Here is a 72,089-nt window from a genome sequence, read left to right as displayed (position 1 = left end):
TTTGTAAAACATCCAACATTTGTAGTTTTATTTTAGCATTCAACATAATAAAATAATATAAACAAAAAATCAGAGCTACCGTGGAGGATGAGAAGAGAGAGGAGACATGCAACAGGAAAATAAGAAAGGAAGAGAAAAAAAATCATTTAATAATCCGAGCTACATTGGAGGACCTAATATAATATATATATATATATATATATATATATATATATATATTTTTGTTAACATTTGAGCTATGTACAATGCACATGCAAAGATGGCTGTGCACTATAGCTTAACAACAAAAAATTTTGGGTCGTGTTAGGGTTGAGGAATCTTGACCCGTTTAATAAACATGTCGGGTTAGTGTTGACCCATATCGTCAAATACTCATGAGTTGACACGACACGAACTTGACACCCGAACACGAATTGCCACGCCTAGTGTGTGTGTGTGTGTTAAAAATATTTAGTATTCTCAAAAGAAAAAATAGTGAGTTAATCTCACATTGTAAAATAAGTGTGAGTTAAAGAGGTTTAAGTTTCTTTAAAAACCTTCTCCCCTCTCCCCATGTGTGTGTGTAGGGGTGTCAATTCGGGTTAGTGTGTCGAGTTCGTGTCGTGTCGAGGTAGGAGTATTCGACTAAATGACTCAACCCTAACCCAACCCATTTAATAATCGTGTCATAATCCTTCAACCTTAACCCCACCTATTAATAAGGCGGGTTGACCTGACCCAACCCATTTGACACACTTAATAAACGAGCCGTGTTGGGTTGACACGAATGTAACACAACCCATTTCAACCTGCATAATATTAAATATAACCTCCATCTAGAAATAATTTTTTTTACATCCCAAAAAGCAATGCATACACTTCAAGTCTTCAACCCATATTCAAAATAATATAGTTCAACAAAAATATAACATTCATCTAGAAATAAGTTCTTTACACTCCAAAAGAAGTGCTTATACTTCAACCCAAATTCAAAATAACAAAGTTTAACAAAAATAAAATAACATAGTTTAACAAAAATATAATATCCTTAGAACTCGTCAAATGCTAAGTATCAATATTGAAAGAATTTGAGCAAACAGTAGACTAATCCTGACTATGACCACGATTATCATCTATAGATTCTTTGTTGATGTCCAAATTCATAACATCTTCCACAAGCTCATTCAATTTTATTTGTGCAAGTTCTGTGCCAAAAAAAAAAAAAAAAAAGAAGGTATTAGTAGTTCTAGGGTTTGAAAGTTTCAATTTCCAATTATATCCCTTGTAAATTTTTGTAATTACTTACTTTTCTTTTTTAAATTTAAAATATATGTTGGATATAAAAGGTATTTGACAAATCTAAAATAAAATAAATATTTATTTGTTATACGAGTTAAACGTGTTGTGTTAAGTGGGTCATTTCGGGTTGACACAAATAAATTAGCGTGTCAAACGTGTCTATTGCGGGTTACGCGGGTTAACCCACTTATAACATGTTTCTTATCGTGTCGCTTACAGGTCAACCCATTAAAGCCCAACCCTAACCCAAAAAAACCCGTGTCGGGTTTGTGAGTTGGGTCGAATATTGACACCCCTATGTGTGTGTTAAAAATATTTAGTATTCTAAAAAAAAAAAAAAAAAGAGGTTATAGTCTATGCTTGAATAAATACTCTACTTTATACATTTTGCAATAATTGGAAAATATCTTAATAGCGAATAACAAGCACTTTACTACCATACAACTAGGCACTAATGGTTACCCAAAATATAACAAGAAATAATGAAATATACTAATGGTTACCACTGGTACTGGTATTAATATTCATCTCAATGAAACTAAGATAAAATTCAATAATGAAACCAAAAGCAAAAAGGAAAAATATATCCTTTTTTTTTAATGAAAAAAAAGGTCTCACATGTGTGATTATTGACCAGCCTATTTGAATCACTATAACTCATGCCGTGGGCTACTACTGGGTACGTTAGGACTATTCACGTCATGGCACAGTATTTTTGCAAAGCACGACTCGAACCAAATAACTCTTGGACACACAGGTGTGATCCAATCTGAAACTCTTACCAATGCACCACGTCGAGAGCAAGAAAAATATATCATTAACTTCCCATAAGCGAACCGTATAATATAATTGATAGAGAATTGAAGTATTAACACAAACATCATGCAACTCCTCTTTTATGTGTAGAAGCAGATTCTTGACCCTATCGCACAGCTAGTAAATAACTTAGCAGCAATTCTTATACAGAAACTAAAAATAAAATATGAAGGAAAATGAAGCCAAAAGTTCACCCATAACGTGCACATTGCATTATGTTAGGGGTGTGTTTGTATAAGTTGTTTCAAAATTGTGTTTTGAGTTTAAAATGAGCGCTTATAAAAAATTTATAAGGAGTTATTGTTGCAAAATGGAATTTTGGGTATTAAAAACACTCTTTTAGGCTCTCAAAATCTAACCAAACAAACCTTAAACCTGAATAGTTTTAGTTTTCGTAGTATTTGTCCACTTTTCTTTTTGATTGATCAATAATCACATTTACAAAGAAAAGTTTGGGCCTCAGTTGCCTTATCTTCTTTGTGCCTAGATGCCTTATACTTTAATTAGTTTTCAACAAATAAGTAAATAACTTTCATCAAACAACTACATCCAAACACAGTCTTAGAACAAAAACTGCATTTGTTTCTAAGTAAAAATTGGGGTGATTCGACTCCTAGACTTGACTTAAAAAAAAAAAAATTAGAGTTTCAACTTTCAAATCTATAGCATCCACTTTTGATGATTTTGCTCTTTATCATTAGACCAAAATGCCAATCAATTTTTAGTGTAGACAGTGATTAAATCTCAAATATTTTATTTAACCATAGAGAAGTGGTTTTGTTATTAAGATTATTGTTGTTTTGATTACTTGCAACACGAATAAGTAGGACAAAATTGGCCTTTGCCCCTTTCTATCAAATAATCCAGCATTTTACCTCATTTCCCAAACTAATAAGAGAAATGCCTCTTTTTTTAAACTCGATTTTCTCAAAATCAAGCTTAAAAAAAAAAAAAAAAAATTCTGGAGCTCTATAATGGCATTTTAAGGAGCCTATAGTAATGTTTTAAGGATTTATAGTGATATTTTGGAACTCGAGCTCCATGAACTCGAGTTCCATGCAAGTTTTTTTTTTTTTTCCTATAACTAGAGTTCATGGAGTTCAAGTTCCAAAACGTCACTATAGGATTTAACTCGATTTTGAGAAAATTGAGTTTCAAAAGAGGGACATTTTCCTAATTAGTTTGAAAAAAAGAGCAAAATACTGGATTATTTGATAAAAAGGGGTAAAAGCCAATTTTGTCCCGAATAAGCATTGTGTTAAAAATGTAGTATCTAGAATATAAATATAATTTTGTAATTAAGGCCCTTTGGTAGTTCTTACACATAGACCAAAGATTACACTGCAAAACGACGTGGTGTGGGCTCCCAATTAGTCCAATTCAACGGACGAGCCTAAAAGACAGTTAATATATTATTCCATAAAAATAATAAAAAAGAAAAAAAAAAAAAAAAACATAGAGCACGAAGGCCCAATTCATGGTAGAACACAGCGCCTCAGTATGTGTTTTTTGTTTTTTGGGTTGATAAAGAGCCCATTATGTTAGGGCCCAAACTGGACTTTTTATCCAACTCCGACCCTACAGTCTACATGGGTTTTACCAATATGTATATATATATTCAAACGGAAGCCTAACCTACAGTCTACATAGTTAGCTCTTCTTTTCTGAATCAAAGCAATGGAGGTGACATGGAAGCCAGATGTTGTTGATGAATTTGTGATCGGTTTTTGTGGGCATCGGTGGGCACCGTATGAACTGGAAGAGTCAAATACTACTAGTCAACTAGAAGAGTGGTTCGCCTGTAAGATTCCATACTCATCTTCTTGTTCTTCTCCGGTAATCAAGGTACATTCCGTTTTCGTCAGTGAAGTTGTTCGGGGTTCGCAACACTCATGCGTACGGAGGGTCCCGTCTGTATACTATAGGCGGCATAGATCCCACCTTCGATTCCAAAATAGTCGATCCCTTAGATTACAATATTTATAAACTCTGGACCCTAAAGCTTGATAGCGGTAGCGATGGTGGTTGGAAGCCTCTTCCTCCCATGAATTTTCCTCATAGACGCTCCTCTTGCTCCATCGTCCTCGACGGTAAGTTATATGTGTTTGATGGTTTATCGTCTGAGTTTTCTGAAAATTGTGGCATCTCAGATACATGGGAGTCCTTGCCCAGTCCTCCTCTTCCTCTTCCTGTTCCTCCTTTTTCTGTTCGCATGTATGCCGCTCTTGAATCTAAGCAACAGATTGTTGTAGCTTTACTTTGTGATCCCAAATTGAAGACATTATTTACTTACAACATCAGCAATCGATGTTGGACAAAACTTGCGCATCACTTCGATGTACAACCTGGGTATCCTTTATCATTTTATAGAAAGTCCTGTAGCTGTTGGTAATACTCTCTATTGGGGTTCTGTTCACTTCGATAGAGGCTATGATGATATCCGTATACATGCACATGCTTACGATTTAGATAGGGATAAGTGGCTCGTCGGCTCTTTGAACATTTTTCGCCGTGGCGTCAAGAGCCCAATTCTTCTGGAGGATGAACTTCTGGTAGATAAAGCCCATACACCACCTTTGCTCCATTTAGCTGATCAGAAATTCTGCATTTTCCTCCACTCTACCAACCGCAAACACACTTTCCACCACAATAAGGAAGGCATTAAGCATGATTATCTCAATTGTCTCATACTTGAAATTTCTCTACCAATATTCGATCATGACAAGGACAAGGACAATAGTACGGACCTCGACCATTCCTCGATATTGTGTATTTCCATTGTGTCCATCCATAAGTTTCCCTTCCATGACAATCTAAGCTTCCACGATAGCTTGTTGCTGTAAGTTTTCTACTCTCTATCTCTCTCTATTTCACTTTCCTTTTCCATGCTTGAATAAATTTATCTGCTGTCTAGGCTAGCATTAACAACAAAACACCTGGTATTTATTTTGATATCTTCACTAACAATTGATCTTTCAAAGCCTATATATCATGCGCCACCTCTAATCGGAAACATTATCAATTCCACCCCCTACCCCACTTTAATCTTGCTCTAAACATGCATTAATACTCCTTCTATCTGATTTTCACCTTTGAATAACATTACTGTTACTCATTTCTGCGTGAGCAGGGATCAAACAAAAGTTGTCAAATGAAGCAAGCGTAACCATCAAAGATAATTATTGTAGTAGGTTGCTTCCTTGAAGGATATGCAGCAACAAACAGGTCTACTCTGTTCCATGTTTTTATGCATGCACTTTGCAGATTTTGCACTCTCAAATATTCCTAGAGGAACGTTATTTATTTATTTGAAGATTGGTGGAGAGTGTTTGAACTTGTGAATAGTTTTTGTTATAGTACACTGGTGGCACTAGCTATGTCTCAATCCTTTATTTCCAAGAAGCATATCTTAAAGAGAAACTACTACTTAGCTAGCTAACTGGGCACGTGTAATTTGATCATTTGTCAGCACATTATGCAGATTAGTTTAGCACAGTAGTAAGAGGATTCTGCCCTGCTCATGATGTATAAATACAGCAAATTGCATTATTTCACTTAAGCTTAATGAAATCAGTTACAGTTACAGTTTTTCCCTAATATAATTCTTTATCTTTGCCTTCAATTTCAAAGCTGCTTTTGTCTATTTACCATTTGATGCTGTATGTTGCTCTAGGCTTGTAAGTTGAAATTAGAGGATCCGAAAGGAGCATTGCTAGTCACAGAATTTGCAATGCGTGATGGAGATGAACTTGTGAACAGTTTGGAGATGTATTTTCACCAAAATTAAATAGTTGTGAGATTATGCGTGCACATTTTTATTAGTTTTTTTTACTTCCCTTTCACCCAAGATATTAGTTTACTATTGCTTACAAGTTTTTTTGAAGGGGTTAGACACTATAACATGGTAGACACTATAACATGCTATATACACAATCATAGACAAAACATAACATAGACTAAAAATGTCTAGTCTTGAGCAAATTGATGCTTCCAATAATAAAAGGTGATCATAGCAAAAGGATGATAATAAGATTGAAGTTGAAAGGGATAGAAGATCAGTTTTTAAGCTCAAGCTACCTACAATGAACCTATAATCCTAGCCCTTCATCTTCCATATAACAATTGAATATTAACCTTCAAATTTTATTCAAAGTCACATGACTATTAATTGCTGAGGGCAACGATAAACATAACATAACTTAGACAAGCAAAAGTTGAGTCTTGTAATAGCTAATAGGCTGAACAAAATGGGCAATGGACTAATAGGCATTCTCTGCTTTAGTTTTGACTTTTCACGCACCTACGTCTTTTCCGTGTTTAATGTGGTTATTTACTTGATAAAATAAATTGATTGATGTTGTACTAACTAAATCATTAAAATAGTAATTTTTATACAGGAAAACTCTGATAACCAAATGCTTAACATTTTAACAATGATGATTTGCGGAGTTCATGCCATTTTACTTATTATTTTTACAGATACCAAGACAAAGTTTGCTGAGTAGAAGCTTCTTGAGGAACTATAATAGTAATGGCAATGGAGAATTATAGCTGGTTGGTCTTATTCCTCATTCATTTTGTTATTGCTTTGGCTCATGGAATTTTAGATTTTTTTAGCTTGTAATATTTTGTTGACTTGACGTAATGGATATTGGAATGTGAACTTCTAAGTATAATGCATTTGGGATTTATTTATTATCTTTTTCTTTTAAGAAAACTTTGTTGATATGCCAGGTTCATTTTGAAAAATCTATGAAATATAAATTTGGGTCCTTGGATGTTTGGTCCAAATGTACGAATCTGGTGGCCAACTACTATGTGATGATAACTCAGATTAAAAATCTTCTGCTTATTAGAAAACCTATGTATTGTTGGTTTTAGATAGATCCATATTCATGAATTTTTTTTTTTAATTTTTTAATTTTTTTTGAGAATCTATTATTGAAGAACTTAATTTTAGAAATGTTGATAGGAAATTTCAAGTTAAACACTTGTCAAGCTCTCAGGAAGCTCTTCTTCTTTTATTCTTTTTGGGTTTATATGCGGTTGAAAATTAATAGATTAATTAATGTGTTAAGAATTTGGTCAGAGAAGAGGAGCTGAACTTTGCCTAAATGATTTTTGCATATAAATAAAAGTTAAATATTGGACGTAGCAAAAGTATGGAGGGTGCAGTTTTGTTCTAAATTTAGTTTGATGGTAAGAAAAGGTACCCCAAAATAAAAACTATATCCTCCAACTTTATTTACTTTTCTTTTTGAGCGTAACAATCAAAGTCACGTGACTATAAAATGCAGTAAACAAAACATGACATAGTCAAAGAAAAGACGAGTTGTGTAATAATTAACTAATATGCTGAACACAATGGATAATGGACTAAGGCATTCTCTGCTTTAGCTTTGATGCCCCTACATCTTTTCCATGTTTAATTTGGTTATTTACTTTGATAAAATAAATTGTTTGATGTTGCTTTCTTGTTTGAAATTTTACATTCAGTTTTAATGTTTCTGTGCAAACTGTGGTTTATCCATTATATTTATTTTTTGTTAGATTAAATTTAATCTTGCAGTACTAGCCCTTTCAAGTTAAGAAGTTTTGAAAGTGCTTCTCTCTTTCTCTATATATGTTCCAAGGCATGAAGTGGGAAGAGGAGGAGTTTCATTGGCGAATTTGAATTGGCTCTATATCAATGAATATCATCATCCATACATGATGAATAAGTATTTATTCTGTTGGATTTAATAACCCATCATAAAGCCTCTTCACAAATTACCTTGAACAACCTTATCATTTATAATTTGCCTACTGCCTTGTTCAAGGAAATAAAATTTATTTTTTGTCAGATTAAAATTAATCAAAAAATGTAGTTTATGTTCTGTTATTTGTGGTGTTTTGGTGTAAGTTTGTTTCATTTATCAAATTTGGTAACTGGGATTTTTCGTTTTGAGTGAAACCCAGTTGCTTAAATTCGATACCAAGTTGGTATATTTGTTTTAATTTGAAGTTTGGTGATTAGTTCATTTTAGTTTCAAGCAAGAAGATGGGCCTAAAGGGCTTAGTGTTATGTTAATTGTACTGTTTTTCTGTGTTCTTTTGTGTTGTAGTTTATGTTCATAGTACTAATTTAACAGTGACTAAATTTAGTCACGGTTCACTGCTCTTGTTGTTTTGGTTGTGTGATGAAGTTTATGTTCTGTTATTTGTGGTGTTTTGGTGTAAATTTGTTTAATTTATCAAATCTGGTAATTAAGTCCTTTTGTTTGAATGAAACTCAGTTGCTTAAATTTGATCAGAAATTCTGCATTTTCCTCCACTCTGCCAACTGCAAACGCACTTTCCTCTACAATAAAGAATAAGGAAGGCAATAAGCATGATTATCATAATTGTCTCATACTTGAAATTTCTCCACCAATATTCGATCATGACAAGGACAAGGACAATAGTACTGACCTTGACCATTCCTCGATGTTGTGTATTTCCTTTTGTGTCCATCCATAAGTTTCCCTTTGGTGGCAAACTAAGCTTCTACGATAGCTTGTTGCTGTAAGTTTTCTACTCTCTCTGTCTCTCTCTCTCTCTGTCCTTTTCCATGCTGTCTAGGCTAGCATTAACAACAAAACACCAGGTATTTATTTTGACATCTTCACTAACAATTGATCTTACAAAGCCTATATATCATGCGCCACCTCTAATCGGAACCATTATCAATTCCACCCCCTACCCCACTTTAATCTTGCTCTAAACATGCATTAATACTAGGGGTGGCAATTTTTATTCATATCCATGAACCCACCCATTACCCACCTTATTTGGATAAGTCTTAACCCAACCCTTTTGAATATTTGGATTAAATGGATGAAGACCCATTTGGTTATTTAATTAGATGGGTCTAAATGAATAGATCTACTAATACCCATTAAACCTATCTAAAATTTAAATTTAAATAAACCCACAAATATCCACTAAACTCTTCTAAAATCTAAAACTTAAATAAACAATATAAACCATAGCTTTCTAAGCCAAAACTTTCAGTCCTCAGTCTCACTCTCCTTTAACACTTTCCTTCAAATTTTCTCAGTAACCAAACAAAAGTTAGGAAATTCTAGAGAAAGAATTTCCTTACTTTTGGTAAAATCTGCACACAATTCATATGAAGCTCTTGTGTTATCCTCTCTAAGCTTAATAGGAAGCAAACAAAAACTGGAAATGGCATCATTTACTGATGCTCTGATTTCTGAAATGCTATAGCAACAATCTACGCTAAAGAAAATTGCCATTGGCGGTTTAATTTCGAACCGGAATTTCAGTCCGTTTATCGGTTCAGGTACTGTTTTTTTTTTGGTTAGTGATTTGTGTATGTTTTTGCTTCTTTAGTGAAAATGATTATTAGATTATTAATATTATATATTTTTTTATTTGTTGCTTGCTTTTGAGTACATGTGCTCGTACCATTTTTCACTGGTGTGAGCGGGTTTTTCCAAAAGCTCAGGTTTTTCTAAAAGCTCAAATTTATCATTCTAGGGGTATTTAAGTAATTTTGGATGTTCAAGGGTATATTGGTAATTTTAAAAGTATAGGGGGGTATTTGAGTCATTTTGGGTATTTAAGGGTATTTTGGTAATTTTGAAAGTCAATAGGGTATTCAACTAGTTTTAGAGGTATTTGGATCATATTGGGTTAAATGGATAGGTTACTAATTAAATGGGTTGGTTACTAATTAAATGGGTTGGACGGATAATGAATAATTAATTTATATATAAACGGGTCATAAATGGATAAATGGGTAATTATACACTCAATCCATTTATGACCCAACCTGCCCATTTGCCACCCCTAATTAATACTCCTTCTATCTGATTTTCACCTTTGAATAACATTACTGTTACTCATTTATGCGTGAGCAGGGATCAAACAAAAGTTGTCAAATGAAGCAAGCGTAACCATCAAAGATAATTATTGTAGTAGGTTGCTTCCTTGAAGATTATGCATCAAGAAATAGGTCTACTCTGTTCCATGTTTTTACACATGCAATTTGCAGATTTTACACACTCAAATATTCCTAGAGGAACGTTATTTATTTATTTGAAGATTCGTGGAAAGTGTTTGAACTTGTGAATAGTTTTGTTTAGTACACTGGTGCCACTAGCTATTGATGGCTGTGTCTCAATCCTTTATTTCCAAGAAGCATATCTTAAAGAGAAACTACTACTTACTTAGCTAACTGGACACGCGTAATTAGATCATTAGTCTGCACATTATGCAGATTCGTTTAGCACAGTAGTTAGAGGATTCTGCCCTGCTCATGATGTATAAATACAGCAAATTGTGTTATTTCACTTAAGCTTAATGAAATCAGTTACAGTTTTTCCGTAATATAATTCTTTATCTTTGCCTTCAATTTCAAAGCTGCTTTTGACTGTTTACCATTTGATGCTGTATGTTGCTCTCGGCTTGTAAGTTGAAATTAGGGGATCCGAAAGGAGCATTGCTAGTCACCGAATTTGCAATGCGTGATGGAGATGAACTTGTGAATAGTTTGAAGATGTGTTTTCACCAAAATTAAATAGTTGTGAGATTATGCATGCACATTTTTATCAGTTTTTTACTTCACTTTCACCCAAGTTTGAAGGGGTTTAATCAGTTTACTCCCCCATCAACCAATCATCTACTATGTTCAATGAGATAAAATCCAATTTTCACAATGTAGTCTCATGAGTTCAAATGCTTAACATATTAGACATTGTAATATGCTAAATACACAATAATAGACCAAAGAGACCATAAACTAAAAAAATTGACTAGTCTGAGCAGATTGATAGCTGCAAAGGGTCTAAGAAGAAATTTCAACAATAAAAGGAGATCATAGCAAAAGAAAGATAATAAGATTGAAGTTGAAAAGGATAGAAGATCAGTTTCTAGCTCAAGCTACCTACAATGACCCTAAAATCATAGCCGCTCATCTTCGAATCTTAACCTTCCAATTTCATTCAAAGTCACATGACAATAAAATGTTGAGGACAACAATAAACAAAACATAACGTAGACAAACAAAAGACGAGTCTTATAATAGCTAATAGGCTAATTGGCATTCTCTGCTTTAGCTTTGATGAGCCTACATCATTTTTGCTCCATGTTTAATGTGGTTGTATGTTTGATATGGTAAATTGTTTGATGTAGCTTTCTTGTTTGAAATTTTAAATTCAGTTTACATATTCTGGTGCATACTGTGGTTACTCTGTTATATCTTTTTTTTTTTGTTAGATTAGAATGATTTATGCAGTGGCATTCACACAGTTTGCTATTGACACCTTTTAGTGATTGCAGTTTTGAGATTCTTATTGTAAGTATGAACTAATTTCCACCATTGACACGTTGAATTAACTAGAACACTATTTTCAATTGACTTAGTTATCATGGTATGATATGTTTGAATATTCATTTTTACTGATTTTTCTTGCACTTGATTTTGTGGTACTTTTTTCAATAATGTTTTATCATCAACAAGGATGAGACTAAAGTTCTTGTTTATGGCAAGGGTGGCAATCTCTAGCATGGTTATTATATGCATCAGATCCAAGTAGTCTCAAGCATAAGATGGTTGTGATTTGTGAAGGATATTATGATTTGATTTTGTGAACATTTACTAATTGTTCAATATTTAAGATAAATATATAGTCAAATTACATATGTTTTCTTCTGAAAGCCTATTTGTAATTATTCTTTATTTCAGCTAGAATAAAGAAAGAGTTTGCTGCTTCTAAGAAGAAAGTTGGTTCATTAATGCAAGCTATATGTGTGGACTGGGAAAAAGTTTTTAAGGTGTAGCGAGGGATATTTTTGGCTCAATAGGTGGGATGGGATTCTGAATGTTAATTACTGTTACAGTTACTGATAGACGTGATTAGGAGAGGAAGGCATACAACAAGATGTTCCTATAGCAGATTGGCGTTCAATTGGTATCCTGGAACCATTCTTTTATTGTTTGATATTATGACTGGCAACCAGGATTTTTGGTGACATAGGCTACCTGCAATTGAATGGATAAAATACTTCATTTATTTAATGTTATTCATCCATTTTACTTTGAGCTGGCCCTTCCTTCTAATGAACTTAATCCTTTTACTTTTCAGGTTCTTCCAGGGTGCCAATGAAAGTAACCAAACCCCTCACACCAATACAATTGTACAAAATTGAGGATTAAACCAATTCATAGATTTTACTTGTCAGAAGTTTACAGGGTTGATTTGAGAATGCTTTATGGGTGGTTCTGTTTGCCTTACAAACTTTCCATGGAAATCTATTTTTCATTGATTTTGGACTTTTGGTCCCTCCCCCTCGTTTAATCATTAATGGGTTTTTTCTTCTGCTGCTTCTCTCATTCTTCCCACCAAATCTATGGTCTTCTGCTCAAACTTATAAATGCTAAATTCTAAATTTGAAACAAGACATGTCAATTCCGCTAGCTTTTTAGGTTGGTCTGTGGGGTTTGGATGATTCAATTGTCTTGTTGACTATATTAATATGATGCACTGAAGGTCTAGAATTTGAGGAAGATAGTAAGCAAAAGGATGAAGCATAATAGTATATTGTTAACGAATGTTGTAATGATACAAGTCACGGAATTTAGCGAATATTCTTTATTTTGATCATTCAGTTGTTACAACAAGTGCATAAAGGCAGATTCAAACTTTGGTTCTCCTTATAAAGAAAATCAAGTTTTGCCACTAAATTACAAGGCTCTCGACAAATATAAATCTTTAATTATGAATTGCAATGCATACACAGCTTTTAGGAAGGCAAAACTAACATCCAATCAGACTTGATTAAAGAACTAAAAGTTTCTCTATTTTGAGGGCTATATATAAATTGATTGCAGATGCCATAACTATGCAGCTCCCTTACCTCTTGTAAGACAGAAGGGTATTCAGAAAATATCGCTGACAATTTGATCAGCCTACCCAGACAGCCCTTCTCAACAATGGCGGTCTTGTTTGTATCACTTCCTGCCATCTAATTAAATGAAACATATATGAGGTGCTTAAATGCATCTACAAGCAACAATATGCCAGCAATAATCAAAGCAATAAAGATGTTAACTCACTGATCTAGGTTAGAAAATTCTTTCCTTTTGGTGTCCATTAGAGGCCAATTGGGCCTCTGGGTTACATACAGAGAAATGTTCCTCCACCATAAGGCCACTATCCTTATCGAAGGTGAGAGTTATTCCATGGCTCTTCACCAAATAAGTTTGCAGAAACCATCATGATTGAACACTCAAAGTTGAAACCAGAGACTCCACCAGATTTGCCATGAGAATTTTGTCTAGACATTATGCTTGCAATAAAGAAAATGAAAAACTAGAACTCTCTTAAAATTTGGTTGACTTCATACCTTGGATACCAAAGAACAGCATGCTTTAGCAACAACTGTCATCAATGCATTGGAGAATTGCATCAATCCCACCACTTTCTGCAATGGATTTTCACATTTCATCCTACACTAACCACTAAGCCAATACTATATATATCATATAGATGTTTGGTTGTCTTATCAGTTTTAGTTTTTAGTTGGTTTCCAAACAGGACGTCATTAATATGTGGCATTATTAAATCATTCACGAATTATAATTTATCATAACAAAATTTCCCAGGAAGAACTCTCCTCTCAATATCATTTTCTTACTTGCAAGTAAAAATCTTGTACACTTTATAGTTATTTAAAGCCATAAAAATATTATAATAAAGTCATTGTTTTCTGATGACAAAAGCAACTCAGCATTATTGGTACAAAGATTAAACCCGTACTAACCTTCCACTAGTTGTTTATGAGGAGAGGATATACATGCTATTTGTTCCAAAGACCATGTGGCTAAAGCAGCTTCAATTTAACTTTGGCATCTTGTCAAATTTGGATATACTCAAATTGACAGTAACAACCTTTAAAGCAATGCTTGCTGAAACTAGACCAGGTTAGCTAAGCCCTGCATTTACAGAGTCCACTATAGCTCTTGCAACTCCAATTTTTGCAAATATTTGTGCATAACCAAAAACCTGACATTTACATACATCAGAGAGTTTCTTTAAGAAACACTTACACTACAGTTGGAGTAAGAGATCAATTAAATGCAAAAGCATGTATAACCAAAAGAGCAATTCTACTTAGTTTGGCAGCCAGGACTCCAAAGAATACAACTCAGCTTCAAAGCCCAATCTCACAAGTTTTACCAATCACAGAAAAAGGAAATATATATCCCTCTAAAACGGTGGGAATTTCATTACAAGTACAATGATCCCCTGCAATCCATTTCATCAGTAACTCCAATTGTCTTTCTTTTCGGTCCATTTCATGACAAGAAAGGACCCAGTTTTCTTTTCGGATAGAAATTTGATTTGAGGGAGCAGGTTCTGGAACACTCTCTCTCTCTCTCTCTCTCTCTCTCTCCTTCTTTCGCCTCTCAGTCTCTCTCTTCATCTCTCTCAATCAAACGCACCATTTTAGCTTAAGAAAGGGACAAAGTTTAGCTAAACCAAAATCACTGTAAAAAGAGCTCTCTCTCTCTCTCTCTCGGTTCTTCAACAAACCTCCCCCACACCGTCACCATTGAGAGTGTGTGGTCCAGAGGTTTGTTGAAGAACCAAGACGACTGAATTTAGATTTTTATATATATGCTTTTAGTCTTGAGTTTAAGGCTTCAATTGTGCTAAGAACAAGTTTTACAATATTTTTATAAAACATTTATTTTCAGTTATAGTTGGTTACAGTCTCTTATTTTATTATTTTATTTCGATTTATAAGAAATTAACACCTAAATAATTGTGAAAATATTGTAAAATTTATTGTGTCAATATAACAATATATATGCAAGCTCATATAAATATTTAAAAGAGAGAAGAAAAAAAAAAAAAAAAGCCTATAGCTATTGTAGCTACAATGTCAATTGAAGAAACCTAAAGACACTGTATATACTTCATTCGCTTTTTATATATAGACTAGGCCAGGTGGCACGTGCAAGGCATGTGCTACCTCTTAAATAAGAAAATTAAAATAGATTTTCTATTTGAAGAAGTATGAAATTATATATATAAAAAATGTATGTCATACCAAGTTAATTTTATTTGTATGAGAATTTTAATAGTTAATCACACACAAAATTATGGTAGCTATTTAACATATGAATATTTTTTTTTTACTATAATAGTTTCTTGATACTTATTCACTAAAGGCAATATCCACCCACCAAAAACTTTTAAGAATGATAATGAATACCACCATCTTTCAACAATAAACAACTGAGTTTTGTTAAGACATTGTCACAATATTTAAATTTTCATAATGAATGATCTCATATGCTACAATTGAAGTTTTTCATCAAATATCTTCAACCATACACAATGAAAAAATTTTCATTCATACTTTCTTCTTTATCATTCTATATGAGTCTAGGTGCAATATTTAGCTTACTTAGTTTTTAATGAACACTCATTTTAGGCAAGAAAAAAAGAAAAAAAAAGAAGATAACAAAAGGCATGTGTCATCGAATTTCTCATTAGATAAATTATAAGTTTCGAAGATTTAAATCTAGAAAATTAATGTTCTTTAGGTAATAAATAAAACACCTTATATCACAATTCCAACTTCTAAGCATTACTACCATTTAAAACTCAAAATAAGTGAAAAAAATTTGGAATGTTAAAATTTAGTAGGAGTATTTTAGACATTACACAATGTAATATCTTAAGAATCATAAATTTTCATTAAGGTTTAACTGAGAGAATAACAATATGACATATCTGCTCTTTTTCCAAAATATTAAGGGGAGAATTGCTTGATTTTAAAGTTTAAAGAAGAATTGTGAACTACCCCAAACATAAAGGATGAAAAGTGTTTTTATCCTAAATTTTTAATTTTTAATTTTTTGTATGTGTAAAACTATGTGTTTTTACTTAAATTGGTGCATAAAGATAAAAATACAATAAAAAATACAAAAAGTCAACCCAAGAAAATTGTATGTGAAATAGTGAATTTTGGTTCAACAAATTAGACTAAACCCCCAAAAAAAAAAAAAAAAAAAATCTAGAAACACAACATAATGGTATAACATTTCGTATTACCTTTATAATTTTGTTATATATTATTTTGACTCGTAAAAAATTGACACTTTAGTAGTTGTGAAAATATTATGATGACAATAAAATGTCTTAATATTTTCACAAGAGAAATGCTATGTCCACAACATTTACACAATAAATCATAAAATAGTAAGTTGTTACGAGTTGTTATTGGTAGACAAAAAAGCAATTTCAATGGTAAGTTTAAATTAGAACCAATAATAATTTATCACTTATGATTTGTTATGAAAGTGTTGTGAAAAATGTTGTGGCTGTCGCACTTTTTTTCACAATACATTTATTTTTAGTTGTAGTTGGTTCCGATATGATATTTTTTAATTTTATTTTAGCTTATAAGAAATTAACACTTCAAAAATTGTGAAAATATTGTGGCAATTTGTTGTGATAATATTTTAACAGCTAATATGGAGATAAAAAAAGTAAAAAAGCGATATTTCCCCCCCCCCCCCCCCCCAAAAAAAAAAAAAAAAGCAAGTGAAACAGTTTGGTTGAATAAACCAAACAGTTTGCTACTGTTGCTTTGCACATTGATGCTTTTTATATATAGACTAGTAGAAATGATTACATACGTGAACAAAGGAGCCAAAAATAAACTTAGTTATTAACACTTGGGACAATTACGGAGCAAACTATACATTTTATATTTGTGAGTTCCAGTTAACTCAACTAGTAAAGATTATTATCGTCGAATAAGAGGTGTAGGGCTCAATCTCCGTTTACACCAAAAATCAATTAAGATTCTTAGTATAATGATAAAAAGCATTTATTAAAAACGAATGTTATAGATTGAAACTCTCTAAAAGAAAAGATTATAAAATATTTAGTTATATTTTAAATTGTTAAAGTAGTTTATAGGATTGTAAATGAAGTTTATTAGATACTAAGCTAAACACTATTTTCCTTTCTATTTTGAACCCATCATTTATATTATATTATTTTTCATTATTTATAATATGCTACTTTAACAAGTTGTGAACATAATTGTAGAAAAAGTTACATCCCTATATCTATTCTTAGGCATAATAACAGTAGAGAAAATTATTTTTATTTTAGGGAGCAATGCTGAAGTGCCCCTAATAGAATTACGCAAGTGACTAAGCTGGTTCAGTAGTCAACTTTCAGTTTACACACAAGCAATTCATTTTTAGGTTAAAGGATGTGTTTTTTCCAAGTACTAACACAAAATGCAAATGGTTCATGAGCTTGAATTAAATATTTACAACTTCAAAGATAAGTTAATGTTGTCAGTTTCAAATAAGCCTTAAGAGGTAAATAGATATATCAATCAAAGGAAAGAAAACATGCAAAAGTAGCCCAAAAAATCCATAATTGGGCCTTTATTTTTCCTAATGTCCACATTCACCAGAGTGGGACCCTAAACAGAACTTGATGGATTGGAAACCTCTCTCTCTCTCTCTCTCTCTCTCTCTCTAGAAACTGTTTTTAGAAGTCCCTCTAGAAACTTACGAGAAAGGGTCACGCGTGGTGTGTCGGCTATTTTGCTTTCCAGATCGAATTCCCACACCATTCAAAAAGAATAGCCATGCTTCCACAATATTAATATATATCAGTAAGGGCTGTACGTGCAATGCACGCTCCTTTAAGTGAGAAAATTTTAAATATTTTTTTTTTTGAAGTAGTATCAAATCATGTATTTAAATTTAGAATAGTTATTTAACATATAGGTATCAATTTAATATGATAATTTTTTAGAACCTATTTACTAAAAATAGTATCTACTAACAAAAAAATTCTATTAAGAATGATAACAAATGTTGTCATCTTTTAACAATAAACAATTAAGTTTTAATAAAACATTATCACAATATTTAAAATTTTCACAATAGATGATGATATATGTTACAATTGAAACTCTTCATCAAATTAAATACCTACAACTATTTGCAATGAATATTTTGTTATTCACATTTTCAAAAAAAAATAAAAAAAAATTGTTATTCATACTTCATTCTTTATCATTTTATTTTATGAGCCTAACGAAGATGCTTAGCTTATTTAATTTTTAATGAACACATTTTTAATAAAGAAAACAAATAAAAAAAGAACAAAATAACAAAAGACATATGTCATTGAAGTTTTTATTAGATAAAATTATAAATCTAGAAGATTTAAACCTCTAATAAATTAGTGTTCTCTAGGTAATAAATAGAATACCATAGATCACTATTTTTACTTTCTAAGTATGACTAACACACAAAACTCAAAATATATGAAATTTTTTTTTGGGAAATTAAAATTTTGTGAGGCATTTTAGATATTGCACAATGAAATATTCTAGGAATCATAAGATTTTATTAGAATTTAACTAAGAGAATAACAATAAGGACTATATGCTTGTCAACAAAATATAAAAGAGGAAATTATTCAATTTTAAAATTGGGGGATGAAATTACCCAAAACATAAAGGGGGAAAATACTTTTTTTTTTTTATAATTTTTTTTGGTTGTTGGTAAAACTATGTGTTTTTTACTTTAAACAATGTGTTAAAAAAAAAACCCAAGAAAACTGTCCGTAAAACTATGAATTTTGGCTCAACAAATTGGCTAAACAAAAAAAAAAAGGTCAAGAATATAATAAATGTCACGATATTTTCTCAACACCTTTATTTTAGTTATGGTGGGCCTTGGTATGATATTTTATAATTTTATTTTAGAGTAATACTACATCTACAAAATTTTCACAACAAATTCTAGATGGTAAATTATTATTGATTTTTAACTGGGACAACCACTTTAAACTATGCATTAAAAAAACAACAAAGAAAAAACCAACAGAAGAAAATTGTGCGTGAAACAGTGAATTTTTGTTCACCAAATTTGATTAAACTAAAAAAGAAGTCTAGGAACATAACAAAATGTCATAATATTTTCACAATACCTTTATTTTCAACCGTGGTAAGTTTCGGTTTGATATGTTGTTATTTATTTTATAGAAATGTTATCTCCATAATATTTTCATAAAAAATTCTAGATGACAATTGTTGTTACTGATTTTAAAATGGACTCATGACTCATACCACTTTTTTATCCACCAATAGTAGCTTACCACTTATGATTTATTGTGAAATTAATGTGAAAATATTGTGGACTTAGCAATTTTTTATTTGATCTATAAGAAATTGAAATCTCAATAATTGTGAAAATATGCGATAACAACAAGTGTTATAACTGTAAGGACACGATTCCTTTGCGGCCCATTAACATTTTTGGGCTCACACACGAAAGATCCCTCACAATATGATTTGTAGAGAGTGGGTTTGAAAAGCTTGGGTTTGGTCGCGGGGCGATGTTCCGATCCTGATTTTGGAGGGATTCCTATAGGAAAAGGAGTTGGGCTTGAACATTTAAGTCCTAAGGCGTCGCACCCTATGGGATGGGACTCCTCGGAGTTGATCCGAGGACCATTGAGGCCTTATCCCGGTTACCCTACGACGGACTTTTTTCAGTGAGGTCCGGTGTTGTTGAGAGGTTCTCCCCCATGTAGTCTTTCTTTTTCGGAGGTGGGAGGGGGCTCCCCTTAGATTTACTTACTTTTTTCTTTTATACTCGTCTGCGTTAATTGTCCTTCGTCCACGTGTAGAGTCAATCTTTACAAGACTGATATTTGTCCCATCAGTCTAATCCCAGAATTGTTGGGGATGGTTGATAAGGCTGCAGAGTACGGCTCTGTCATGTGTTGGGTCTTATCTGGAAGGGTAGTAAGGATAACTTCCCCAAGATATTTTGGATCTCCTTACAAATTCGTCCCTATACCAGTTTTACCCCTTTATTCCAGTGGGATTCAGGATCTGCCGAGGACTGAACTGTCCTCGGCTGCCTCCCAAAATTGTTTTGTGCTCTGTATTGCAGAGCTTGGGCCACAGTTGTCCTCGGCTCGGGCCTTTGGACTCTCTAAGGGCAAATGGGCCTGATCCATGAATTATTGGGCCCCACAATAGCCCCTCAAAACCCTTCTATCCGACTTCCGGGTTGGGAAGGAGGGTTTTGGCAAACCCGGGCCCTTAATGTGACTTATTTAGTTCAACCCCGCATTTATGTGAGCGGTTTTCCACCTGTCCAGGAAGTTAGCCGGTTTTCAAGGGATTCCGTTTAATCTGCTCGTGATCTACTCCTGCCGCTTGGCTGTCCCAGACGCGCCCTTAATGAATCCCCTTTACGAGGCTCATTTATGTCCGGCGGCTCATCTGATAAGGTGGGGAAATGGAACGGACGCCTCTTTTTTCTTCAGATTCTTTAGGAAACTAGAATGCATTTAATACCCTCCATTTTGCCCTTCCTATAAGAAGGCAAGCAGGAGGCCATCACTTTCATGCAGACCCCTTTCCTTCCTTCTGAGATCTAAAACTCGTAGCCTTCTTTAGCGTCTGCTTAGCCCGTTTGTTATACACCATATCAGTATACGCCTACCATAACAAATGATGAAGGAACCATGCCCCTCCTCAAAACACCATGTTCTGATAAAGCTTGAAATGGCTTGATCAGGGCAAGGATGACGCAGACTTAAGATCTGTCCCGCCTCTCTTTCAGCCAAAATCCGAAGCAGGGGCTCGTCACGTCGAATTCTCGGCGTGACTGAGTCGAGAACACCCAATATCAGCACCACCCGGCTCCTCACGAGCGTACCTAACATGGCACCAGTGTGTTAGGAGTCAGGGCTGAGGCAGGGGCGAAGTGCTTCTGCTTCTCCCTCTCTTTGCTCACTGGTGCCCTCCTCCGCCTTTCTCTTATAGTCTTCCCAGCACCAGTTCTGCCCTGGTGCTGTCCTTCTCCCTCTTTTACTCCTCCCTTTGTCTCTTCATCTCTCCCCCCCTTCTTCTCCTCCTTCTCTTACTCATGTCCTCCATCTTCTTCATTCATCTCCTCCATCTTCTTCATTGATTTCTTCCTTACTATTTCCTTCTTCTTCATTTTTTTTTTTGAAGTGAGTTCCTCTCTTAGTATGAGCAACAATGAGCCAGAGATTGGAGAGACTTTGAAGACAAGTTTAAAAGGCGCTTGACCGTTTGCTTATTTGTACTGTGGATGTTAGTGCTGCTTCGGCAGCCCCTCTTTTGTATAGGCTTGTTGAAGCCCCTTTTTGTACATTGTAATGATTTTTCATATTAATAAAAGTTGTTTCTATTTCATTTTGCATGTTTTGTCTCTGTTTTATAAATTTGCAAGCGCCGCTCGGCACAATAATATAGCATCTAAATCAATGACGACTAAGACCAAAATACTTAATAATAAAAAGATGTTGCCATAACTTTAATGGAAGTGCTTGGCATAATAAGGCAGACCAATAAAAAGTAATACTTACCCCTTTGGCTTGGGTCCGAGGACCATGCAAGGCCTTGGTTATGTCCAGAACTCGTAATAATAATAATTTTTTGTACTTGGTTTCCCCATAGGCTTGAGTCCGAGGACCATACAAGGCCTTGGTTCTGTCCAAAACTTGTAATAATAATAATTTTTTGTACTTGGTTTCCCCATAGGCTTGAGTCCGAGGACCATACAAGGCCTTGGTTCTGTCCAAAACTTGTAATAATAATAATTTTTTGTACTTGGTTTCCCCGTAGGCTTGAGTCCGAGGACCATACGAGACCTTGGTTCTGTCCAAAACTTTATGCTCTCCCCTTTTTTATTATTTTTTATGCACTTGTCTTTCCTCAAGTGTCTCATAAGCTGCCGAGCAGGAAGTTGTCCTCGGCAACGGTTATTCCTTGGTGTGGGCCATAGTCCGTGGGCTTCCATGCAGAACGGGCCTGGGCCGCGAATTTACCAGGCCCAGAAATTAAGAGGCATTTCCGTAGTCTTTGGTCACGCGGTACTTTTTGGCGTCCCAGTGTTCGAGGTGCGTCTTCTCGAGGATATTCAAATCCTACGGCTGAGGATGAAGTTGGAAATTGAGCCAAGTCTGCTTCGTCCGTAGCGTTCCTTGGAAACTTGCACGAATCAAATGCCACCGGTTAACTTCTAGGTATAAATAGGATAGGGGATCACTTCACTTGCACATGAACTCTCCTGCTCTCCTCAGAACCATATTTCTTCCATATCCGCGATCTCTCTTTCTAGTGCCACTGCCTTAAAGCAAGATGTTTGAGGCATGGATGGGGGTGAAAGGTCTCCGCGTGCTTCAGAGGCACCGAATCCTCAAGGGGATACGGTATGGACAAGGATGGCATAGATTCGAGCCAGTCCTCCGTTTTGACAGGAGGAAAATGGGGTTCCTCCCTCTTTTAGTCAAAATCCGAAGCATGCTCTGGTCATGCCAGATTTTTGGTATGTCCGAAGAAGGAATTTCCGCCATCAGCGCCGTTTGCCTTTTAGCAGGCAAATTTTTGCGGGGGCTTCCCAACTTCCGGCTCCCTGCACCTTTTCTGTAGATGGTGTTAGCCTGAGGTCAGGTTCTTTGGCTGCCTGAGTTATGGGCATGTAGAAGCGTCGAGGAATAGTTTCCTTAGACAACATCTTGGAACAGTAGCCAATCTCTCCTCTGAGCTATCTCCTCGGCATCATCTTCACTCTTTTGTACTTTTCTTTTGCTTACGCAGTTAACTCTAATGTAAGCTTGTTTCAGCTTTTATTGTATACTGTACTATTCTTTTGTCTTAATAAAAGATGTGTTTATTTCTTTATACATACTTTTTTTTTTTGCAACGACCACTTTGGGTCTGAATATTAAGTCTAAGCCTGCCTTTAACAGTATTCTGGGCAGAAGAACACTTTAACACAAACCCTTATTAGTTTAAACTCGCAAATATTATCAAGTATAACATTGGTAATCCTCAATAGATTAAATTCATGGAACTAACCGAGATAGCTGTTGAGCGCTGCGCGATGCACGCTAGATCAATTCCCGAGAACGATAAACTCTAAACAATTCGTCTGAGATGATAGTCGAGTAGCGAAGGACTTTGTGCTTTCGGGTAATATGCTGTACCGTAGCGCATCATTCCCTTTGGTACGGGGGATCCGAGGGTAGACCGGGGAACCCGTGCAATTAAGGGATTGACCCAACTGTTAACGAGGAGTTCTCTTCGGATGGATCTTGAGGTTTACGTGCCATAGTACTTGGTTTCCCCATAGGCTTGAGTCCGTGGACCATGCAAGGCCTTGGTTCTGTCCAAAACTTATGATCTTTTTATGTACTTGGTTTCCCCATAGGCTTGAGTCCGAGGACCATGCAAGGCCTTGGTTCTGTCCAAAACTTATGATCTTTTTATGTACTTGGTTTCCCCATAGGCTTGAGTCCGAGGACCATGCAAGGCCTTGGTTCTGTCCAAAACTTATGATCTTTTTATGTACTTGGTTTCCCCATAGGCTTGAGTCCGAGGACCATGCAAGGCCTTGGTTCTGTCCAAAACTTATGATTTTTTATGTACTTGGTTTCCCCATAGGCTTGAGTCCGAGGACCATGCAAGGCCTTGGTTCTGTCCAAAACTTATGATCTTTTTATGTACTTGGTTTCCCCATAGGCTTGAGTCCGAGGACCATGCAAGGCCTTGGTTCTGTCCAAAACTTATGATCTTTTTATGTACTTGGTTTCCCCATAGGCTTGAGTCCGAGGACCATGCAAGGCCTTGGTTCTGTCCAAAACTTATGATTTTTTTATGTACTTGGTTTCCCCATAGGCTTGAGTCCGAGGACCATGCAAGGCCTTGGTTCTGTCCAAAACTTATGATCTTTTTTATGTACTTGGTTTCCCCATAGGCTTGAGTCCGAGGACCATGCAAGGCCTTGGTTCTGTCCAAAACCAAATTTGAGTCCGAGGACCATGCAAGGCCTTGGTTCTGTCCAAAACCTTTATGTACTTGGTTTCCCCATAGGCTTGAGTCCGAGGACCATGCAAGGCCTTGGTTCTGTCCAAAACTTTAAGATTTTTTATGTACTTGGTTTCCCCATAGGCTTGAGTCCGAGGACCATGCAAGGCCTTGGTTCTGTCCAAAACTTATGATCTTTTATGTACTTGGTTTCCCCATAGGCTTGAGTCCGAGGACCATGCAAGGCCTTGGTTCTGTCCAAAACTTAAGATTTTTTATGTACTTGGTTTCCCCATAGGCTTGAGTCCGAGGACCATGCAAGGCCTTGGTTCTGTCCAAAACTTAAGATCTTTTTATGTACTTGGTTTCCCCATAGGCTTGAGTCCGAGGACCATGCAAGGCCTTGGTTCTGTCCAAAACTTAAGATCTTTTTATGTACTTGGTTTCCCCATAGGCTTGAGTCCGAGGACCATGCAAGGCCTTGGTTCTGTCCAAAACTTAAGATTTTTTATGTACTTGGTTTCCCCATAGGCTTGAGTCCGAGGACCATGCAAGGCCTTGGTTCTGTCCAAAACCTTTTTTGTACTTGGTTTCCCCATAGGCTTGAGTCCGAGGACCATGCAAGGCCTTGGTTCTGTCCAAAACTTATGATCTTTTTATGTACTTGGTTTCCCCATAGGCTTGAGTCCGAGGACCATGCAAGGCCTTGGTTCTGTTTAAAACTTATAAGATTTTTTTTACTTGATTTATTCTTTTTTTTTTTTTCGACCATAAGCCCCTACACCAGGGCGGGGAAAGTTGGCTCGAGGCTGGAAGCTCCTAGAGATGCCCGCGCCCTTAGTACTGCGAGGCGTAGCCCCTAGCAGAAGTTTTCGTCGGAGCGACAACCATATGTCGCCGGAGACGGAGGAGATCCCAGAAATTTCTGCTTGCCAATGAGTTGATTCCACCGCCACCTGCGCCAACGCGCAAGCTTTCCCACAGACGGCGCCAATTGTAAGGACACGATTCCTTTGCGGCCCATTAACATTTTTGGGCTCACACACGAAAGATCCCTCACAATATGATTTGTAGAGAGTGGGCTTGAAAAGCTTGGGTTTGATCGCGGGGCGATGTTCCGATCCTGATTTTGGAGGGATTCCTATAGGAAAAGGAGTTGGGCTTGAACATTTAAGCCCTAAGGCGTCGCACCCTATGGGATGGGACTCCTCGGAGTTGATCCGAGGACCATTGAGGCCTTATCCCGGTTACCCAACGATGGACTTTCTTCAGTGAGGTCCGGTGTTGTTGAGAGGTTCTCCCCCATGTAGTCTTTCTTTTTCGGATGTGGGAGGGGGCTCCCCTTAGATTTACTTACTTTCTTCTTTTATACTCGTTTGCGTTAATTGTCCTTCGTCCACGTGTAGGGTCAATCTTTACAAGACTGATATTTGTCCCATCAGTCTAATCCCAGAATTGTTGGGGATGGTTGATAAGGCTGCAGAGTACAGCTCTGTCATGTGTTGGGTCTTATCTGGAAGGGTAGTAAGGATAACTTCCCCAAGATATTTTGGATCTCCTTACAAATTCGTCCCTATACCAGTTTTACCCCTTTATTCCGGTGGGATTCAGGATCTGCCGAGGACTGAACTGTCCTCGGCTGCCTCCCAAAATTGTTTTGTGCTCTATATTGTAGAGCTTGGGCCACAGTTCTCCTCGGCTCGGGCCTTTGGACTCTCTAAGGGCAAATGGGCCTGGTCCATGAATTATTGGGCCCCACAATAACATTTTCACAAAACATTTATTTTTAGTTATGGTTGGTTACAGTCTCATATTTTATTATTTTATTTCGACCTATAAGAAATTGATACATCAATAATTGTGTATTGTGAAATTTGTTATGTTATTATAACAATATTTATGCCAGCTCATATAAATATTAAAAAAAGAAAGAAAAAGAAGAGCACAAACCGATGACTAAAAAAAAGAAAAAAGAAAAAAAAGGGGGGGGGGGCTAATGAAGTGATGAACAATACATATTGAATAAATCAAAAAGTATTAAAGTTACTACAGTAGCTTTTACACATTCACACAACAAGTGTTACAATATTTTCACAAAAAATTTATTTTCAGTTGTGGTTGGTCATAATCTCATATTTTATTATTTTATTTCAACTTATAAATAAGTGACACCTCAATAATTGTGAAATTTGCTGTATCAGTATAACAATACCTTTATTTTTAGTTGTGATTAGTTCTAGTATGATATTTTATTTTGATTTATAAGGAATTAACATTTCAACAATTGTGAAACATATTGTAACAATTTGTTGTGTTAACTAACAGCTCTATATTTATTAAAAAAAAAAAAAGTTGATCGGGCGATATTACTGAAAAAAAAGAAGAAGAAGAAGAAGAAGAAGAAGAAGAAGAAGAAGGCCAATGAATAGTGCAAATTGAACAAACTAAAAAAAAAAAAATGTAGCTACTACTATAGCTTTACGCATTCACACTTTTGTTATGAAAGTATTGTGAAAAATATTGTAGATGTAGCACTTCTTTTTTCACAATATCTTTATTTTTAGTTGTGGTTGATTCTAATATAATATTTTATTTTGACCTATAAGGAATTAACACCTCAACAATTGTAAAAAATATTGTGGCAATTTATTGTGTTAACTAACAGCTCTATAAATAAATTTTTTTTTAAAAAGAAGAAGAAGAAGAAGAAGAAGAAGAAGAAGAGGAGGCAGCGAAACAGTGCAATGATTAAACAAACCAAATTACTATTTTTGTTATTGTAGCTTTAGCGCATTGGCGCTTTTTATATATACTAGTGTGGGTTGCACGTGCTACCCCTTTAGTGAGAAAATTAATATAGATTTTTTTTTTTGGTTGAAGAAGTATGAAATCATGTACTTAAATTTAAAATAACTATTTGAATATATATTTACTATGACAATTTCTTAGAACATGTTTACTAAATGTAGTATCTACTCACCAAAAAAAATGCTACAAAGAATGATAATGAATGTCATCATCTTTCCACAATATTTTAATTTTCGCAATGAATGATGATATATGCTACAATTTTTATGAAGATCTTCATCAAATTAAATACTTGCAGCCATCTACAATGAAGATTTTGTTGTTCATATTTTATTCTTTATCATCTTATTTTGTAAGTCTAAATACGATGTTTAGCTTACTTATTTTTAATGAACACCCTTTTAAGTAGGAAAAGAAATTAAAAAAAGAACAAAATAACAAAAGATATATGTCATCAAAGTTTCTATTAGATAAAATTGTAAGTCTAGAAGATTTAAACCTAATAAATTAGTGTTCTCTAGGTAACAAATAAAACATCATATATCATCATTCTAACTTTCCAAACATGACTACCAGTCTGCCACATAATATTCAAAATACAAGAAGAAATTTTTTTGGGACATTAAAATTTAGTAAGAGTATTTTAGACATTGCACAATAGAATATTTTAGGAATTATAAGATTTCGTTAGGATTTAACTAAAAGAGTAACAATAGGAGTATATATGCTCATTTACAAAATATAAATGAGGAAATTATTCAACTTTAGTTTAGGGGGGAATGAAACTACCCCAAACATAAAAGAGGAAAGTGCTACTTCGTCAATTTGTGTGTGTGCGCGCACACATGTGTGTGTAAAACAATGTGTTTTTTAAATTAAAAAAAAAAAAACTTGAAACAATGTGTTAAAAACATCAACCTAAAAAAATTATGCATAAAACAATGAATTTTGGTTCAACAAATTGACTAAACCAAAAACGAAGTTTAGGAATACATCAAAATGTCAAAATATTTTTACAATACCTTTATTTCTAGCTATGGTGGGTTCTAGTTTGATATTTTATTATTTTATTTTAGAGTAATACTACATTCACAACATTTTTATAATAAATCATAGGTGGTAAATTGTTACTCGTTTTAAATTGGACTAAACACTTTTGACCATGCATTTAAAAAAAAATACAAAAAACAAATAGAAAGCCAATTGAAGAAAATTATGCCTCAATCAATGAATTTTGGCTGACCAAATTTGACTAAAAAAAAAAAAAAAAAGCCTAGGAACACAACAAAATGTCACACAAAAAAGAATCCTTGGAACACAACAAAATGTCACACAAAAAATATTTTTTATTTTTAGTTGTGGTAGGTCTCAGTTTGATATTATTATTTTATTTTTAACATCCACAACATTTTCATAGCAAATCTTAGGTGAAAAATTATTACTAGTTTTAAAATTATACATTAAAAAAAAAAAAAAAACAAACAAACAAAAAGACCACACATGAAAATTGTGTGAAACCATGAATTTTGGCTCACCCAATTTGACTATATTAAAAAAGAAGTCTAAGAATACAACAAAATATCACAACATTTTCACAATACCTTCATTTTTAGAATCTGAATAGATATTTTTTTATTTTATTTGAGAGAAAAGCTACATCCATAATATTTTTAGAACAAATTCTAAATGACAAGTTATTATTAGTTTTAAACTGAGCCAACTACTGATATCACTTTTTTATCCATAAAAAATACATTGCCACATAAAATTTATTGTGAAATTATTGTGAACATGTTTTTTTTTTTTTTTTTTCAGAAGGTTGTAAAAATGTTGTGGAAATAGCATTACTCCTTAAATTTTAAAATCAAGCAATTTTTCCCTTAATATTTTGAAACATAACAAATATGTCATATTGTTATTCTCTTAATTAAATCTTAATAAAAGTTTACGATTCTTAAAATATTTATTGTGTAATGTCTAAAATACTCTCACTAAATTTTAACAATTCAAAAACTTTCTTCACGTATTTTGAGTTTTAGATGGTAGCAATTCTCAGTCTCTTATTTTACTATTTTATTTTGATCTTTAAAAAATTGACACCTCAATAATTGTGAAAATATTGTAAGAATGTGTTATGTTAGTATAACTGTGTATGCACATATAAATATTTAAAAGAAAAGACAAAAAGAGCACAAGCATAACCAACTTACTGTGGGGGGAAAAAAAAGGCCAATGAACGGTGCAGATTGTCAAATAATTGTGAAAATATTATAAAAATTTGTTATTAAGTTGGTTTAACCGAATATGTATATATAAATAATAAATATTTAAAAGAAAAGAAAAAAAAAAAAAAAAAAAACAAAAAACAAAAGGTACAAACAAAACCAGTGAAGAAAAAAAAAAGGGCCGATGAATAGCGTGGGTTAAACAAACCAAATGCACGGTAAAATTACTGTTTGCGTATTTGCACTTTTTATATATAGACCCACACCCTTCACCCTTGATGGTGACAGCTCTATTAATATGCTTTTACCGTCACCATCAAGGGTGAAGGTGTGTGTCCTCTTGGGTCTTCAACAAACCTCCGAACCACCCACACCCTTCACCCCCTTCACCCCCTTCACCCTTGATGGTGACGGCAAAAGCATATATAGAGCTGTCACCATCAAGGGTGAAGGGTGTGGGTCTATATGTACTTTGGCTGTGCAAACCAGTACCGGAGCCGACAAGATTGACCGGCACCGACCTTCCTGCACTGCCACAACAACTGACCGACAGAGCCGATGCTGGCGAACGGAACGCGAAGAGAGTTCCGACTCCAGTGCGGTGCAGTAATCGGAGCAACAAATCCGGAACTGAAGCCTTGCCGAACTGTATCGACCCTTGTTTCAGATGTTTGGAACTTTGGATACGGCATCGTTTTACCGAGATTTTGTCTTAAAAAAAAAATTAAAAAAAAAAAAACCCATTAATGGTCTCCACCATGTTGCATGCCGTCGTTCTTCTTCTTCTTCCTCTTCTTCTTCTTCTCTTCTTCGTTTTGCATTGGTTCTTCTTCGTTCTACAGTGCACTGGTCTGGTCTTTTATCACTCTGGTAATTCCTAGTTTCTATTGTCTTCTAGAGAGATTAGTACTCTTTTAAAGTTTTAGCCTTTTAACATTTCAACTTTTATGACCCCCATACGTGTCTAGCTTGGAAATGACAAAAGAAAAGTTTAAAAGAAAAATCCAAGTGTCAGACTTAAATATAACTCTATTTTCCCACCACTGTGTAGGTCTACTGTGTAGGTATAGTGGTGTACAATATATATTAATATTTATCTATACTTAAAAAAATGAATAATTATTAATGCTACGTTTACAATATTTTAACAATAGAAGCTATAAACTATAAACTTAGTAATATTTATCAATTTTTTTTAGTAAAATGTTTTTTTTTATTATCAATTTTTTAGCACTTGTTTGGCTTTGTAGTGTTACATTGTTACTTTAGTCCCATTGAACACTGAATAGGTTGAAAGGATTTTTTTTTTATACATAAAAATAAAAAATTAAAAAATTAAAAACTAAAATTTTTAATGTTTCAAACCAACCAAACCGATTAAACCGAGCCGACCAAACCGCACCGCTATAGGTCGGAAAACCGACCCTAATCAGTATGAATCGGTTTTAATTATGAAAAAACCAATCCCTATTGGTTCGGTAACAATTTTGAAAAAAGACCGAGCTAACCGAACCGCACACACCCCTAATATGTACTCATGATACCCATCTTGGTGAAGTATTATCGCCTTTAGATCCAAGATCGTTCAACCTTGTTGCCTATCTCTTCTACCAATATATCAATGGTACGAACTCCGCGATGCTATTTCAATTTCATGTTAAAAAATCATTGTTCTAATGAAGGTTTTAGACAAAAGGTTATTTACATATGTGCTTGGACCTTTTTTGGACGTTGATTTTAGCCATTCAACACAAATCAAGCTCTCACTAATCCCCCTCTCATTTTTATGAATTTGCACGTACTCCTCCTCTGATTCTCTCCAACTGAACCAAATTGTTTCATAGTTTTAATGATACCTCTATTTGGTTGTCCAGTATATTCACTTGGTTTCTAATTTTGTATTATGTTATTATGATTGATGCTGAGCATGGACCGCATGGTTCATGATCTATTACTTTATACGTATTCTAAATCAATGAAAGAGAGCTTATATATTCTTCGTAAGTACTGTAACATGCACTCTCACCTATTTGTTTACTTTGTCTTTCTTTCAGTACCCTTTTCTTGGGCCTTAGTGTGTTTTGAGTGAATGAGGATTTGAGGAGTTCATGTCTTTTTATTTTTTATTTTTTCAGATGCCAAGACAAATTTTTGCTTAGTAGAAGGTTCTTGAGGAGCAAAAATAGTAGTGACAATGGAGAATTGTAGCTGTGATGGTCTTGTCCTGTTGAATTTTAGATTTGTTTAGCTTGTAATTTCTATTTTGTTGGCTTGATGTAAATGTAATGGATATATAATAGAATGTGAACTTCGAAGTGTAATTTCTATTTTGTTGGCATTATGAATTAATTATTGGTTTTAGATAGATCCATATTCATGAAAACTTTTCTTTTCTTTTTTTTTTTCTTTTTTTTTTTGGTAGAAGGAATTCAGGAAGAACTTTTTGGGTGTTTATAGAAGGAATTCTTCTTTTATTCTTTCTTGGTTCCTATGCGGTTGAAAATTAGTAATAGATTTTTTTTGAGAAGATAGTAATAGATAAATTAATGTATTAAGAATTTGGTTATAGAAAAGGAGCCAAACTTGCCTAAATGATTAATTTCCTTTTCTGAATATAAAGAAGAGTTAAATATTCTTCTCAAATTGGGTTCACTGTCAGCAACGAAGGTGCACACAAGGTTCTGTTTAGTTTTGATAGCAGCAAGGATGTGGATCGTATTTTATCTGGGGAACCTTGGAGTTTTGACAAATCATTGGTGGTACTTCAACGGTACAATAGGCTCACTCCCCTTGAAGACCTGGCCTTTGATAAGGCATCTTTTTGGGTTCAGGTCCACAATATTCCAATAGGTTATAGGACAAAGTCAGTAGCAGAGGATATTTGTGAATCAATTGGGGCGGTAGACCGTTCAACAGAAGCTTTAAAGTGTGAGGGTGGGAACTACGTACGAGTCTGAGTCACTCTAGATGTTTACCAACCTCTTTGTCGGGGTCGAATAATTGAGGTGGAGGGTGGAGAGAAAGTATGGGTCAATTTCAAGTACAAGCACCTCCCCAACATATGCTATTGGTGTGGATGTTTCGACCATAGTGACAAGGATTGCAATATTTGGATTGAAAGCAAGGGCACTCTACAGACCACATCTCAGCAATTTGGTTCTTGGTTATGTGCAAACCAGACTGGTCCATCCAAGAAGAATGTAGTTCGTGTTTCGGGTTTCTATAAGGATAGAGCAGAGAATATTTCCACATGGCGGGGCCGGGAAGGGAAGCAATTCCCCTCGCAGGCAAAGACATCGAAAACGACAAAGCAACCTGAAAAGGATAGTTCTGATATGGAGGCGGATTTTGCGGAATTTCCCAATACCGAATCCTGTGATGTTATGTCTCAACATGGTAAGTCAAATTCTTCTCTATTGGAGTGCGAGAACATGGGAGAATATTTTTCACAAAAAATCAGGGAGGTTGACAAGGATCTCGATATTTACGATAATCCCACTAATTCAGCACAGGCCGAGAAAACCACTTCAAAAAAAGTAACATCTCCACTGTTTGACTTAGAAAAATTGAGAAATGAGTAAGAGGAGAATCAGTGTTTACAACAACCCCATAATTTGATACATACGCCTCATGAGAGTCATGGTACACCTCTCCATGAGATATCAAACACCCCTCAGAGACCCGTGCTTATTGATGCAACTCTACAAGCTAAATGGAAGCGCTACCCTCGTGTAGCTGAAAGTACCCCTGTTACCAAAGATGATATCCCTACTACCAAAGACAATACGATTGGCTCAAAACGCTCCATCACCGTGCTTACTAATCAGTGTGAGTTACAAAGTAAAAGAATTCTAGTTTCTTATAACGATAAAGAGAATTTTCCTGTATTGGCGGTGGCTGGTTCCTAGCCCCGCCAGGCGCAATGAGTTGCATCGTTTGGAACTGTAGAGGGCTTGGGAACCAACTAGCAATTCAAGAGCTTGTGGAATTGGTACAGGTAAAAGCTCCCGCTGTCGTGTTCTTAGCCGAAACATTGGCAAACGAAGCTAGGCTAGATTATGTGAAGGAAAGGATTTGGTTTGATCATAAATTTTTTGTTCCAAGGATTACTAGAGGAGGTAGGTTAGTATTTTATTGGAGAAGTGATATTGAAGTTGAGGTAGTAGCTTCTTCATTGAACCACATCGACGCAATCATTAACAAAAGTTCGGTTTCAGCTTGGCATTTTACTGGTTTCTATGGCGAGCCTAAAACACACAAGTGACATGAATCCTGGGATCTTTTATGTCAATTGCATGGGCAGAATTCATTACCTTGGTTATGTGTCGGGGATTTCAACGAGGTTACAAAACAATCAGAGAAGTCAGGTGGAAGATTACGACCTCGGGCTCAAATGCAACTTTTCAGAGAAGTGTTGGACGAGTGTAGTTTTATGGATTTGTGTTTCAAAGGTTTCCCATTCACGTGGAGCAAACATTACCGCACCAGAGTTTCCATTTGGGAGAGATTAGACAGGGCAGTATTTGTGGCTGAATGGTTTTTGAATTTTCCGGGTACTTGAGTACATCATTTAGACAGTACACATCTGATCATAAATTGCTATGAATTGAACAAGCTGGTCTGGAGTTTCAGCAAAAGAAAAAGGCATTTCAATTCAAGGAAATGTGGTTGGCTGACAAGGAGTGTGGGGAAACTGTGGAAGGAGTATGGCAAGCAAGCTATGAGGAGGGTGACAATCGACGTGTGCTCAGGAAAATAGAAAATTGTGGAAAAGGGCTTACCCGAGGGAGCCAAAAATGCTTTAGGAATGTTAGAAAAGAACTCGAAAAAAAGAGAAAAGAGCTGGCTCGGGTAGAGAAGTTGGCGTTACAGACTGGGGGGTCATTTTGGCTTGTGCAAATTCAGAATGAGATAAATGTTCTCATGGGGAAAGAGGAGAGGACGTGGAGACAAAGGTCACGGACCTTGTATTTAAAAGACGGAGATCGGACCACACGTTTCTTTCACTGTAGAGCCACCCAAAGGAAGAGACGTAACCATATAGCAGGAATCCAAAACCAGGCTGATGATTGGTGTACTGAACAAAATCAGATTTCAGACATTTTTCTGGACTACTACAACCAGCTTTTCACTTCATCCAATCCGATTGAGATGGCTGTTGAGATTGACTCCATTCCTAAAGTGGTGACCGAGGAAATGAATGGGATTCTGACGCAGGACAACCAAAACAAAACTGAAATAACAATAAAATAAAAGGATATGACCTAGGAGTCAGCACTTAGGCCTTGTTTAGAGTCAGCACCAAGTGGGGAAACCACTAGGAGTCAGCACCTAGGATAGACCTAGAGTCAGCACCAGACCAAAGAAAGACCAAACGACCATTGTTTTCATTCATCAAAATATCAACTATCTCCTCAATAAGTACAATAGGTTGCTTATAAAGGATTGCTAAACCCTATTTCTAATTGGGTAGGAAACCCTAATTGCCTTATTACAAAAATAACCTTGCTTCCTAAATTAAAATACTAATAGCCCAATAAATTACTAGGACCTAAAACATAAAAATACAATTGACTTGCGAATATAAATAATATTAAATAATAATTTTCTTGCATCTCCTGCATCATTCTCCTCTAATTGGAGAAAACTCGACCTCGAGTTTTAAAGCATTGAAGGATTAGGATGCTGACAAATAACACTTGTTTCAAGTCTGAAATCACCTTAGGGAGCACAAGGAAAAGAAAAACCTTGAATTCCACCACATCAAACTCATTTGGAATAACAAAATCAATGTGTGGAATTAGTATAATCTCTTTTTGAACCTTATGAACCATAGGAAGCACTGTGGTTTTAACCTCTTCGACTTCACCAAGATGTAGATCTTCAAGGACTATGGAGGGTTGATTAGAAGCACATTCAACAACTTCAACTTTCACATCATGTGCACCCTCTAACATAATACTCTCTTTAGGCACCATCTTTTCACCTTGTTGCTCTTCAAAAGATTCATTTCCTTGCACGCATGTTAAAGCAACACTTGTCTAGTCATGTACATCTGTGTCAACGTTAGGCTTTGGTGTTGCTGGAGGATTCTCCACGACCAAGATATCACCATCAATGTTGTCTTTTATGGGGGCAGCAATAAGTTCATTGTGATCAATTATCCTTGGTTTCCCAATTGAATCAGTTTGAGTCTTCATTTGCTTCATCTGAGCAATCATGTCTTGAACATCTTTCACGAGCTTTATAGACAATTCCTTTAATTCCTTGATAGATTGTCCAAAAGTGCACTGAGGACATGAAATGGGATGAGGATGAGGATTCATCATATTTGCTTTAACTTGAAAAGTACTACACTAAGATTGGGGTAGATACTTAGCTCGATAGTATGGTGACAAATACTCATCACAAAGCTTTTCTTTCATATCTTCCCACACACTAATAGCAGGTTCATAATTCATATAGCGGAAATATTCAAGATTCTCCCAAAACCTTTGTGCTTTACCTCTTAACTTCAACTTGGCATACCTAACCTTGTTGTTATCTGCAAAATTTGCTTGCTCAAAGAATTGCTCCATCCCATTCATCCAGTTGACAAAATCTCGTGGATAAGTTTCATAACCATCAAAGTACGGTGCTTCTAATACTACCATGATTCTCTAAAATAGTGCTTCAAAAAATAGTTGCTGTGATTCTCCTTGTAAGTGGCCAACTTACTACACTACAGTCATGGGCTTGGCTCCTTCAGCGAATGGGTCTGTTTGCACAAAGGGTCTGTGGATAACAACTTAAGGGCCCATACGTGCAATGGGCTGGCAGCAACAACACTTAACTTTTTTTTTTTTTTTGGTGCAAAATAATAAAATGCATTGCTGTGTTAAGAACTACAAACACGAACTTAAGAAACTCAAATGAAGGACTTTAAAAGAAACTCAAGTACAGACTTAAAAAGAAAACCACAGAAACTAAAAGAGACGAGATAATCGGCTTGGCAATGGATGACGGTGCTAGTGGTTAACGACTGCGGCGACGCAAGACGGGGAAGACTGCGGCGGAGTGGTAGCTGCCTATCTCGGGTCTTGCATCAGCGGTGGCTGATGACCTCAGCGAAGGTGGTCAGGGGCGAAGATGGTGTTGGCGGCGGTGGCTGATGGGTTTGCAGATGGTGGCTGATGGGCGGCGGCAGCTGAGGGTTGATTTGTGGGTCTTGGCTGGTGGCTAATGGCTTGCGTGGGTTCTTTCTTTTTTTTCTTTTTCTTTTTTTGTGGTTTGTGGGTTGTGGTGGCTGGCTTTTCTAGCAGCTGGTGTGGTGCTTCAACGGTGGCCAAGATTGACAGATGAGGTTTGTTGGTTGTTGGGTCAAAGGGCTTTGGTTGACGGGTAACCTTCTGGTGGCTTGATACGTGTGGGTATTGAGAGATGGTTTTCTGATGTGGTTTAGCAGAGATGTCGTAAAGGGATTTTGAAGGTGGTGTGGTGGCTAGATTTCTTGTGGTGGAAAATATACGGTGAAAGCTTTTTTTTGTCTGGTTCTAGATTGACTTGCGATGATGCTTCAAACAGATCGGTGTTTGCTCTGATACCAAAATTGACGCAGGACAACCAGAACAAAATTGAAACAACAATAAAGTAAAAGGATATGACCTAGGAGTCAGCACTTAGGCCTTGCTTAGAGTCAGCACCAAGCGGGGAAACCACTAGGAGTCAGCACCTAGGGTAGACCTGGAGTCAGCATCAGACTAAAGAAAGACCAAATGGCCATTGTTTTCATTCATCAAAATATCAACTATCTCCTCAAGAAGTACAATAGGTTGCTTATAAAGGATTGCTAAACCCTAGTTCTAATTGGGTAGGAAACCCTAATTGCCTTATTACAAAAATAACCTTGCTTCCCAAATTAAAATACTAATAGCCCAATAAATTACTAGGACCTAAAACATAAAAATACAATTGACTTGCGAATATAAATAATATTAAATAATAATTTTCTTGCATCTCCTGCATCAAATTCTAACCAGGGAGTTCCAAGCATGGGAAATTGACAATGCCTTGAAGCAAATGGCACCTTTAAAAGCTCCGAGTCCGGACGAAATGCCTCCATTGTTCTATTAGAATTTTTTGGATTTGGTAAGAGGTGATGTAAGTGACTCTATCCTAAATTTCTTGAATTTAGGTTCCCTTCCCAGCCCTTTAAATCATACTTTTGTGATGTTGATCCCTAAAATAAAAAAAACCCAGAGAGGGTGACGGAGTTTAGATCAATTTCTCTTTGTAATGTGTTGTATAAAATCTTCTCTAAGGTGCTTGCTAATAGGTTGAAGAAGGTGCTGCCCTATATTGTCTCCGAACACCAAAGTGCCTTTATTAAAGGTCGTCTCATCATGGATAACATCCTAGTAGCTTATGAGACCTTACACTACATGAAGAACCACAACTCCGGGAAGTCTGGTTATATGGCGCCCAAACTAGACATGAGCAAAGCTTATGATCGTGTTGAATGGTCTTTTTTAAAAGATGTCATGGTGCAAATGGGCTTTCAAAACTAACACACTTATTTTTTGCAGACGATAGTCTCTTATTTTGCAGGGCAACATCACATGATTGTCAAAAAGTGTTTGAGATTCTATCCTCTTATGAAAAAGTTTCGGGGCAAAACTTAAATAGAGATAAAACGACGCTCTTTTTTAGTAAGTCCACTCCCATTGACATGCAACAAAAAATTATGGATGATTTGGAAGTGACTACTTTGAAAAATTATGAAGAATATCTTGGTTTGCCATCTATGGTGGGGAGAAATAAGGGGGTAAGTTTTAAGCACTTGAAGCAAAGAGTTTGGAAGCGCCAACAAGGTTGGAAAGGAAAATTATTATCACAAGCCGAAAGGGAAGTGTTAATAAAATCTGTTATTCAGGCCATACCCATTTATACCATGAGTTGTTTTAAACTCCCAGTCACTTTGTGCCATGAGTTAGAATCTCTTATTCGGAAGTTTTGGTGGGGTCAAAGGGGAGATAGAAGAAAAGTCCATTGGGTGAAGTGGGATGATTTGTGTCAACATAAAAATCAAGGGGGCATGGGATTTAAGGATCTGATGATGTTTAATGAGGCTATGTTGGCTAAATTGGCATGGCGACTCCTCCATGATGAAAATTCTCTTTTCCATAGTGTTCAAAGCAAGATTTTTCCCTAGAGGAACGATCTTAGAGGCAAAAGACTCTTCTTCAGCCTCTTATGCATGGAGAAGTATTCTTATAGGCCGAGATGTGATAGCTAAGGGAGCATTGTGGAGAGTAGGTGATAGGAAACAAATCAAGATTTGGGTTGACAGCTAGCTTCCAACAAAACATAAGGCCAAAATTACTACTCTGGTGATATTTGGACAAGAAAATTCATGTGTTGAGGTACTGCTTGACCCAGTTCATAGAAGGTGGCGGATTGAAGTGATTGACCATGTTTTTGAGAAAGCTGAAGCTGAAATCATTAAGAGCATACCTCTAAGTTCTACCAGTCAGCCCGATGTAATTGTCTAGCCTTTTACTCCATTAGGCTGTTACTCAGTACAGTCAGGTTACAAGTTCTTGCAAGACAACTCTGTTGCAATACAAAGATCAACCCATGATTCAAAATTTTGGAGAAATCTATGGGGAATGGAGGTGCCTAGCAAAATAAAAAACTTTGTGTGGCGAGCATGTAAAGAAGCACTACCAACAAAGAGAAATTTGCTCCACAGAAAGATCACTACGTCTGCCCTTTGTGAAAATTGTAAAGTGAATGATGAGGATTGTGCACATGCTATTTTCTATTATTCTAACTTGCAGGTGGTTTGGAGCTCGGATCCACAATGGAGCTAGCTTTTGGCTTTGCAGCGATGTAGTGTTAAAGAAATTTTCCAGAAAGCTTTTATGGAAAAGAAGGATGCTGAACTTTTAGCATTCACAGGCTGGGCCATTTGGAACCGTAGAAACCTAGTCAGGTTTAAGGAAGTTGTGTGTCCTATAAACCATATCCTTCCACTGTCAAAGGAAAGGAAGGCAGACTTCTAGAATCTCCATCCAGCAACAAGGACGGTCTAGCATAGGAATCATAGGAGATGGAAGCCACCAGAGTTAGAAGCTTACAAGGTAAACTATGATGGCGCGATCTTTGCAGAACAAGGAAGAGCTGGCATAAGAGTAGTCGTCCGAAACTCATAAGGAGCGGTCATGACTTCTCTGTCACAGCAGGCCCTTCCTCCAACAACAATGGCCCAAGTGGAAGCTATGGCAGCCAGGAAAGCAATCGAATTGGCTCTAGAGATTGGCCTTACAAAAGTTATCATCGAAGGTGATTCAGATACCAACTATAGAGAACTTAATAGCACTGATCCATCCCTAGCTTTACATGGACCTGTGATTCAAGACATTAGATGCTTAGTTTCCTCTTTTGTTAGTCATAGTTTCACTCATATTCACCGTCAAGGAAATAATGTAGCTCATGCTTTAGCAAAATGGGCAATTAACTCGTCCAATTTAACTGTCTGGATGAAAGATGTACCACCAAACATTCAATGTGTTGTTCAGGCTGATTTGGCCTCCGTTAATTAATGATAAAGAAGCAGGATTCTCAAAAAAAAAAAATATATATATATATATATATATATTCTTCTCAAAAAGAAGAAAATAAAAGTTTAAATTGGACGTAGCAAAATACGAATAAGGTGCAGTTTCGCTCTAAATTCCGTTTGATGGTAAGATAAGTGCCCGCAAAATAAAAACTGTATCCTCCAACTTTATTTAGTTTTTGGCCCCCATAAAAAATAAAAAATAAATAAAAAATAAAAACTTTATTAGTTTTCTTTTTAAGTGTAACAATCAAAGGGGTTAAGCAACATGATGAAATGAATTGTATATTGACTTTACGTACATTTGTTTGACATAGCAACATACTCATTTCAAAATCATATTAAATAGAAGAAAACAAATAAAGGTTATTACTTATTACCATGATAATTATAATGTCCCTTTCATATGTCAATGATCAAACCCAAAAAAAATTGAATCACTTCTACCCAGACACTTTAAATTTCAAAGAGGCCTTGTGTTGGTGCAAACACAATAATAATGGAAATAACACGATGAGAAACTGAATAGTACTTCTGAATATTATTAATTCAATGAGAAAAATTACACAATACTATTTGGACTAAGGCGCGGCACTCGCTCTCTTTAAGGAGATTGTTCAAGCCCAAAGCTCCACCAGAAAGAACACCCTTCTTTGCCAATAACCTCTCTATTTTTGTGTGTGTATGTTATATTAACTTGAATTGGGTCTGAATGAGTCTATTTATAGGCTCAATGGGCCTCATGAAATTACTACCCAATTTATTCTGATTAATTAGGCCCATTATTCTGCTATAGTGGTGTTACAAGATTAATTGTTGGATACCATTTTTTATACCTCCACCCTTCACCTTCCCCTTGCGCACGTATTTAGCCCAATATCTGAGACAATTCATGTTAGCCCATTAATCACCACAATTAAAAAGAATAAAATAGTCTCTCTCCTTTTCAATGTGGGATTAAATATTTTCACTAACTCCTCATCTTCCATATTCACTCCCACATCTTTACATTTATGTTATAACATTTATTCATTTTAATTATTTAATATTAAAATGCTCCAACACCTTGCAATATTTCTTTAGGTGAAGAAGTTTCCTCCTGCCTCAAGAAAAGGTCTGAGGAATATGAATTTATATCATAAAGAAACACTTTAGTTTCTCTAAATTATGTGAATTATATATTAGTTTAAAAAATGAACTTTGACATACATTGTAAGAGCATCATAACTAAATTGACTTCTCTCCATACACAAATTGTTTGGGGGTCTAAGGGAGAAATAGTTCGAGTTATGGTTTTAGTAGTATATTGTAACTATCTCAAAAAACAAAAAATACAAGAAAGTCTTGAAAAAATTTTCCTTAAATGATTCTTATAATTATATAACAATTGGGCTTAATTGGTTAATTAGCTTAAAATTTACGGAAAATTATTGAATACTCCCGAAGTGCTATAAATATGCACTTCTTCCCCTCACATGAATTGTGGGTCCTACCATAAATTTAATTAGTGAAACCCACAGTTATGTAAGATAAGGGAGTATACATTTATGGTACTCCAGAAGTACCCAATAATTACCCAAAATTTACATATTACAAAAAAGTCTTGAAAATGTTTCCTTAAATGATTCTTGGATTATCACTATTGGAGTACATTTGAACCTTAAAAATATTTCTATAATTACATTAACAATTGGGCTTAATCTGTTAATTAGCTTAAAATTGACTATATAAATATATATATATATATATATATATATATTAAAAGCAAAATTTAGAGAAAATCCAATTAGATTTCAATTGAATTCTTAATTTTGCACCACATGTTCCATTTAATTTTTAATTTTTTTTATTAAGTGAATTATTGAGTGTAAAAATCAGAGGGTCCAAATCCAATTAGATTCTAAATTGAATCTCAATTGGAGTCTAATTTTGTGTCGTGTGTCCATCTAATTTTTTAATTTTTGTGGCAGGTAAATTATTCGGTGCAAAAACCGAAGAGCCTAAATCCGATTAAATTCTAAATTCTATATATATGTATATGTATATATAAACACACACACACACACACACACAATGAAAAACAATTACATGTTTTAGAAACATATGGTTTAAAAAATGTGTAACCTAATACCATGTATAATTTGAACATCTTTTAAAAAAATGTATAATTTGAACTATGTAATTGTGATTGTTTTTAATTGTATCCGTGCACATGCATGGAGTTACACACTAGTTGAGTGTAAAAATCGAAAAGTTTAAATTTTAATAAATTCTAAATTGGAGTCTAATTTTGTGCCACGTGTCCATCTAATTTATTAATTTTTGTGGAAAATGAATTATTTGGTACAAAAACCAAATAGTCGAAATCCATTTAATATATATATATATATATTAAAAGCCTAAAATCAAAGAAAATCCAATTAGATTTCAATTAAATTCTCAATTTTGAACCATGTGCCCCATTTAATTTTTAAATTTTGTGTCAAATGAATTATCTTTTATGTAACCTCATGAATATACACATGTACAATTAAAAACAATCACAATTACACTATTCAAATTTTACCTTTTTTTTAAGAAGAGATTCAAATTATACATGTTATTAGCTTATATATTTTTTAAACCATACATTTCTAAAGTATGTAATGATTTCTCATTAGTTATATATATATATATATATATAATTTAATTTAGCTAGATCTAAATGTTGGCTAGGTAAGCGTCCTATTGCAATGAATCACTATATGAACTCAAATTGAAATTATTTAAGGCACACTTGGTACATTAAATGAAGATTATGAAAGGAATGATAATCCTTATTGTAGAGTCTATATTTTTAGATTGACAACCATGAACAAATATAACATTTTATAATATAGTTTTTCTAGTTGATTAGTGTTGAATTAAACCTTGGAACAAGACAAATCAAGTTTAGAACAGCTGAAGGTTCAAGAATGCAAAAAATAGAGTGCTGGAATATTGCATTTCAACTACAGGCTTGAAAGGTTGAAAGTCACTTACTTCAATTAGTTGAACTGCATGTCTCGACTGATCAAGACTCAAGCAGAATGAATTTTCAACTTCTTTTTTCAGCTGTTTCATCTAGGATTTTGATGGATCTTATGTACATATGAATACAAACCCTAGAGCACATTCTTTAAGACACAAGAGGGTAGTGTTATGTACACAAGTTTGGAGTTTTTCCAAACCCTTTTAAAGCTACAACTAGAGACTACATGCAAACATTGGATCTAATTATTTAGTAAAGTTGTTGCAGTCAGTTAACCATAGTTGCTGATCAAATATTTTAGTAGAAATTTCAAAGTTATGAACATGGAAGTGATGGAAAAATGCATGTTTGTATCACATACAAAACATACGTAACGAAAAATTAACGGATCTACTTTATTCGTAATTGATAACATATACTATGTAAATTTTAGAATACAAGAATAAGAGAGTTTACTTTGGTGTGGTGAAATTCAAAATCAAAGATTAGAAGTACTTAGGAACACTTTTAATTTTCACTCCAATTCCACTTGTACCCAAGAAGTGTGGTCTCTCAATCAGTTTATATGTGTATGTTCAAGGGAGAATAAGAGAGTGTCCAACACTCACATACAAACAATTTCAATCTCTTACAAAATTTTGTATGTTTCTCTCCTTATAACTGATTATCTAATTGAGCTAGCCTCTTGGGCCATTCCAATTGGGCTTAAGTATGTGGCTTGGAGTAAAATCAAAAGGGAACAAATAAGACTCTAACTCCAATGGGTCTTGGGCTTTTCTGTCAACTCTTAACAAGTTTAATGTTATCATTAATTATATTTAATACCACTATATAAATATAATTGCACTCTAGGCCTTATTAATAAATTATATTCCAAGACTTTATTGTACATGTAACCCCTTCATAAAATATTCATAATAATACAAAGTCATAAATGTAGACTTTCACTTTGAAGATTATTACATCTTAATCCTTGAATACCCGATTTAATCCTTTAAGTTATTCATCATATATTTATGAAATCCAATTTCATAAATATATACTTTAGTAACTCTTTACTAAAGTAGTTAGATCTAACATTCTGAATAACCAAACCCATTAAACTTATCTCAAGGGAATATTTCATATCTCTGTTAAGAGACTATAAATTTCATATTGAGAATATATGTTCTATCAACACTAAATGTGATTGCCCAACATACTGAGGTTTTGACCGTGACTTTAGATCTCACTCTTGATATATCAAAACAACCTACACTTCATGATCATTTCCAATATTCTCTCAAGATTAAGAGTTCATGTAAATAGAAGTCATGAAATTTATTATTCAATTGACAGTCGTTAGGAGAATAATAAATCTCATAGCGGTCCAGTTCAATATGTTTTAACTCTTAAAACATATCAATATATCAACTAGAAGTCTCCAGTTCCATGATCAAGACAAATCATCTTAGTTGATACGTTATGGCCTTCGTAGATGAAATGCCCAATTTCATCATCGACTACGAACTAAAATTTTGAGTTTACAAAGAATTTGTAACTTATATCTTCTGTGACTAAATCACATACTATGCATCTCATGGAATATATGATAATGTCCAAATATTCATGTTACCATTATTTTAAATAATAATAAAAACAACTTTATTAATCACAACATTAAGTCATATATAATGTCATACATAATATCATACATAACATCATATAATAGGATTTAAGGGCACTAATCTTAACAGGAAGTTCATGTGCAACAACGCCCATAATAGAAGAGTCTGTGCATTCGGAACTTCGTGTAGTCACACCAATAAATACAACATGAGGTAGCAGTAGATTTAGGGTTAAGTCCGCGGTTAAAAGTTGATTAACCTTGTGACATTTGGGACCAAAAACCCTAACACTTATTACTAGGAATAAAATATGCTTTAACATTCCTCCAAAAGCAATAATTGAAGGAAAGAACTAGAGAGGATAGTAGTGAATCCATCTATGGAACATGTCATAACATTCCTTGCGTTTATACTCTGTTGGAGAGTGTCCAGCTCCCTACACAAATTTAAAAGAATTAATGTTATTTTATTTTATTTTAATTAATTGCTTGCATAAATAAATGAAAACTTTTTAATGAAGTAAAAAATTATGGTTCTTTTCCTTGCCTTTATAGTTGCATATGTCAAACGATATCCGCTATTTGTATATCTCCTTGTGTACCTAGAGAATAATATACACATTATTAACAATAAGAAAACAACAATAATAGTAAAGCCCTAGTTTTAAGTGGGAAAAAGAAAATGGAAGGAAACAAAATGCTTATGTCCGATATCATATCTTATAAACTCACCCTGCAACCTGACCATCAACAAACCATGGTCTCCATTCAGTATCAATTGTCAAATCTAGAGAATTAATCCATTGTTCAACAGCAATATGTGTGACAGTCATGTCATGATCGCCACTGCAAGAGTAAAATTGTAGATATGAATAAAATTATTAATTATCTGGCACATACAATTTAAATTGCTGTAATTTAATTATGTAACTAATTCTTATATTTCAGTTTGGTTTTATATTTGTAATAGCATTAGTAATAATTAATACAAATAAATACTTAGTGCAGTGATCTTGCAGATTGGTACCTGAAAACCAAGATTTGCAAGCCTGAGCTGGTCAAATTTTTATAATAGGGAAACGCATCTTTGACATTGAAGGAGTACTCCGACTTCAAGGTGATGTTGCATCTAAAGACTTCTTTGACTGTTCCCTGTAGAGATAACTCACAATACAAGTAGCTTAGCGCCCATCAGCTTTTCATTGATAGTACTTAAAATATTCACAATTTCTTTTTTAATTGTTGATGGGAATGTTATTTTGTAAAAGAAAATTTGTTCTGAAACTTGTTTTACATTGTATTGAACTATCAAGAATTACTTATTTAGCACCCATTTGCTTTTCATTGATAGTATACTTAAAATATTCACAATTTCTTTTTTAATTGTTGATGTGGATGTTTATTTTGTAAAAGAAAAGGTTTGTGTCCTCAAACTTGTTGTTTGTCATTGTACTGTACTATCAAGAATTACTTACCGGTCGAACATGAAGAGCATCTTGGACACTTTTATAATTTATCCATATGTCAAAGAGAATATAATCAAAATTCTGCAAAAATAAAGTGACAAATAAAACAATGAATAAAATTAGTTCCACTATTGTACAGTCTTACATTTATAACCAGTGGATGAATGAGCATTTATAAGTTATAACAAGTGCAAGAATGTTGCTTTATCCACAGAAAAAAATAAAAAATAAAAAAGGTGCAAGAATGTGAGAGAGAGAATTTTACTTTGCACCAAAAGTCTCCATTCCTAGACCATGGTAGGATGAAATTTCTTGAGTTTTCTTTAAGAACTCCTTGAGCACCTTCTTTAGGTTTTGGTGATACGAACGCACAATTGGGACCCAAGATATCTGCTTCATTTACTTGCTCTATGCACTAAATATTCAGATTAACGAACACTCATTCTTGGTGCCCATATAATCGACCAAAATCTATGATGTTATAATAAACATAAGTGATACTCTATCCAACCTGGGATATTGATGCAACTGCCTCGGTGCATTTTGGATTTGTCGAATCGATGTAATTCCCATTGCAACTAGTTTTGGCTGACTGAAATAGCACTTAACAAGAACAACTATGAAGATGATAGCCAAAATGTGAAACGCAAATGAAATCCAATTAGCTAGTTTTAGTTACTTATCAAAACTTTGTCTTAACTTGTTATCAAAAAAAAAAAAAAAAACCTTGTCTTAACTACCTTATACATTGCATCTGATATTAGAGCCATTCGGTGTGCAAATGTTACTATTGTGTTATCTTCGAGATCTGAATTTGTATGTGGGCATCCAAGCGAGAGTCCCTTGCATTATTTTGAAGAACATTATATTCTAATATTCATCGAAATACCAAATGAAAAGGATTTATATTATTAAAAAAAAAAAAAGAGAGAGAGAGAGAGAGAGAAATTCAAGTCCAATAATTTGATTGTGTACTTTGATATTCACTTGAGGCTCAATTCCTGCTTCATTGCCTGCAACTCAATAAAAAAGAATCAAGTTTGAAGATTGCGATTAATATTGAGTATACCAGAGACTTGATTCATTGAGGTAAGCTCTATTAGATGCTTGTGATCAATATAAGTTACCATTTATAATATCTTGGGCTAGAATTGGGGTGACCAATCCTTGATATGAGTCGCTCCCCAGATAGACCATATTGTTCATGAAATTTGAGTGTTCGATCAACCACTGTGTCACGAATAAACAGATCATGAGTTAATAAAAATATGCTGGCCTTCCATGGAACTAAATTAGCAATTTGGTTTTAAAAAATTACACTTGGTCTCCATTTAATTCTAAAGGCCATAAAAAAATTATTATGGATCTAAAATTTTAAATAAAGTTAACAAGTCTAAAAAAATTAGCTTAATAACAAAAATTACCAATAGTAAAGCTAAAAAAATTAAATGCAATCAACAAATTTTATCCAAAACAAACAACCTAACCTTTTAAAAAATTTTAAACAAAATAATTTTGCTCTTAGCCAGTAGCAAACACAAGCATCAAAGACAGATGCCAAGTTTCCTTTTTCATAAAAGATTTCATTGCAATGTATTAAGAAAAAACAATTTGCTTTTTTATTTTTTTTATTATTATTACTTTTTTTAATACTTCTACCCCCTAACTTGAAGTCCTACCTCCGTCTTTGCTCCTATGAGCATTAGCATAGACTCAATATTAAAAAACTATAGAACACTTCATTTTTCGAATCAAATTCTTGCTAAATTCATCTCAAAGCCCTTGCATCAAACTTAATAATTCTACTAAATTGCAAATTATACCCCTAAACTTTGTAATAATTTCAATCTCGCCCCTTAAATTTTCAAAATTTTGATCCACTCTCCTAAAGTTAGGTATTGTTTGGATTTGCTCCCTTCCATCAATACACTATGTCTGGCCTTTCATTAAATGCCAAATTGGCACCCCAATGACACCTTCTATGTTTGTAATTGATTTGGTTTTGCACCCTTAATATTTGAGGTTATTTTGATTAATTTAGAACTCTAATGGATAGTTAGGCATGGTGCATTGACAGAAGCAAGCAAATCCAAACAATACCTAACGTTACGGGAGTAGATCAAAATTTTAAAACTTTATAGGGTAAAATCAAAATTACTCCAATTAAATGTTTTAGGTGGAAGAGCAAGAGTGTCATCATACAAGAGTTGAGCACTATTTACATTTTTTTTTTTTTTTTTTTTTGGAGAATCCACGCCGATGTTACTAAGAATCATGCTGGAAAATCAGCAATTACAAGGAAAGAAAATTCTGGAGGAACAAACTCCATCCAAACATTTAAAGAGAAAGAAAACTTAACTTTCCTAGCTAAAGTATGGGCTACTGAATTACTTTGCCTTCTTACATGGGAGAAGGAGTGAACTCTAAAAGAGTTTGAGATAGACTACGTTGTGTTCAAGGCATTATTGTTGGCTACACCCTGTCCCTCTCTCCATGATCATTCAACAATGGTGCTAACAAAGCCATTATATCTAATTAAATGTAACAATTAGGCATTTTTATTGGCTCTCACCATCAATTACACTCACATTTCTCAGAAACTCATAGGCTTGTGCAGCTACTTTTGTGTCAGATTCGCTCCAAGCTTCCGAGATTGTTGCATAGGAGAAGCCAGCACCCACAGGTGCATCTAAAAATAACACATTGGCTGTCTGCAAAAGCATTATGATTATCACTTTAAGCAAAATTCGAAGGAAAATGTGTCTAGAATAATGGAAATTAATGAGAAATCGCAGAAGTACTAAACTGTGTACCTTTGTCCATGTGTTTGGTTCATATATCAGTGTTGGTAAGCCCCCAGTGTAATCAGTGATATTGAATTTTAATGGGCCTACGAGTGAACATGGAAGTTTAAATGAAATTTTTCTGAAATATCATTGAAAATAAACAATAAAATTGGGGGGGGAAAAAAGAAAAATTACATTTAGATAAAATTCTAACAAAAACAAATATTAAAAAAAAAATTTTAAAACTTTTGTATACAAGTTTTAATAATTTATATCTGCTTATAGTGTCATGAAAGCTCTCTTTTGTTAGTCGGAATTGAAAATCTGAAGTATGTTAAAAATTAATAGAATATGCCTTTTTGAAGAGAGAGAGGTATTGGTCAATCCTTTGTCGAAGTTTGTTAAACTTTGTCAACTTGTTTTGCCTTCTAGGGCTTGGCAGCATAATTTGATACTAATGCTTATTCCTCCATTTGATTATGGCAAACAGTTTTTTATTACTTTCAAAACAAAAAATCGTGCATGTTACTCTTTTTTTTTTGAAACCAAAAGCAAACTTCATTGAATATTATGAAGAGTCAAGATACAACGCTTCAAAGGCAGGCAGAGGGGATTCCTCCACCCAAACCAACTCATCCTCAACATTTCTATCCTAACGTGCTAACGCATGAGCCACTGTATTGGCTGTTCGTGGAACACAATTCACAGTTAAGTTGCCTATCCCTGCTGCAATGCAATTAACGTCTCCATACAGTTGTCCCAGCCAAGAGGATGTAGTATGAATGCTTGTAATGGAGGTCATGACCACCTTATTGTCTCCCTCAATAATTAAATCCCTGAAACCCGCATCCACTGCAAATTCTAAAGCTTTTCGGCAAGCTAATATTTCTGCCTCCTCACTATCAATAACCGGTGTCCTCCGGGTGAAATTGACGCCATAAAAAAATGTGATTTAAGGTGTCTTAACCTAGCTCAAGGGTTATAAAAAATAACTTTGAAAATTTTTGGCAATGTTTAAATGGTGTGACGGAAACACCATAATTTATCGGGACGCTCAAAGTTATTAAATGAGATATGAAGTTAAAGATCTATTCGTGAGTTCCAGTTAATTCAATTGGTAAAGTTTTTTATCTTAAATAAGAGATCTTATAACAATTCTATCTTAAATGTGGTTTTGATAAATTTATTCTCCTCATGTCATGAGAGGCTGGCACTATAAGTTAAAGGAGTTAATACCATTCCAGAAGCCGTTTCAATTTAGTTAGAAAAACGAAATATTTCAATACCAATTAATATCGGTGTACCGTTTCAAGATTATTGCTAATTATATAAATTTATACACACACATGTTAGAAAAAGTCAAAACCCACACAATTTATTAAATATTTTTATAAATTTATAAAATATTTTTATTCTTAAGTTTTAGTTAAAATTTAATTTTTTAAAATTCATTATACATTTATATTAATAATACAAACCTTTTTTAGATGACACATGGTAGTAAATTTTATTTATTATTATTATTAAAACTATAAATCCATTAGACATTAATATTATTTTGGTGTACTATGTAGTACGTGTACCGTAGTTGAAGTTAATATATATATATATATATATATATATTTTTTAAAAAAGGTTAAAGTTTGAATTGATCTTCACATTAGTGGGTGTCAGACACACAAAAGAATAAAGTAAAATATAAAATTATTTTATTCAAAATCTGAAGTTGGAACTTGAAACTTTGGAAGAAGTAACGTTGGGTCAAGCATAGAGGACAAAACCAAAAGAAATTTAAGGCTTAGGTAGTGTGTTTAAATAATAGTTTTCAGTTTTTTTAGAAATACTTATGGGTGAAAAAGTGTATGAAAATGCGTGTAATATTGTTTAAAAACTGAAAACATGTGTTTAAATTTATATTAAAATTATATTAAAAGCCAAACTTGAACAAAACTAAGGAAAGAGGTTTTTGGCCTTCTGGGTCTTAACGAAGAAGAAGAAGAAGAGGGAGGAGATCGGCGAAATAGGGCTCCGGCAATGTGGCGGTGACATTCTGACAATGACAATGGTAGTAGAGTGAGAGACATTATCTTTTCATTAGATCTGAAACTTCTTCTTTTTAATCTAAAAGTCCTGATCTATTTCGGTCCGATATGATTTTTCTGGCCGAAATATGATATTTCATTTGGTATAGTTGGAACAACTCAGTAGGACCGGTATTTGAACCAGAACGAAATCCATGTGTTTCTGTACTGTTTTAAGCTCAGGTAGGGAAAATATCGGCCATATTGGCCGGTACGGTACGGTACAGTTGCCATCTTCTTTGAAAAAAAAAAAAAAAAAACAAAAACAAAAACTGTTGCCATAGTTGCTATAAGAGGAATTCTATTGCCAAATCCCAAGAATTTCTGAAAAGGTTTCGTTATATATTTTTTTATAATTTCAATAATCTACAATAAACTTTTGTTTAATAATAAATTAATTTTGGGTCTTATAAGTTAGTTGCACTAGGTGTCTTAAAGTATGTATTTTAAGCTATTTTATCACGTAGGAGCTTTCCCTCTCATCTAACGAGCTTTACCTCCCTTAGATTTTTTCTGAGGGTTTGCTTTCTTTTTTTGAAGAGTTTTTCTGGGGATCAATTACTTTCGAAAAGAAAGGATGGCAGACAATGTGATAAATGGTTTGGAAAACATGAAATTAACTAATGAAGAGGAAGAAGTGATAGAGATTGCAGATGAGGGAAGAAAGGACGAGATAGAGAGTTGCACCCTGAGCTTGATAGGAAAATTCCTAACGTGCAAATCCTTTAACAAAAGGGCGGCTATCTCCACGCTGAAGAAGGCCTGGGGACTTGAGGATCGGGTTCAGTTCGTGGAGGTGGGCTAAAATCTTCTCCAATTCAAATTCCAAGAAGAGTTTGATATGGAGAGGATACTCAGAAGTGGGCCTTGGACTTTTGATAACCAGGCACTCTTGCTAGCCAGATGGAGGAAGGGTATGACGGCGAGGAATGTGAAGTTTGACTTGATCTCTATGTGGGTCCAGATATGGGATGCCCCGTTTGATATGACATCTCCCATGGTGGCTAAAGCGATGGGGAGCAAAATAGGTATAGTGGAAGAGGTTGAGAAGAAGCTGAAACATGAAGCCCAGAAGTTGTTCATGAGAGTGAGAGTATCTATTCCACTCTCTAAACCGATTCGACGGGGTGGTCTTATTGCAGGTTCAGATGGAGTGAGGTATTGGGTAAACTTTAAGTACGAACGAATGCCATTGTTTTGCCACTATTGTGGCTTACTAGGGCACGACACCAGGCACTGCGCAAGCTTCTATGCTGCGGCGAAGAATGTGGGAGAGATGGAGTGTCCATATGGTGACTGGCTGAGGGCCAGGGGTTTACGTACCGGTTCTCCTGTAAAACAGGGGTCGTCGAGCTCTGTTCCGAGTAACAAAAACAGGGGTCCATTAAACTCTCAAGATTGTACCGGTGAGGCGTCGTAGGCTCCGGCGGCACAAGGGATAGTTTCAGCTAACCCTAAGGGAAGTGACGGTTACATAAGAGGAATGAATGACAACACGGAAACAGTTTAGGATTCTCAGGAAATTAATGTCGTGCAAGAAGGAAGGGATAGACTTGTAACGGATACGTGGGGCGCGAATCATGGGGATATAAACTTGGTGCATTCAAATTCTAAGGATGTTAGTAAGGAAGTGTCCATTCCTGCTGAGCACGTGACTGAGAATGTCTAGCTTGGGCCGGCAAAGCCCACGGCCAAATGGACCAAAATTCCTCGGATGGACTGTGGGCTAGAAAATGGAGATAAGGTTAAATCCTTTCCAATTTTGGGGAAGAGAGGATCGGCCCAGTTGGTGGGAGAGGAAGATGCAGAAAAGTACGTGAAACGAGGGGTGAAACGGGGGAAACTCCAAGATGACAATTTACTAAACTTTGCGGCAGGGGTGCTCGATCACCCTTGCCGATCACAATGAAGCTGCTGAGCTGGAACTGCCAAGGGCTTGGGAACCCTTGGACAGTTCGAAGCCGTCACAAAATGGTGAAGGATCAAGCTCCCAATATTTGTTTCCTCATGGAAACAAGGCTGGATAAGAAAGGTTTTAAGAAGCATAATAAGGACCTGCCTTTTCCCAATCAACTCATAGTGAAAAACCCAAACTCTGGAGGCGGTTTAGCTCTGTTCTGGAAGCATGGAGTGGACGTGGATGTTATTAATTTTACACAAAACCATATTTTAGCAAGGGTGAGGGAGGGGGACGGTTTTGTGTGGTACATGACTGGGTTTTATGGCTGGCCAGAGTCTTCGCAAAAATCCAAGTCGTGGGCATTACTCCATCACTTGATGTCTTTCGTGGAGGGTCCTTGGATGTGCATAGAGGATTTTAACGCCATTTTGCATTCTCATGAGAAACAGAGTGCTCGGGCACCTCCATACAACCAAATGGATGAGTTCAAGGAAGCCTTGGAACAGTGCCACCTAACTAATTTGGGGTTTGTTGGGTATCCTTTCACCTGGAACAACAAACGTTCAGGTTTGGCCAACACTAGGCAGCGCTTAGATCGTGCAGTAGCAACTGAGAGTTGGAAAATGAAATTTTCGGCAAGTGTTGTTAATCATCTTGTTTCACATGCTTCTGACCATGCACCAATACTTTTGCAGATTAGAACTCCTAGAAGCAGTTGTGCAAGGGATCCAAGACCTTTCAAGTTTGAAGAGTCGTGGTTACTGTGGGAGGAATGTGAAGCAATGGTTCATGAGGCTTGGACAAAACCGGTTGGATTGTGCTCGGGTTTGAATGGGATAAAGGAGAGAATCTCAAGCTGTGGAATGGACTTGCATGCATGGGCTCCACCAGAATCCACCCTGATACAGAGAGAATCAAAACACTCCAAAAATGGGTGGAAGACCTCAACAAGGAAGAGACAACAGATGACAGTAAGGCTGAATTCTTAGCAATCAGTAAGGAGATGGATGATCTATTAATGAAGCAAGAGATTTACTGGGCACAACGATCAAGGATTTCATGGCTAAAGCATGGGGATAAGAACACGAAATTTTTTCACTCTAAGGCATCAAATAGAAGAAGGAGAAATTTGATTCAGGGGATAAGAACACAAGACAATAGGTGGGTGGAGGACATATCAGATATTGGTCAGGTAGCCACCAGTTATTTTGAGAGGATGTTTACAGTAGGTCCATGTGACTGGGTGGAGGAGTGTTTGAATGCCGTTCAACAAAAAATCACTGATGATATGAAGGAGATTTTGACCAGGGAATACAGTGTGGATGAGATCAAAGCAACGTTGTTCCAAATGGGACCAACAAAGGCTCCTGGACTTGATGGTATGAATGCACTTTTTTACCAAAAATTTTGGAATATTGTTGGTGATGATGTTGTTGTAGCGGTATTAGATTTTCTAAATTCTGGAAATATGGACCCTGCTGTGAATTACACCCACATTATTCTTATCCCAAAAATCAAATCCTCAGAGAAAATGTCTGACTATAGACCTATCAGCCTTTGTAATGTCATCTATAAAATCATCTCTAAAGTCATAGCCAACAGACTGAAACAAATACTTCCCCATATAATCTCTCCTACCCAGAGTGCTTTTGTTCCCAGCTGCCTTATAACTGATAATATATTGGTTGCTTATGAATGTTTACATGCCATGTATTGTCGTAAAAAAGGCAAAAAATGCTCTATTGCACTGAAACTGGACATTAGTAAAGCTTATGACAGGGTTGAGTGGGCTTTTCTCAAAGGCATTATGGAAAAGATGGGGTTTCCTGAGATTTGGATTGATCGGATCATGTCTTGTGTTACCACTCCTTCTTTCTCTGTATGCATTAATGGTAAACCCTTTGGTAATATCTCACCATCTAGGGGGATCCGACAGGGAGACCCATGATCTCCTTATTTGTTTCTCCTATGTGCAGAGGGTTTTACTTCACTTCTAGCCAAAGCTGAGATGGAGGGACAGATTCATGGGATGTCCATTTGCAGAAGTGCTCCCTGTATTTCTAATCTTCTATTTGCAGATGATTCTCTAGTATTTTCCCAGGCAAACCAAGGAGAGGTGTAGGTGTTGATGGAGATCTTGGACTTGTATGCTTCGGCTTCAAGGCAATGCATAAATTTGGAAAAGTCTTCCATTTATTTTAGCAACAATACTGAAGCAAGGCATAGGGAAGAGATTAAGAACATGTTAGGGGTACAGGAAGTCGCAAGATTTGAATCTTATTTGGGGCTACCAACCTTGATTGGTAGATCTAAATATCAAACCTTCTCCTTTCTCAAGGATAGAATTTGGAAAAAGCTCCAGGGTTGGAAGGGTAAACTGTTGTCGAGGGCGAGGAAGGAAGTACCAATAAAAGCTGTAGCTCAATCTATTCCCACATACACTATGGGGGTTTTTCTTTTACCTCTGAAGCTCTGTAATGAACTCAATGCCATGTGTGCTCGATTCTGGTGGGGTCAGGTGGGTGATGAAAGGAAGATCCATTGGAAGAGTTAGGATTCGATGTCTAAGCCAAAAAGGGAAGGGGGCATGGGATTTAGGGACATTCGGTGTTTTACTTTTGGCAATGCTTGCCAAGCAAGGTTGGAGGCTGATCCAGGATACAGGTTCTTTGGTATATGCTTGCTTCAAGGCTACGTACTTTCCAAGGTGCAGTTTCTTGGAGGCTAAGGATGCTCCCAACAGCTCATATGTTTGGAAAAGTATTCTAGCTGCTCAAGAAATCCTGAAAAATGGATGTTGCTGGAGGGTGGGAACTGGAGCTAATATTATAGTTATGGCAGATAAGTGGATACCGAATCACCCTAGCAACATGGTGATTTACCAACCATAGGAGGTAGAATGGGAATGGAGGGTGGTGGAACTTATTGACTGGAATGTTGGTGTCTGGGATAAAAATTTGATAGAGATGAAGTTCCATAAAGAAGATGCTGATGCAATCCTTAGAATCCCACTTAGTAGAAGATTCGTGGCTGACTCTATTTTTTGGCTCTTCAACAGAGATGGGGACTATTCTGTCAAGTCAGGTTATAAGGTAGCATGTAAAGTCAGGAAGGAAGCGAGCATGCAGGGGGAAAGCTCAATGGCAGGAGATAGCAAGTTGGTGTGGAGAAAGATATGGCAGATGCACATTCCAAATAAAATTCAAGTCTTCGTGTGGCGGGCTTGTCATGGTATTCTACCTACCCGTGCCAACTTGCTTCGAAAACATGTAGTTGAAAATAGTACATGTGTACTTTGTAAACGAACTAGTGAAACAGAGCTGCATGTGTTGTGAGAATGTGGCATGGCTCAGGACATATGGGCTGTGAGCATGAGGAAGTTACAAAAAGGAAAGGGTGGCCAACTCGATTTTCTGCACTTGGTGGAGGAATTAATGGTGAAGCTGTCTCGGGAGGAGTTGGAGTTGTTTTTCGTACAAGCTTGGCTCATATGGACTCAGCGCAATACAATGACATTTGGTGGAGTGATTTAGGACCCTCCTCGACTGGTGAAGAGAGCTGGTGAATTCTTGGAGGAGTTTAAACTGTCCCAAGTCCAGCTGACTGTGTCGACAGTTAGTGCAAGAAGTTCAAGGTGGAATCCCCCGCCATGCTTGAGTTACAAACTCAACTTTGATGCAGCCATCTTCCAGGACGGTGAGGCGTCGGGTTTCGGGGTGGTGATTCGGAATAACGGTGGGGAGGTTATGGCGGCTCTATTTGTAAGAGGACCGGTTGTCTCTGACAGTGAGGAAACGGAGGTGTTGGCTTGTAGGAAGGCGCTGGAGTTTGCTGCAGATTCGGGCTTCACTGATCTGGTACTTGAAGGAGACAACTCGGTGGTTATGAACGCCATTTCAAGCTCATGCATGTTTCAGTCCAGGTTGGGCCATTTGTATTCCGACGTCCACTGCCTGGCTACGGGACTACATGTCCGTTCGCTGTCTTGTGTTGTTTGTTCAGCTAATTCCGTGGCTCACTCTCTAGCTCGTTTTGCACATTGTATCAATGAGGATATGATTTGGTTAGAGGAATCCCCTCAACCGGCCTTGGAAGCTCTGTACTTTGATGCACATTAAGCTTTAATATAAAGATGCGTTTTCAAAAAAAAAAAAGCTATTTTATCATGTGACTTATTATAAGTATATTAAAATTATTAATATAATTTACTCCAAGAAACTAAATTGTCAAAAATTCCAAGAAATTGAAAGATAATTTCATTATTTTATAATCTTTAATAATATATATATGTTTCTTCATAAGAACTCGATATTTCCTGATATGCAATTCTTATCAACTTTAAAGAAATTTGTGTTCGTATAAAATAAATAAAAAAGTAATTTTTTTTTTATAAAAAAAAGTCTTTTTTTGTTCTTTTATTTTTGCTATTTATTTATTCTATTTAGTATGCATCCCTTATCATGTGTGATTTCTTCAAGAATCTTTCTCGATTCTTGGCACATGTAATTTACTGAAAATTTACTCACTAGTCAGTGTGTAGTCACTACAATAAAGTATGAAATTAGTGTAGGGTTATTTAGTGTGCGTTTGTTTGTCCTTTTAGGAGCTCAAAAAGCCCATATTACAAAAAGCTGAAGGAAAATTGCGTTTGGCTCAGCCCAAAACGCAACTTTTTGATAAAAGTTACGTTTTGGGCATAGGCAAAAAACGCGGTCTAAACGCGCAAAATTTATGGACCTCAGGAGGTCCATAAATCAAAACGCGCACTACGCGTTTGAACTGTTACCGTTGGCTGATAATGAATTACGAAAATACTCATAAAATTCATCAGTTCTCTCAACGCCTGAAGCCTCACGCCCCTTATCTCATCTCTCTGCTCTCCCTTTGCACGAAGCTCCTTTCACGCCTCCCATCTCTTCTCTCTGCTCTGCCCTCTCTGTGGTAAGTCTCTATGCTCTGTCTTTCTTCGTCTTCCTCTTCTTCTTCTTTCTTTCTGTCTTTCTGCGTGTTTATGGTTGTTTGGCTGTGGGTTTGGGTATCGCTATTTTTGTTTTTAGTGTTCTATCTCTTTTGGTCTCATAAATCTTGGGTTTGTGGACTTATTTGTGCTATTTGATTTCTGTAGTTTTGGATTGTAGTTTGTGTTTTGGGTAATGATTTTTCTGTGTGTTCTTTGGGTTGATTTCTCATGGGTATGGGTTGGTTATGATTTCTCTGTTCTTTGGGTTGATTTCTCATGGGTATGGGTTGTTTTGATTTCTCTGTTCTTTGGTTGATTCAAGTAATTGAGAGAGCCAAAGAGCTTCTGGAATCAAGCGGAAAAGGGAAAAAAAAAAAAAAAAAAAGAGAGAAGAAATTGAGAGAGCCGGAGAGCTTCTGGAATCAAGTGGAAGTAAAGGAAAAAGAGAGAGGAAAGAATGAGGAGCTTCTGAAAAGTAGAAGTAAAGAAAAAGAAAAAGGAGAGGATGTGGACAATGGTATACGTGTGTGGTGGACAAAATGCAAGAGAAAAAAAAAATGGAAAAGGAAACGTATGGATGAAAGAAAGGCAAAGAATTAGAAATCACAATTCAAAAATATTACCATAATATTTTCACAATATTTTCACAATAAATTTTAAGTAATTAGCTAATATTGATGAGTAAAAATATAATTTCAGTAATGAATTCAAATTAAAACTAGTAACAATTTTTCATATAAAATTTTGTTATGATTCTTGTGAAAGTATTGCAAAAAATATTGTGGATATAACACTTTTTGTTGAAAAATATAATTGTTGAGAATGAATAGAAAAAGAAAAAATAAATATTAAAAAAGAATAAATTTGATTACAAAATAAAAATTAAAAAAGTGGGTAGGCAAAAGATAAATGTCACTGTTGATTGTCCAAACAGTACAAAAATTTGTCTATCCTGTTGGAAATGCTCTTATGTATACATTGTACTTTTAGGTAATTTATCTCTCAAACTGCCACTTTTATAAGTGCTAGCCAAACACTCAGTTTTTTCAAAAAACACTTTTTAACAGCTTTTACCAAACACTCAGTTTTTTGAAAATGCACTTTTTCATTATGTACTTTTTCATTATGCACTTTTTGAAAACTCCACTTTTTCATTATGCACTGTTACAAAAAGCTAAACCAAACTCACCCTTAGATGCAAAGAGAAAAGGAAGAAGAAAATCATACCAATCTGGTACAAAAATCCATTCAAAGCAGAACAACCAGGGCCTCCGTTGAAGTAGAGCAAGAGAGGATCAGCTCCCGGGTTCCCTTCCGACTCGATGAAATAGTAGAAGAATTCCACTTCACCAACACTAATGTATCTATATACAAATTCCCATCAACACCATCACCAATCAATTAACCTGTTCTCTATAAAATCTTTAGAAAATGAATTAAGATATATAGTCTTAACTGCAGAAACTAATAGCGCATACCCAGTTTCAAGTTTAAAGGGCAATTCACCAGGGAAGCCAGGAAGAGTCTTGACAATCCAGTGTGAGACTGCAGTTCTAGTGCCTGATACAAGCAGTAGAAGCAGCAAATACAAGCATACCGAACTTGATTTGGAAGACATTAATGTAAAGGTGCTTATCTCAAAAAAAAAGTTATGCGCATGCAGTTGTTTGATACTTTTTTTTTTTTTTTAACTGAAAAGGTAGAATCGGTATATTAAAATGACCACAAGTACAATAAATAAAAAAATGGGTTTGCAGCCACTCAGGGCTAACCTCACTTCAGGCCTAGCCACAAGACAAAGGACACTAATACAATATTAAAAAGCCACAGGACAAAGGAAACACATCTACAATATTAAAAGCCCCATGTCACCCAACGAATTAAATATTAAAAGCCCCACGCAGTTGTTTGATACTAAAATGTAGGTATAGATCATAACAAACAAAAAAAGGGTAGGTATAGAAGGTTAGGTGAATAGCCAAGGGAATTAATAAAGCTCAAGAACGTTGGATGGAATGTTGTTGAGTTTAGTAGTAATAAAATAAGTGATGATGTGCTCAAATCGTCAGTCAGTTGTAGGTTTCAAATCATTCTAATGGGTACCAGTGAAATAAGAACAATAGGACCAAATAGAAGGTACCGATGTGGTACCGACCAAGAACCTTCTGAAGGTCAAATCAGTGAATGATAAACCTCTAAAAACTCTATAGTGAGAGAGCTGGAAATTTTTTCAGAGAAAAGTGAAGGTCTGCAATTACATTATTACAATCTTTAAAAAAAATCCTAGCTACTTCTAGAATCTCAATTTTGCATCAAATCAATGAAGTAATAGAATGCTATTGGCCCTTGCTTACAGTTACGTACACGCATAAGAGAGGGAAGGTAAATTTTCTATTGCAAACTTCAAGCAAGCAACTTTCCCTCTTTACTCACCATTGGAAGTGTTAAGAGTAAAGAGATAGCATATAGAAATTTGCGCTTGACTGGATTGTCCTCTACATTATGGAACAGCACAAATCTCGTGCTCTACTGATTTGCGGGTACAGTGAAAATGGTTGTAAGAGATCCGTGGCCCGTGCACATATTGATCTAGCCCCCACGAGTAGATCCAATTAGTACATTTGTCTTGTGCAGAGGCTGGTAGAGCAAGCAGTAGAGTACATATATGGTACAATGGTTAATTAAACTGGCCACGTGAAAGAGACAGTAGATGTACGAGAGTACCAGTGAATCCCAGATCAGGGGGGGAGCCATGGCCCCCCCCAAAATTTTTTAAAACCTCTATAATAGTAGGAAAAAAATGGTCTCACACTTTTTCATTTAAGAGCTGGCTCCCTATGAGAAAAATTTAGCCCCTCCTCCTTTACGTAGCCATAAAAATGCCCCACTCCAAATTCCTACTTTTCATCTTTTTTACTTTTCCTTTCCTTCTCTAAGACATGTCAACCATATCCCACATTTTTTTTTCTTGAGTGAAGCCATATCCCATAGCTATTCAAAGACCTATGTTGTCCTAGTGTAGGAATTATCATTAGAGAGTAGAGAGACTATGAGGGTACAGTATTAGACTATTAGTAGGAATGAAATTGATTTTGAATTTAGTTGGGATGAATGAAATTGATTTTGAATTTATTTTTGACCATATAGTCTAATTTGGTTGAATTTAACTGCTATTTATTTTATGGTTGCTTATAGTGACTTTGTTATATTTAATTTCTATAAATATTATTTCTTGTAAATATAGTCTAATTTTGGTTAGATATAATGTTTTTTTCTAAAACTAATGCAGGAAGACATATATATATGTATATATGTCATACTTTGTATTTTTCTTGAATTGCAAATCAATATGATAATATTACCTCGCCCCCAACCAAAAATTTCTGACCACGCCCTTGTCCTAGATGATAAAGCTGGCCACGTGAAAGAGATAGTAGATGTACCAGACTACTAGTGAATCCCAGATGATACTAAACACCAGCTCTAGTTCTGTGAAACAGTACGTGTGCTAGACAGCATTCACGTTGATAATGACATATGTTATATGTAGGAAAATTTTAGCATAATAGCTCAAAACCTCCACACATTCGGACTTGTAAAAACTATAACAAAAAAATTTGAGACAGTTTTTTCGTGCAATTCTAAAAGTAGAATTACTGTACAACACTTGGTACTTTGTCCATGTGTTTGGTTCGTATAGCAGTGTCGGTAAGCCTCCAGTGTAATCAGAGATATTGAATTTTAATGGGCCAACAGGCGAAAATTAAATTCAGCAAAAAAAAAAAAAAAAACAGGCGAACATTAAAGTCATCAAGTTTGAGATTAATGTCTTTTAACTCTTAAACATATTTGAGTGATGCTAAGGCCTAAGAGTATGACAGATTTTCCTATATAAGCCTTATATATTTTATGTCACAAATGGCATAGAGGTAATTTAAAATTTTATTTATTTATTCTTATAATTGTGCTAATTATATACATTGTCACATCAATGTAGAGTTATTTTGTAGTAAAATTTGTAAGAGTTGGGTTTGTATTGTACATAATGTAATTATAAACAATGTCAATTACACTCATAGTTTTCAAATCCGAACCATTCAATGAACTGGAAAAGAGAGAGGTTCAAGATTTTTGAGGTCGGGCCGAGATTCAATCGTGGTCAAACCGTGTTATGTCATTTAATTTTTTTTAATATATTTGGTACTTAAATTGGTGTTTATTTATTAATTTTTCATTCTTGACCAACAAGATATGTGTAGTTCAATGGTTTACATATGACTGAACTGTGACTTATAAACAATGGTTACACCACACACTAACTATAATTTTTACAATCTTTGTTTCTTTTATAGAAAGTTCACCCTAATTCAAAAAGTAAAAATCACAAGTGAGCCAAAACCTAGAACAATTTTCTACCCTGGCAAAATATATATATATATATATATATATATAAAAGTAACGAATCTCCACCACGACAAGATTTATCATCCTAAACCACATATGCATCAATTGCAAGACCCAAATTAGAGGCAAAACAAATGAACAAAGTGCGTATCTCTCCAAGCTACTTCCAAATGCGTCAATAGGTGCCAAATGCACCCAAAGATAGTGTCAAGACCAATCAAAAGAACAAATGTTACCGCTACAACAAACTTCCAAATGCTCACTACACGAAACTTTTCAAAATTAGTGTGGGGTTAATTAGACGCAAAGAAAAGAGGAAGAAAAAAGTCATACCAATCTGGTACAAGAATCCATTCAATGCAAAATGACGATCATGAAATATATACAATAAAATACTCTCATATTTTTATTTATTTTTATTTTTATTTATTTAAAATTTTATTTATTTATTCTTATATATATATATAAAAGTAACGAATCTCCACCACGAAAAGATTTATCATCCTAAACCACATATGCATCAATTGCAAGACCCAAATTAGAGGCAAAACAAATGAACAAAGTGCGTATCTCTCCAAGCTACTTCCAAATGCGTCAATAGGTGCCAAATGCACCCAAAGATAGTGTCAAGACCAATCAAAAGAACAAATGTTACCGCTACAACAAACTTCCAAATGCTCACTACACGAAACTTTTCAAAATTAGTGTGGGGTTAATTAGACGCAAAGAAAAGAGGAAGAAAAAAGTCATACCAATCTGGTACAAGAATCCATTCAATGCAAAATGACGATCATGAAATATATACAATAAAATACTCTCATATTTTTATTTATTTTTATTTTTATTTATTTAAAATTTTATTTATTTATTCTTATATATATATAAAAGTAACGAATCTCCACCACGAAAAGATTTATCATCCTAAACCACATATGCATCAATTGCAAGACCCAAATTAGAGGCAAAACAAATGAACAAAGTGCGTATCTCTCCAAGCTGCTTCCAAATGCGTCAATAGGTGCCAAATGCACCCAAAGATAGTGTCAAGACCAATCAAAAGAACAAATGTTACCGCTACAACAAACTTCCAAATGCACACTACACGAAACTTTTCAAAATTAGTGTGGGGTTAATTAGACGCAAAGAAAAGAGGAAGAAAAAAGTCATACCAATCTGGTACAAGAATCCATTCAATGCAAAATGACGATCATGAAATATATACAATAAAATACTCTCATATTTTTTTTTATTTATTTAAAATTTTATTTATTTATTCTTATAATTGTGCTAATTATATACATTGTCACATCAATGTAGAGTTATTTTGTAGTAAAATTTGTAAGAGTTGGGTTTGTATTATACATAATGTAATTATAAACAATGTCAATTACACTCATAGTTTTCAAATCCGAACCATTCAATGAACTGGAAAAGAGAGAGGTTCAAGATTTTTGAGGTCGGGCCGAGATTCAATCGTGGTCAAACCGTGTTGTGTCATTTAATTTTTTTTAATATATTTTGTACTTAAATTGGTGTTTATTTATTAATTTTTCATTCTTGACCAACAAAATATGTGTAGTTCAATGGTTTACATATGACTGAACTGTGACTTATAAACAATGGTTACACCACACACTAACTATAATTTTTACAATCTTTGTTAATCGGATTTTTTATTTTATTTTATTTTTTTATAAGTTTCTCAAAAAAAAAAAAACTGTACTTTTATACTATTTTGTGGCTAATTATAAGTTGTCTTTGATTTATAGGCAATAAGAGCTTTACATACAAAGTAGGACCAACCAATTGTCAAGTTAACTTAAAACCCAAGTCTTGATCAGTTGAGACATGCAGTTCAACTAATTGAAGTAAGTGACTTTCAACCTTTCAAGTCTGTAGTTGAAATGCAGTATTCTAGCACTCTATTTTTTGCATTCTTGAGTCTTTAGTTGTTCTAAACTTGATTTGTCTTGTTCCAAGGTTTAATTCAACACTAATCAACTAGACAAACTATGTTATAAAATGTTATATTTGTTCATGGTTGTCAATCTAAAAATATAGACTCTACAATAAGCATTATCATTCCTTTGGTAATCTTCATTTAATGTTCCAAGTGTGGCTTAAATCATTTCAATCCGAGTACATATAGCGACTCATTGCAATGATGTTAATCCATGTTGCAGTCTTGGTCTCCAACATTAAATATGTAATTCAAGACTAAACAATAATGAAAGAAAAATATTTTTTTTTTTTATAGTTTTTGATTCATACAAAATTCATTCTTTATGTTGCTCTATATTAATTAATTAATTTTAGTTCAATAGTAAATCCTTCGATTCAAAATTATATATACTATTTATAAGAGGATCCCTCTCTTTAAATTGGATTTTTTTTTTTGTAGTTTAGAAATACTCATAAACCTTACATTTAAGGGGAAAAAAACTTGAGGATAACGCAATAAAAATATATCTCCAACTCCACTAAAAATACCTATAAAATAGGAAACTCTCCTAGTAATCCGTATCTTCAAAACAAACTTATCCAAAATTTATTTTAAAAAAAAAAAATTATGACACTAGGCCAAAAAAAGAAAACCCTCATCACACACGAAAAGCACATGTGATGAGACTAATTTTATATAAGTATATATAATGTCCCTCAAAAGTTTTTAAATCATCAATTTAAACCCCCAATCAAATCCAAAATGTCAAAGATTTAAATTAATATGATTTTGTAAGTTTAGTGTTCAAATTTGAAAGTAGAGAAATTATAAGGTTTAATTTAAAACATTTAAAGATATCCGGTTTATTTGATTTGAAACTATCTTTTTAAATAAAGGGTTTAAAATATAATTTACCCCCAAAAAAAAAATCTATGGTTCAATGATGCAAAGAAAATTTTCTAGGTGCGCACGTTTCAACAACATTTCAACCAACGTTCATGAGTTAGACTCTCTGGTCATTCACCTGACCTTCCATACCTATAATTTAGTTCAAACTTCAAACAACTAACACCATAACTTCACTAATAGTAAGTTTGAAGCCTAGTTATTGTACATAATATTTTGGAGGCTAACAGCCTAATAACCAAACCACATGCATGCACCTTGACAATGTCTTCGAAAGCAAGTTCAGTATGCTTGCATTTGCTGTTTCTACTGCTTGTATCTGGCACTGCAGTCTCACACTGGATTGTCAAGACTCTTCCTGGCTTCCCTGGTTATTTGCCCTTTAAACTTGAAACTGGGTATGTATTACTTTCTTTTATTTGCACTGAATAATTTCTACTTACACCAAAACTGTTGGGTTAATTGATTGGTGATGATGTTGATGGGAATTTGTATATAGCTACATTAGTGTTGGTGAAGTGGAATTCTTTTACTATTTCGTCAAGTCGGAAGGGTACCCGGGAGTTGACCCTCTCTTGCTCTACATCAATGGAGACTGCAGTGCCAGATACAAGCAGTAGAAACAGCAGATGCAAGCATACTGAACTTGCTTCCGAAAACATTGTCAAGGTGCATGCATGTGGTTTGGTTATTAGGCTGTTAGCCTCCAAAATATTATGTACAATAACTAGGCTTCAAACTTACTATTAGTGAAGTTATGGTGTTAGTTGTTTGAAGTTTGAACTAAATTATAGGTATGGAAGGTCAGGTGAATGACCAGGGAGTCTAACTCATGAACGTTGGTTGAAATGTTGTTGAAACGTGCGCACCTAGAAAATTTTCTTTGCATCGTGGAACCATAGATTTTTTATTTTTTTGGGGGGGTAAATTATATTTTAAACCCTTTATTTAAAAAGATAGTTTCAAATCAAATAAACCGGATATCTTTAAATGTTTTAAATTAAACCTTATAATTTCTCTACTTTCAAATTTGAACACTAAACTTACAAAATCATATTAATTTAAATCTTTGACGTTTTGGATGTGATTGGGGGTTTAAATTGATGATTTAAAAACTTTTGAGGGACATTATATATACTTATATAAAATTAGTCTCATCACATGTGCTTTTCGTGTGTGATGAGGGTTTTCTTTTTTTGGCCTAGTGTCATAATTTTTTTTTTTTAAAATAAATTTTGGATAAGTTTGTTTTGAAGATACGGATTACTAGGAGAGTTTCCTATTTTATAGGTATTTTTAGTGGAGTTGGAGATATATTTTTATTGCGTTATCCTCAAGTTTTTTTCCCCTTAAATGTAAGGTTTATGAGTATTTCTAAACTACAAAAAAAAAAATCCAATTTAAAGAGAGGGATCCTCTTATAAATAGTATATATAATTTTGAATCGAAGGATTTACTATTGAACTAAAATTAATTAATTAATATAGAGCAACATAAAGAATGAATTTTGTATGAATCAAAAACTATAAAAAAAAAAAATATTTTTCTTTCATTATTGTTTAGTCTTGAATTACATATTTAATGTTGGAGACCAAGACTGCAACATGGATTAACATCATTGCAATGAGTCGCTATATGTACTCGGATTGAAATGATTTAAGCCACACTTGGAACATTAAATGAAGATTACCAAAGGAATGATAATGCTTATTGTAGAGTCTATATTTTTAGATTGACAACCATGAACAAATATAACATTTTATAACATAGTTTGTCTAGTTGATTAGTGTTGAATTAAACCTTGGAACAAGACAAATCAAGTTTAGAACAACTAAAGACTCAAGAATGCAAAAAAATAGAGCGCTAGAATACTGCATTTCAACTACAAGCTTGAAAGGTTGAAAGTCACTTACTTCAATTAGTTGAACTGCATGTCTCGACTAATCAAGACTTGGGCAAAATGAAATTTCAATTCTTTTTTCAGCCGTTTCATCTAGGATTTGGATGGATCTTATGTACATATGAATACAAACCCTAGAGCATGTTCTTTAAGACAAAAGAGGGTAGTGTTATGTACACAAGTTTGGAGTTTTTCCAAACCCTTTTAAAGCTAAAACTAGAGACTACATGCAAACATTGGATCCAATTATTTAGTAAAGTTGTTGCAGTCAGTTAACCATAGTTGTTGATCAAATATTTTAGTAGAAATCTTGAAGTCATGAACATGGGAGTTCGTGTGCAACAACCATAATAGAAGAGTCCGTGGATTCGATACTTCGTGTAGTCACACCAGTAAATACTACATGAGGTAGCAGTAAATTTAGGGTTGAGTCCGTAGTTGAAAGTTGATTAACCTTGTGACATCTGGGACCTAAAACCCTAACACTTATTACTAGGAATAAAATATGCTTTAACATTCCTCCAAAAGCAATAATTGAATGAAAGAGCTAGAGAGGATAGTAGTGAATCCATCTATGGAACATGTCATAACATTCCTTGCGTTTGTACTCTGTTGGAGAGTGTCCAGCTCCCTACACAAATTTAAAAGAATTTATTTTATTTTATTTTAAAAATTGCTTGCATAAATAAATGAAAATTTTTTAATGAAGTAAAAAATTAAGGTTCTTTTTCTTGCCTTTATAGTTGCATATGTCAAACGATATCCGCAATTTGTATATTTCCTTGTGTATCTGGAGAATAATATACACATTATTAACAATAAGAAAACAACAATAAAAGTAAAGCCTTAGTTTTAAGTGGGAAAAAGAAAATTGAAGGAAACAAAATGCTTATGTCCGATATCATATCTTATAAACTCACCCTGCAACCTGACCATCAACAAACCATGGTCTCCATTCAGTATCAATCGTCAAATCTAGAGAATTTATCCATTGTTCAACAGCAATATGTGTGACAGACATGTCATGATCGCCACTGCAAGAGTAAAATTGTAGATATGAATAAAATTATTAATTATCTGGCACATACAATTTAAATTGCTGTAATTTAATTATGTAACTAATTCTTATATTTCAGTTTGGTTTTATATTTGTAATAGCATAAGTAATAATGAATACAAATAAATACTTAGTGTAGTGATCTTGTAGATTGGAACCTGAAAACCAGGATTTGCAAGCCTGAATTTGTCAGATTTTTATGATAGGGAATTGCATCTTTGACATTGTAGGAGTACTCCGAGGTCAAGGTGATGTTGCATCTAAAGACTTCTTTGACTGTTCCCTGTAGAGATAACTCACAATACAAGCAGCTTAGCGCCCATCAGCTTTTAATTGATAGTACTTAAAATATTCACAATTTCTTTTTTAATTGTTGATGGAAATGTTATTTTGTAAAAGAAAATTTGTCCTTAAACTTTTTGTTTGTCATTGTATTGAACTATCAAGAATTACTTATTTAGCACCCATTTGCTTTTCATTGATAGTATACTTAAAATATTCACAATTTCTTTTTTAATTGTTGATGTGAATGTTTATTTTGTAAAAGAAAAGATTTGTGTCCTCAAACTTGTTGTTTGTCATTGTACTGTACTACCAACAGTTACTTACCGGTCGAACATGAAGAGCATCTTGGACACTTTTATAATTTATCCTTATATCAAAGAGAATATAATCAAAATTCTGCAAAAATAAAGTGACAAATAAATGAATGAATAAAAATTAGTTCCACTATTGTACAGTCTTACATTTATAACAAGTGGATGAATGAGCATTTATAAGAAGTGCAAGAATGTGAGAGAGAGAATTTTACTTTGCACCAAAAGTCTCCATTCCTAGACCATGGTAGGATGAAATTTCTTGAGTTTTCATTAAGAAATCCTTGAGCACCTTCTTTTGGTTTTGGTGTTATGAACGCACAATTGGGACCCAAGATATCTGCTTCATTTACTAGCTCTATGCACTAAATATTCAGATTAACGATCACTCATTCTTGGTGCCCATATAATCGACCAAAATCTATGATGTTATAATAAACATAAGTGATACTCTATCCAACCTGGGATATTGAAGCAACAGCCTCGATGCAGTTTGCATTTGTCGAATCGATGTAATTCCCATTGCAACTAGTTTTGGCTGACTGAAATAGCACTTAACAAGAACAACTATGAAGATGATAGCCAAAATGTGAAACGCAAATGAAACCCAATTAGCTAGTTTTAGTTATCAAAACTTGTCTTAACTTGTTACCAAAAAAAAAAAGAAAACAACAAGAACCTTGTCTTAACTACCTTATACATTGCATCTGATATTAGAGCCATTCGGTGCGTAAATATTACTCTTGTGTTATCTTCGAGATCTGTATTTGTATGTGGGCATCCAAGCGAGAGTCCCTTGCATTATTTTGAAGAACATTATATTCTAATATTCATCGAAATACCAAATGAAAAGGATTTATATTAAAAAGAAAATAAAAAAATAATTAAAAAAAAGAGAGAGAGAAATTCAAGTCCAATAATTTGATTGTCTACTTTGATATTCACTTGAGGTTCAATTCCTGCTTCATTGCCTGCAACTCAATAAAAAAGAATCAAGTTTGAAGATTGGGATTAATATTGAGTATACCATAGACTTGATTCAATGAGCTGCTCTATTAGATGCTTGTGATCAATATAAGTTACCATTTATAATATCTTGGGCTAGAATTGGAGTGACCACTCCTTGATATGAGTCGCTCCCAAGACAGACTGGATTGTTCACGAAATCTGAGTGTTCGATCAACCACTGTGTCACGAATAAACATGTTAGGAGTTAATAAAAATATGATGTTCTTCCATGGAACTAATTTTAGCAATTTGGTTTTAAAAAATTACACTTGGTCTCCCCTTAATTCTAAAGGCCATAAAAAAATAAAAAAATAAAAAACTATAGATCTAAAATTTTAAATAAAATTAACAAGTCTAAAAAAATTAGCTTAATAACAAAAATTACCAATAGTAAAGCTAAAAAAGTTAAACTCAATCAACAAATTTTATCCAAAACAAATAACTTGACCTTTTTAAAAATTTTAAACAAAATAATTTTGCTCTTACCCAGTAGCAAACACAAGCATCAAAGACACACACCGAGTTTCCTTTTTCATAAATGATTTCATTGTAATGTATTACGAAACAATAATTTGCTTCTTTTTTTTTTTTTTTTTTGTTTATACTTCTACCCTCCTAACTTGAAGTCCTACCTCCATCTTTGCTCCCATGAGCATTAGCATTGACTCAATATTAAAAAAACTATATAACACTTCAATTTTCGAATCAAATTCTTGTTAAATTCATCTTAAATCCCTTGCATAAAACTTAATAGTTCTACTAAATTGCAAATTATACTCCTAAACTTTGTAATAATTTCAATTTTGCTCCTTGAATTTTCAAAATTTTGATCCACTCTCCTAAAGTTAGGTATTGTTTGGAGTTGCTCCCTTCCATCAATACACTATGTCTAGCCTTTCATTAAATGCCAAATTGGCACCCCAATGACACCTTCTATGTTTGTAATTGATTTGGTTTTGCACCCTTTATGTTTGGGGCTATTTTGATTAATTTTGAACTCTAATGGACAGTTAGGCACGGTGCATTGACAGAAGCAAATAAATCCAAACAATACCTAATGTTATAGGAATAGATCAAAATTTTGAAACTTTATAGGGTAAAATAAAAATTACTCCAATTAAATGGTTTAGGTGGAAGAGCAAGAGTGTCATCATACAAGAGTTGAACACTATTTAGATTTTTCTTTTTCTTTTTTGAGAATCCACCCCAATGTTATTAAGGATCACACTGGAAAATCAGCAATTACAAGGGAAGAAAATTCTAGAGGAACAAACTTCATCCAAACAATTAAAGGGAAAGAAAACCTAACTTTCCTAACTAAAGCATAGGCTACAGAATGACTTTGTCTTCTTACATGAGAGAAGGAGTGAACTCTAAAAGAGTTCGAGATAGACTAAATTGTGTTCAAGGCATTATCGTTGGCTACACCCCATCCCTCTCTCCATGATCATTTAACAATGGTGCTAATAAAGCCATTATATCTAATTAAATGTAACAATTAGGCATTTTAATTGGCTATCACCATCAATTACACTCACATTTCTCAGAAACTCATAGGCTTGTGCAGCTACTTTTGTGTCAAACGCGCTCCAAGCTTCCGAGATTGTTGCATAGGAGAAGCCAGCACCCACAGGCGCATCTAAAAATAACACATTGGCTGTCTGCAAAAGCATTGTGATTATCTCTTGAAGCAAAATTCGAAGGAAAATGTTTCTAGAATAATGGAAATTAATGAGAAATCGCAGTAGTACTAAACTGCGTACCTTTGTCCATGTGTTTGGTTCATATATCAGTGTTGGTAAGCCCCCAGTGTAATCAGTGATATTGAATTTTAATGGGCCTACGAGTGAACATGGAAGTTTAAATGAAAATTTTCTAGAATATCATTGAAAATAAACGATAAAATTGGGGGGAAAAAAATTACAATTAGATAAAATTCTAACAAAAAAAATATATTAAAATTTTTTTTTTTGAAACTTTTGTATACAAGTTTTAGTAATTTATATCTACTTATAGTGTCATGAAAGCTCTCTTTTGTTAGTCGGAATTGAAAACCTGAAGTATGTTAAAAATTAATAGAATATGCCTTTTTGAAGAGAGAGGTATTGGTCAATCCTTTGTCAAAGTTTGTTAAACTTTGTCAACTTGTTTTGCCTTCTAGGGCTTGGCAGCAATTTGATACTAATGCTTATTCCTCCATTTGATTATGGCAAACAGTTTTTTATTACCTTCAAAACAAAAGATCGCGCATGTTACTTGAGAAAAGAAATGTGATTTAAGGTGTCTTAGAGCACTAGCAATAGTGAAACTAAATAACTATATTGTCATTTTAACTCCACCAAAATACAAAAATTGCTCTACAATAGTGAAGGCATAACTAAAAATTTTAGCTTCAGTACGCAGCTATTTTTGGCTGCGTACTATAGCTTGAAGCTAAAAAAAAAGAGTATTTTTTTTATTCCAACCAGCATTAAAATAATATTTCTTCTCTTTCTTTATTTAATTCCTTTTCTATTTCTTTTCTTTCTTCCGATTGCCATAATCCTCATCACAAACTCTCACCGATTCCCATCATCCTCATCCACAAACTCTCACCGATTCATCAACCTCCTCACCGCCGCCACCGAAGCTCACACACCATCGCCAAAACAGTTCATGGTTGTGCTTGCTCATGGATTGAAGTGGTTATCGCTCGTGGTTGTGCTTGCTCGTGGGTTTTAGTTTTAGGTTGCTAGATTTTCAGGTTGTTGTGCCCCATCACCGATCTTCATCTCCCTCAACCCTCAACTCCGTTGGAGCTTGATTTCTGGGTTTCTGCCGATCTTCACCTTTATCTGTGCCCTATTGCC

General features: G+C 34.7%; 3 protein-coding genes across 3 annotated transcripts in view; 1 reads left to right on the top strand and 2 right to left on the bottom strand.

Annotated features, from left to right (window-relative positions):
* Positions 1-44,287: 44,287 nt before the first annotated feature.
* On the bottom strand, positions 44,288-59,258 carry LOC115967914 (serine carboxypeptidase-like 18). Its single transcript, XM_031087071.1, has 14 exons — positions 58,906-59,258; positions 58,655-58,791; positions 48,514-48,590; positions 48,289-48,411; positions 46,828-46,930; positions 46,676-46,713; positions 46,441-46,542; positions 46,212-46,292; positions 45,966-46,115; positions 45,710-45,781; positions 45,262-45,386; positions 44,967-45,080; positions 44,782-44,836; positions 44,288-44,671 (listed from the first exon to the last, which is right to left on the bottom strand). The coding sequence occupies exons 1-14, from the start codon at positions 59,043-59,045 to the stop codon at positions 44,588-44,590; spliced, it is 1,401 nt and encodes a 466-aa protein (XP_030942931.1). The 5' UTR covers positions 59,046-59,258; the 3' UTR covers positions 44,288-44,587.
* Positions 59,259-64,792: 5,534 nt separating this feature from the next.
* Positions 64,793-65,556, top strand: LOC115969450 (serine carboxypeptidase-like 7). The gene is made up of 2 exons (XM_031089110.1): positions 64,793-65,077; positions 65,179-65,556. Exons 1-2 carry the CDS (start codon positions 64,944-64,946, stop codon positions 65,297-65,299), a joined length of 255 nt encoding a protein of 84 aa, XP_030944970.1. The 5' UTR covers positions 64,793-64,943; the 3' UTR covers positions 65,300-65,556.
* A 1,570-nt stretch (positions 65,557-67,126) lies between these two features.
* Positions 67,127-72,089, bottom strand: part of LOC115969198 (serine carboxypeptidase-like 18) — an 11,519-nt gene continuing 6,556 nt past the window's right edge. The window contains exons 3-14 of the mRNA XM_031088791.1: positions 71,004-71,080; positions 70,779-70,901; positions 69,316-69,418; positions 69,166-69,203; positions 68,926-69,027; positions 68,694-68,774; positions 68,448-68,597; positions 68,246-68,317; positions 67,795-67,919; positions 67,500-67,613; positions 67,315-67,369; positions 67,127-67,210 (exon numbers count right to left, since the gene is read on the bottom strand). Coding sequence (XP_030944651.1) covers positions 67,127-67,210; positions 67,315-67,369; positions 67,500-67,613; positions 67,795-67,919; positions 68,246-68,317; positions 68,448-68,597; positions 68,694-68,774; positions 68,926-69,027; positions 69,166-69,203; positions 69,316-69,418; positions 70,779-70,901; positions 71,004-71,080 — 1,124 coding nt within the window. The remainder of the gene's footprint in view (positions 67,211-67,314; positions 67,370-67,499; positions 67,614-67,794; positions 67,920-68,245; positions 68,318-68,447; positions 68,598-68,693; positions 68,775-68,925; positions 69,028-69,165; positions 69,204-69,315; positions 69,419-70,778; positions 70,902-71,003; positions 71,081-72,089) is intronic.

This window comes from Quercus lobata, chromosome 11, assembly GCF_001633185.2.
Source record: "Quercus lobata isolate SW786 chromosome 11, ValleyOak3.0 Primary Assembly, whole genome shotgun sequence".
Classification (NCBI taxonomy): Eukaryota; Viridiplantae; Streptophyta; class Magnoliopsida; order Fagales; family Fagaceae; genus Quercus; species Quercus lobata.
The sequence above is the reverse complement of the archived record's forward strand: the minus strand, read 5'-3'. Positions and strand labels throughout refer to the sequence as shown.

Excerpts from the sequence above, each read along its gene's own strand:
- LOC115967914 (XM_031087071.1), bottom strand. The coding sequence starts at position 59,045 with ATGTCTTCCAAATCAAGTTCGGTATGCTTGTATTTGCTGCTTCTACTG. Across the intron at positions 48,591-58,654 it reads TGGATTTTTGTACCAGATTG|GCCCATTAAAATTCAATATC; the intron begins GTATGATTTTCT and ends GTTCACTCGTAG. Across the intron at positions 45,081-45,261 it reads TTGCAAATCTTGGTTTTCAG|TGGCGATCATGACATGACTG; the intron begins GTACCAATCTGC and ends TTACTCTTGCAG.
- LOC115969450 (XM_031089110.1), top strand. The coding sequence starts at position 64,944 with ATGTCTTCGAAAGCAAGTTCAGTATGCTTGCATTTGCTGTTTCTACTG. Across the intron at positions 65,078-65,178 it reads CCCTTTAAACTTGAAACTGG|CTACATTAGTGTTGGTGAAG; the intron begins GTATGTATTACT and ends ATTTGTATATAG.